We start from the raw sequence: 72089 nt of genomic DNA on the forward strand, positions 1-72089 counted from the left end.
TTTTTGGTTGAAACTAAGTCCTCCATAGATGACAAAAGACTTAAAATTGCCGTGGTTAACATGTTTTTGATAATTTTTGAAAGTAAAAGATCTGATGAAGTTTGCTATAAAAATAATACAATTGGCAGAAAAATTTAATTGTCATTATGGCACTTAAAGTTGCCACAGAAAGTTTCAGAGAAAATATGTGTAAACATAATAATTAATTTTATTTTCTAAAAAGGGTGGATATTACATCAAATTTATGAAAGTGGATGGGTATAATTTTTATAGAGAAAACATTTTCAGATATAACATGATCAACTGGGCGCAGTGGCTCATGCCTGTAATCCCAGCACTTTGGGAGGCCGAGGCAGGTGGATCTCAAGCACAAGGTCAGGAATTGGAGATTAGCCTGGACAACATGGTAAAACCCCGTCTCTACTAAAAATACAAAAATTAGCTGGGTGTGATGGCAGTTGCCTGTAGTCCCAGCGACTTGGGAGGCTGAGGCAGGAGAATCCCTTGAGCCTAGCAGGTGGAGGTTGCAGTGAGGTGAGATCGTGCCACTGCACTCCAGCCTGGGCAACAGAGTGAGACTCCATCTCAAAAAATAAAATAAAATAAAAATAAAAGAAATACATGATAATCATGAGACATAATATGTCATGAATATATCAAACATACAGTTAGAGTATATCAAGAATGCATTTAGATTATCAAGCACAGAGATTCAGTATATTTGTATAAGTTTAGGAAAAAAATACTCATGTAGAACAAAAATGTATTTTTATAATGTGGACAACTCAGAAGACATAGCTATCTTTATTTATTAAATCAATTATATCAAACTACTCTCAATGGCCAAAGGTTTATCTAAATTTGGTGAACTTGTATTTTTTTTAACATTTTGTTAAACTTTTATAAAAATACTTTTTTCACACTGACGATGTTAGAAATTTGATTATCCTAATTTCAAGGAAGTTCAAGAATACTTATGTAGGCTCTCATTCATCTCTAAGCCAACCCAAAACGAGCTTATTTAAGGTGTATTATAATTTAATGTGGTAATACCATCTGGAGGTAGGAAAATATTACACAAACAAAATGTATGTGCACATGCAGAAACACACATACATAAACATATAGGCAGACATAGCCAACTTACAGCTTTAATTTTTAAATTTTAGCCATGACTTAGGCATAATCACAGAAATGCAAAACTCACTGATTCATATAAAAAAACAGAGTATTGTCTGGGCACAGTGGCTCATGCCTGTAATCTCAGCACTTTGGGAGGCCAAGGCAGTCAGATGATGAAGTCAGAAGATCGAGACCATCCTGGCCAACATGGTGAAACACACTGTCTACTAAAAATACAAAAATTAGCTGGGTATGGTGGCATGCACTTGTGATCCCAGCTACTTTGGAGGCTGCGACAGGAGAATCACTTGAACCTGGGAGGTGGAGATTGCAGTGAGCCGAGATCGTGCCACTGTACACCAGCCTGGTGACACAGTGAGACTCCATCTCAAAAAACAAACAAAGAAACAAAGTATCATCATTGCCTCACCTTTATATTTTTATAAGGGTAATATTTTTGGTAGATGGGCAAGTTGAAGTAACGTGTTCAATATGAGAACTGAAGCATCTTCCCCAATATTTGTGTAGGAGACCCATAAGCTACCCTTGGCTCTGGTGTATAATTCTAGGGAAGTTGTGGACCCAATTTTAAGGGAGGCATAGAGGAGAGACCAAGCCGTCATCTGGTGTCTTCAGAGTCCACCTGAGTGGTTAAAACATTCAGCCTGTTTCCAGTGAGCCCTTTTAGCCCCAGGCTGTTGCTCTCAGTGCCCCGGGCTCCTCTAGAGCCTCCTATGAAGGGACAGGACTTAAAGCTCAAGTGATTATAAGGAATTGAGGGGCCAGAGTGGGAGAGGAAAGGTCTGGCAGGGGTGGACAGAAAGGTGGAGGAGATAGAGGGTTGAAAGAGGAAGATCCAAGAATTAAAGGGAGCTGAAGGGAACATGGAAGACGGTAGAAAAGAGAGATTGGGGGATAGGTGATGGAAGACACAGGTCACAGGAGGTGTTGCGGAAGGAAGACTGTCTTTGAAAGAAGCAATGGTCACTGAAAAGTTTTTGAGAGAGAGCATTTTTTTTTTCTGCCTCTTTGTACCAAATGCCCACCACCATCAACAAAGCATCTATCGCTTCGATGAGATCTTGGTGGTGCAGGATTCAATAACCCTTTGCAGAATGAGACAATTTAGAAAAATTCTACATTCTCCAAAGAGGATGTTGAAATTTAAGTTGTAAAATATTACCATTTTTTTCTGAAGAAAGTGGGTGGAATTATTACCATAGTAACACAAAGTATACCCCACAGTTGAGGGGTCTGGAGAACAACAGCCAAACTGACGATTTCTCATGATAATGGAAGGGACACCTGCCAGTGCTAGAGGCCTTGGGATTTCAACTCAGTTATGATTCTCAGGAGAGAATGAGGGGCTTTCACCACACTCAAAAAAGGCAGAAGGGAAAGATAGAAAAACAGAAGAAAATGACAAAAATGAGAGAAATATAAGTCAACTTCTCACTGTGCTACAACAGACAGATGTCTGGAACACTGGATTAGAAATCATGACTTACCACTGTGGATCCTGATTTCCCCAGTCACGGAGAGGCACAAGGAGTCCAATAAGGCAGCACTGGGTGAAGAAAGCAGGAGCCAGGGGCAATGGGCATTTTGCCCAAGTCGTGGCATCATTATTGTCAAAGAAAAGAAGCTTAATCTGGACATTAGTCTAGAAAAACTTTCTGAAGAAGGGGAGTATTGCAATAAGAGTGGGGCAACAGCATAACAGAAAGATGCTCAAATCCTAATTCAGAGAAGGGATGAGTGAGCAAAGTTTTTAAGATACCTGTGGGAAGTTGAGGGGAAATTAACAAAACCCTGCTTAAATCTGGGGGGAGGGGAGGGAATTCTTAAAACTTAACAAACATCCTCAAACATTATATGAATAGGAGAATTGAGACAGGAAATGTTGGTTTGTGGTCAGGCACATGGGGCTGGGTCTGCACCCAAAATGGAGCAAACAAGTTAAAGTGAGAAATTCACATAAAGCAGAGGGCCTGTTAGTCCTGTGCAAAACAGCCAAAAGTTGTTTCAGCTAACAATCAAGCACAGTCTTCCTAGCCTCCTCAGTGCCCAAAATTGCCCTTGAGATTTCCCAGAGGATCTTTGAAAGTTGCAAAGATGTGTTCTTTTACTGTGGGAAAAGATGAGAGTTGGAAATAGGATGATTTGATATGTTATCATTGATAAGATGTCTAGGAAGTATTGTCCAATCAGAAGAGATGCTTAGATTTGCACAGGTTAAATTTGTATGGGTAAAATGTTATTACCATAAACATGTTTAAAACTGTATTCTACATAAGAAGTTTCTGGAGAATTGTGAATGTGTTTTTTTTTTTTTTCTTTACACTTTTAAGATTACAGTGTTAAATGTTTATCAAGTTACATTTCTACAGCTAGCAGGATAACAAATGTGTTACTGGCACTCAGACCTCATCCAAGGGAACGTTTACTGGGAATTCCCAAGTACACCACAAGCCAAATAACTTCCAGCATTTCCCATCTTTGTACTTTCTTCATTCCCATCTTTGCCCAAGTCATCTGGTTTTTCATGGACCACCATTGTGTGGCCAATGATGGAGTGGCCTCCTGACAGTGAGATCACAGAATGTTCAATAGACACATTGCCGCACCATCTTTTCCAGCAGTCACATTGCCCAGGTGTTCAACATGCCTCTCTTGATCCTTTGGTCCACCATGTTTTGGAGATAGAGGATTAAAGTGAGGACCGGCACTAGTACAGCCTTGTATATTATTTGCAAACTGATGAACATGGAATCTGCTGTCCTTCAGGCAATCCTGTAATGTGTCCCAACACCACAACTTGTCCATTTTCCTTCTGCTTGAAATGGATAATTCTCTGTACCAGGCCTTCGCCCTTCAACATGCACTGATGGGGCCACCCTCCTGTCTGAGTTCTGAGGATTGCCAGGGAAACAGGAAATGCTGTAAGAGATGACAACACAAACCCCAGAATTGTTAATGTTTTCACTGTCCATGATATATTTCTATTTATCGGACTCCTGGTGTTGCTTTGCTTGATGTTAGATAAAAACAGTATAGTGTTATCAGTCATAATTCATTATATTTTCAAAATGTAACTTGGTTAAAACTTTACTTCTTTTACTTGGAACCAATATATGCTAGGCTGGTAGTTTTACACTGGGGATTCACTTCACTTATCTTTGCATTTTTATTAATACTCTAATGTTCAGAATCTACTTCAGATTTACTGACTCTACTTGATAACTGATATATTTTTAGTAAATTCTAATGAACTGCTAGGTATTTGCGGCATCTAATGTTTCAGTATTTTTATGTTATATATGAAAATGTTTTCTTTGTAAGGTTATATATAAGCATTTTTATAAATTAGATATAACCTCTTTGAAAATATTGCTAATACATTGTATTTATAGATATTTTGTCTAAAATGTTTTTTGGATTGAATTTATTTTATTTTGTACAACAGAAACAACCAGATGTGTTTGTCAATTGTGTTATTCTTATAATGAACTCTATTCAGATTATTCACTTTTGAAAATTATCAATAGGCCAGGCGCGGTGGCTCACGCCTGTAATCCCAGCACTTAGGGAAGCCGAGGTGGGCGGATCACGAGGTCAGGAGATCGAGACCATCCTGGCTAACACCGTGAAACCTCGTCTCTACTAAAAATACAAAAACTTAGCCGGGCCTGGTGGCAGGCGCCTGTAGTCCCAGCTACTCGGGAGGCTGAGGCAGGAGAATGGCGTGAACCCGGGAGGCGGAGCTTGCAGTGAGCTGAGATCGCGCCACTGCACTCCAGCCTGGGTGATAGAGCAAGATTCCGTCTCAAAAAAAAATAATAATAATAAAATAAATAAAGAAAATTATCAATAATATGTACATGATAGCCATTTTTAGACTTTTGTCATTTACTGATAGTTTTGTTTGTTCTGTTTTACACTGATGTTTCCATAAAATCCTTGCAATCAATTATAGGCTAAGGTTTTCTATCTTCAGCAAAAAAGAACAATCTTAGAGTCTGGTGGAAAAGGATCATGCCATACACTCTGGGGAACAGATTTCTGATGGCATTTTTCAAATGACTATGAAACCATACCATTGGACTGAGTCAGGAGTTGCAGACTTCTAATTGAGAAGCGGATGCATTCATGAAACAAGTAACACAAGATCAGGTGGAAGAAAAGTTAATTTTATAGAACTGAATGAGCAGATGGTTATGATTTTTATTTGAAATATTGTTGATGTTTTATTGTTCTATTTTCTGGAAATAACAATTTCTTTTCTTTTTCTCTTAAGCTATCACTCAAACAATTTTATAAACTATGCTAATTTCTTGTAAACAGAAATGAAACTTCTTTCTTTTCTTCCCTGACTCATCCATTCACAATTTGGAAACTCTCATTGAATCTTCCTGGCAATATGGTTATTTGCATAGATTCCATAAGAGTCTGTCCTCTTTGTTAACAGGGCACAAAAACATTGGTAATACAACCAAGGCTTTGCCTGGATGTCACATTTGAGAATGACGTTTATTTGATCAGATATGACCAGACACTTTTAGGAACTAAGGTTGACATTATGGGGCCGATGCTTACAAAGCTCCTCTTGTGAAAACTGGCTTGAAACCTGGTTTTGCAGGGTTCGCAGCTTTGTAGGTGAGCAAGGAATATCACTTCCCAGCAGGCTCTGGAATCTTAGGATATTTGTGGGATCTCATGAAGAAAGGAATGCCTGCCAAATCGATAGGTACTGCATGCGTAATCTGATGTGAGTTGTTGGCTTGGCTTCTTATCCTCAAGAGGCTTTGAAAAGTCCAATTTGACATTCTTTATGAAAACTTCCAGCAAAGCAACTATAATATGATCTATATGTAAATTGCCACTCTTGCTGCACCTATGCAAATAACCAGGCCGAATCTCATGAGACCAACTTTAATTTGTGATCAAGAATAATCTTTCTTTGAGATTGTCTTTGATCAAAACAGGAGGAGTAACTGTAGAAAGAAAATTTGTGTTTCCATGGGAAATCACAGCACATCCTTCTGGATTATCAGATTCTGATCCTGTTAGTTTGTGTTTGAGCTATTTAGTGCCACTTTGTAAACTGCTAGTAACTCATCAATATGCAAACTTTGTAGCCAAGCTTTCTCTATCATTGTGGAAACTTCTGCTTGGTATTTACCTTGCACAGATTGTTAACCTGGCACAGATTGTCAACCTTTACTAAATTTTCAATTATTCCAGTTTCCTTCAGCATCTGGCTACAAACTAACAGCCTTAAAAACGATTCTATTTTTATTTCTTCCTCTAAACTTGTAGTCACTGAGAACTAAAATCTGACTGCCTAGATACTTATTAGGACTCTAGGTTGCCCTGTTGCTGGTCTTTATCCCCTAGGATTTGAAGAATCACTGCAAGTTCAAGTCTGAGGATTTGTTATAAGCCTAGAAGAACTTATTACCATTCCAGCTAAACATTCATGGTCCAACTATCTCTTTGGATAAGCCACTTTTTGGACTGCTTAGAAAGTTTGGCAAAATGCTCAGGTCATGCACGCCCTTATTGGAGAAGTAACCAACACTGTGGACATCATTACCAATATGATCAACATCTTGTCTTCAAAAACTCAGTAAGTGGTGGGAAAGTGAATATACAATTGCCAAGCCATACGTAAAAATACAACTTTGACTATAACTTCTGTAACAACCAGTCTATGAAGCCCAACCACAACCTCTTCAACATCAGTAAGGACCTGGTCAATAATTGCCAGATTCCCTTTTGCTTGTATTTCTAACTTAGAACTAATCATAGGAAGCCAAATATGCACTCCTAACAAATCACATAGGATGATCCACTTCTAATTAGCCTGTTTCTAATTTCCCCATGCCAACAGCCTCCAATTAGGCATACCTAATACCTTCCCTTTTTCCACTGTACAGCTTTCCTATCATTTTACCTGCATTTTAGTCTCTGCCAAACATAAATGATTGGTGACTCTTTTGTTTATCAAACTCTGAATAAATAACATTTGTTCTCATTTGAGTGATTTTTATTTATTTCACAGTTTTCTTTGAAATTCCATCAAGATAAGATCTGCTCTGCCTATCACCACAGACCCTAGCCTTCAACTGGGGCAGAACCCCTTGTGCCTTATTGTTTGCCACTTATCAAGTCCACAGTGATGTTGTCGAGTCAGCACCAGGTCTGAACTCCACTCTCTTTGTGGTGAGTTCTTTGACTATTTATTCTGTGTTTGATTCCCTGGTTTTGTTATTCCTTACCATTTGTTTGCATTTTTGGCAAAACCAAGCCCTTCTTTTCATCCCTTTTTTGCCCTCATTTGTGTTACTCTTTTGTGTTATGCTCCCTAAAAGTGTAGTTTGTCATAAGGAGAATCACAGGGTAGAACACTGGCATGGGTCTTTTAAGACTATTGTTAGTGCTAGTTTCAGAGACCAGTGAGTTTTAGTTCCTAACTCAACTACCATCTTGTCATCCATTCTGCCTAACAACATTTGCTTCACTGTTGTGGATCTTTGTTTGGCCTTTCTTGAGTGTGCCTGTAGACTGTAGATCAGGATATACCCTTTTGCCTTCCTCTGGGTAGAACAACAATATACCTAGACATTCATACCTCAGTGGTTCACTGAAGCCCCCTCCTATTTTCCCCAGATCCTCAATCCAAATTTACATGATTCATAAATTTCTTTCGTGATTCTCTTCTGATACAATATGTAGATGATCTCTTACTTTGTTCACTAAACAAGGAGACCTATAAAAAGGATTCCACTTAATTGCTCTCAGCCCTAGCAGAAAAATAACATAATATTTCGAAGATATATTATAAATTTTCCAGAGCACAGCCCATTATTTGTGGCATGAGCCATTTAAGGAGGAAAAAGCATTATCTCCTTTTAGATTATCAAAACTCTTTCTAGACCCTTTTCAAGGTGGCAACAGAGAGCTCCTCTTGATATGACTAGATATTGCAGACAATGGGGACCAAATTTTTTCTGTGATTGCAATATCTCTTTACAAATTGGCTAAATCCCGGTCTCTGATGTGGGAGCTCAAACATGAGCAGGTGTTCTGTAATCTGAAGACAGCCCTTCAACAGCCTCCTTCCTTAGTCATCCCTAACTATTATATAAAAAGTCATTCCATTAATTTGTGCATGAGTGTTATGGACATGCCCTTAGGGTTTTAGCTTAGTTTCATGGGATTCATGAAAATCCTATTTATCACCATAGCCTCAATTTTGACTCAGCTGTGGTGGCTTATCCTTCTTGACTTAAGACAACAGGTAACAGCTACAAAACTTTTCAATGCTTGTGCTAAACTAGTTCTAGGCTCTCTGCTTGACCTCATGGTTCCTCATGCAGCACAGACATTACTATTGACTGAGTATATGTAACACTTTTTAGCCAATTTACTAGCATCTAATACTCTATCTTTCTCTCACATTACTATTTATCACTCCGACACACTGAGTCCTACTGCTCTCCTGCCCCACCTGAAATAAGTGCAACATCATGATTGTCTAATTTCGGTTAGGGAACTTTATTTGCCTCACTCCGATACATTAAAGATCCTCCTGGGAAACCTGATCTAATTGGTGAATCATATCTCAAAACTGAAACTAGAAGTTAGTAAACAGGATGTGCCATCAATAATTTAAGAAGATAGGTTTTAGAATATAGTCCTCTACTAGAATTAAAATCATCCCATATTGCAGAACTTCTTACACTTACTAGTGTTTGTCAACTAGCTAAATTCCAGAGAGAAAATAAATAGATAGATGGATAGGTGGGTAGATAGCAGATAATGCTTTTGGAGTAGTACATGACTTTGGTATGCTTTCATGACAAGGGGGTTTCTTATCTCTGCTTGGACCTTTCTAAAAATGGACAATAAGTGAAGTAACTTTTACATGCACTCCTACTACCTACAGAGATGACTATAAATGTTGGAACTTATGGAAAGAGAGACCACTTAAAGGAAATACTCAAGCAGATCATTATGCTCAACAAGCTAAACCCTCAAAGGATAAATCTCTGGTGAAACTGTGAAAACGAAGAGTGGAAAAATTCTAGTTGTACTCTTCATTGATATAATCTCTGAAATGCTCAAGGTGGTTGCTTATGGCACCAGATCATTTCAAGTGGATATTAACTAAATTTCTTCATGAAACTACTCATCATGGAATATAAAAATCGGTTAGTATTTTTAATCACCATTAGTGAGAAAACTTTAAAAAGAAGCTGAGGCTATTTTCAGGTTATGTGTCACCTGTCAGCAACATAATCCTGGAAAAAATTATAAAGATTAAACATGGCCAGGACCCAATGTCTCACTCTGAATATCTTCAAACGAATTTTATCCAGTTTACAACCTCTGTGAGATTTAAATTGTTTTAGTTTTTGTATATCTATTTTCAGGAGAGGCTATAGCATGTCCTTGCTAAAAAGCTATAATCCTTATAGACACCAAAAAAGCTGCTGGATTTTGTGTTTTCAAACTGGGACAGCCCAAATTTTGTATCAAGTGATTGAGCCCTCCCTTAACAAAAACCATTATAAAAGAACTCTGTAAAACAATATTTCTTACTCAAAAAACAATACTGTCTTTACCACCCACAATCTTCTAGAAAGGTTGAATAGACTAACTACATTTTAAAATTAAAATTACAAAACTTTTTAAAACCTTTAAGCTCTCTAGGCCAAAGATACTCCCCCTAGCTCTCACGGCCATACAGACCACTCACTCAGGAGCACATTGGTTATCTCCCTATGAATTGGTAACCGGAAGGCCTATGCATTTAGGGATTTTACGTCTGTTGCTAGACTTCCTACTGCATGGTGGCATGGCAAAATATTGTAAGCGGCTCACGTACTATACTCTGTCCTGTCTAAGGGATTAAGGATACCCTTGCAGAACGTTTTCCTAAAGTACATTTTTTTCTGATCTTCGAACAGTATACTTCATCTATTGGAAGAGGCATCAGAGGAAAACTTCTCTTGTTCTCATTGGAAGAGACCTTGTCAGGTATTGTCAACAACAAAAACAGTAGTGAGTCAATGTTTGGTGATTCAGATTTTTGTACAATTGGAAGACTACTCTAACAGGGACTTCAATATGAGGATGCTCGGTGATCCTGTAGATAAAGCTGATCTTTGAAAGCAATGACTGACCCAACACCTTTGGAACAAGCAGATGATTTCAGACAGTGGACAGATTCTGCTCAAGATGCTGGAACCAAGACCTCTTTCTAATTTCTGTTTTGTTTATCTACTTGCTCATAATCATTTTTGTTCTTATTTTCTATAGACCATTGCTTGTCATCTACTCATAATAGACCTTTCCTCTTTATTATAATTGTTAGGTCACAAGATACTGATCCTAATGTTGTTCCTAGTTTATCCCAAACAGTAGTCACTGCTCTTAGTCATACTGATGGCTAGATATTTTATTCATCTCCTGATCCTATTACAAAAGCCTCTGGGAAATTCTTGCCTTATCAAATAAGACCATAAGAAATTATAGTTGACAGTTTTTCTACTTGCACCTTCATGGAAAAACGATCTTAAACAAATCAGTCTGTGACTTTACTAATATCCACCTTTCCTAGAAAAAAAACTCCATTGTTATAATCTATTGATCAGATACTATGTAATTCTAATTTTAAATTCAACAACTTTCTGAGGGCAATGGGCTAAATACTTGCCATCTGAAAGAGACAAATAGAAATCCAAATATGTAACCTCTCTGGTTAGCTGGTAATTTCACACCAGTGCTGCTTGTATCAAAAGATTTTTTTTCACCAACCTCTTGCAACCCACTCAATCCACTCGACTTGTCGCCCTCAGGGTGTGACTCCTGGCTATTTGCTTTAATTCAATCTTTTACATTAACATTTCTCTTTTTCATTTCAGGAATGCTTGTTTAAGACACTTGCACTTCAGGATTCTAAAATAATTGACCTTTTCTAACACTTCTCATCAGATGGTTCAATTTATTTTGCAGGAGGAACACCAACAAAAGCCCTGGAGAGACTATTTATTAGATCCTGCTTTATCCCACTCAGGAGGTTTATATTTGTCTTTTATTTGCTCAGCAATCTATTATATTTGTGCATCTTGGACAAAAGAAGAGCCTGACACTGTGGAACTTTACCTGAGCTCTGTGTTCCTGGAAAACAGTGACACTGATGATTAAGAAATCCCTCCATCATTTGTGTTCCTGAGAAAGACTTACTTCAGTGAAAACATCCTGCTTCATACGACTTAGATAAGTCTTCCTGTCTACTTTTCCTCATGACTCCAGTAAGATTCATGTCTACAGGTGTTTGTGGACAACTGATTTTTGATGAAGGTGCCAAGATCATTCAAGGGGGAAAGTAGTCTTTTAAACAAATGGTTCTGGGGAAACTGAATAGCCAAAAGCAAAATAATTAAGTTGAATTCTTACTTTACAATATCTTTTTGAAAAATTCAAAATGGACTGAAGATCTAAATATAAGAACTCAAACTATAAAAACTTAGAAGAAAATATAGGAGTAAATTTTCATGACCTTAGATGTGATAATAGATTTTTAGATATGACACCAAAAGCACAAGCAGCAAAATAAAAATCTAGCAATCGAGCTTTATCAAAATTAAAAACTTTTGTGCTTCAAAGAATATTATCAAGAAAGTCAAAAGACAACCAACAGACTATAGAGATACTTGCAAGACATATATCTGATAAGGAATTTGTATGTAGAATATATAAGGAACTCCTCAAATCAATAATAAAAAAAGACAAATAACCTAATTTTATCAGTGATAAATAATTTAAAGACACATTCTTTCAAGAGAGATAAATAAATGGCCAACACATATATAAAAAGATGCATGGCATCACTACTCATCAAGTAAATACAAATCCAAACCACAATGAGATAAAGTAGTATACCCACAATACCCCCAAGGACAGTTAGAATCAAAACATCAGATAATAATATGAGTTTACAAGAAGGTGGAGAAATTTGAATCCTCATAGACTGTTGCTGGAAATGTAAAATAGTGCAAGAACTTTGGAAAACAATCTGGCAGTTTCCTCAAATGATAAGACATATATTTACCCTAAGACTCAGAAATTTCCCACCTATGTATATAGTCAAGAGAAATAAAAACACAAAATGTAAACAAATGTTTACAGCTCTAATATTCAATACTCATAAAAGCTAAAAGTTGAAATCAACCCGCATGCATATCAACTGATGAGTGAATAAACAAAATGTGATATATTTATATAGTAGAATATTATTTGCCCATAAAAGAAATCAAGTAGTTATACATGCTATAACATGAATGAACCTTGATTACATTATGTTAAGTGAAGATGCCAATCACAAAAGGCCATGTATTTTATGACCTATTTATATAAAATGTCCAGAATAAGCAACCTATAGATTTCATCATCTATAGGTATAGAAAGTAGGTTAATAATTGCGTAGAGATGGGAAGGATTAGTGGGTAGTGTGGGAAATGATAGCTAAACGGTAATTTTTTTGAGGTAAAAAAATTTTCTAAAACTGTGATGATAGATTCAAAATATATGAATATACTAAAAGCCACAGTATTATATACTTTAAATGCATGAATTGTATGGTATGTGAATTGTATCTCAATATACTTGTTAAAAAAAAAAGAAAACAAATGACCCATGTTTGCAGGTGTTAAGCTTTTTGATTGCCTGCTTTCTGAATACAGTAAATTTGAACCGTTTTCAAGCTATCTTTGTCCTTTTTAATTCAAACTGCCAGTATTTTTACTGATGAAAATTCTCTTAAAAGCTCTGTGAATTTTCCATGAATCTGATAGGCGACTTTCCCTATGCCTCAAAAAACATATCCATAATTTTTTTTTAAGTAAAGCCTCCATCTACTTCTGTTGTCTGTGCAAATGCAAAGATCATTAGAAGTCCTTTTTGTCTGAGAGGGTCTACCAGGCACAGTCTTCAATGTCTAAAGTCTTAATAAAGGGTTTTGTAGTTATCCATTGCTACGTAATGAATCATTTCAAAGCTTAGTGAATTAAAGCAATCATTATTTTAAAAAAATTCTAATCATTTTATGGGTCAATTAGGAGAGTCTTGTACAGATTTTTCCTGGATTCACTCATGTGATTCATTATAGCTGGAGATTTGACTAGACTGGCAGGTACAAGATGACCTTTCTGGCCACTGATTCTGTTCTTTGGCTGGGATAGCATGGTTTTTCTCCACATGGCCTGTCATCTTTCAGTAGGTGAATTAAGATTATTTTCATGACTGACTCAGGGAAGTGTTACAAGAGAACAAAATCAGAAAATGCAAAGCCTCCTAAACCTAACCTCAAAAGTTGCATTTTCAAGGGGGCCAGCCAAGATGGCCAACTAGAAGCAGCAGCGATCAGAAGCTCCATCAAAAAGAACCATAAGAGCACACGAATTCTGCATTAGCAATTGAGGTATCCATGTTCTGCCATCAGAACTGACTAGGTGGCTGGTGTGACCCACGGAGAGGAAGGAAGAGCAGTGTGGTGCAGCGGCCCACCTGAGAGCCACATGAGGCAGGGGAGCCCCCATCCCCAAGCCAAGGGAGGTGGTGAGTGAGCGTGCTACTCAGCCTGGGAAAACGTGCTTTTTCTGTGGAACTGTGGAACCCATGGATCGGAAGATCCCACTCGTGAGCCCACACCACCCGGGCCTAGGGTCCCAACCATGAAGCCCTGCAGATTCCCAATAGCCACGGATATAGAATCTGCTTAAGCCTTCCAAGCTCCCATGGGGAGGGGTGACCAGCACCACAGCTGCAGCTGCCTGCTGCCTAAGCTGTTTGAGCTCCTTGCGGGAGGGGTGACAGCCAACACTGGGACTGATAGTCTCCTAATACACTAAGCTCCCAGGGTGGGGAAAGGCAGCAGTCATCTCTATAGCTCCAGTCTGCACTTTTCCCCTGCTGGAGCTGGGAAGGCTGGATGACTTGGTCGCAAGAGGTATCCCCCACAGCCCAACACATTGGCTGTGACATACTGCAGACAGAGTGCCTCTTCAGGCCTGACCTTGACCCATTTCTCCTCACCAGGTGGGGCCTCCCAAGAGGAACTCAAACAACTCCAGCCAGGGGCTCACGACCTCCCTGGGCCTGAGCCCCTAGTGGGAGGGGTGGCTGTGGTCTCTGCAGACTAGCAGACTTAGTCTTTTCTCCTGCTAGTTATGAGGAATCCAAGCAACCCAGACGAATGGGTTTCTCCCCTGTAAAGCACATCCCCTCTCCCAAGGGATAGTCAAAGTGCTTCATTAAACAGGTCCTGCTCCCTGTGCCACCCAACTAGGTGAGACCCTCCAACAGGGGTTGTCAGACAACCTATACAGAAGCATTCCTACTGGCATCAGATTGGCGCCCTTCGAGGTCAGAGATCCCAGAGGATGGAGCACGCATCCATCTATACTGTTCTCCAGCCTCCTCAAGTTACATTTCCAGGAGCAGCAATGAATGAGATGAATAGGGCCTGAAGTGAATCCCCAGCAAACTTCTGTAGCCCTACAGAAAAGGGACATGACAGTTGCAAGAGAAACAAACAGAAAGCAGTAACAATAGCATCAACAGCAAAAAAAGTCCCCACAAAAACCCCATCCAAAGGTCAGCAGCCTCAAAGATTGATACAGACAAATTCATGAAGATGAAAAAGAATCATTGAAAAAACACTGAAAACCCAAAAGGCCAGAATCCCTTTTCTCCTCCAAATGATCACAAAGTCTCTCCAGCAAGGGTGCAGAACTGGACGGAGGATGAGATGGACGAATTGACAGAAGTAGGCTTCAGAAAGTGGGTAACAACAAACTCCACTGAGCTAAAGGAACATGTTCTAACCCAATGCAAAGCAACTAAGAACCTTGATAAAAGGTTACAGGAACTGCTAGCTAGAATAACCAGTTTATAGAGGAACAGAAATGACCTGATGGAGCTGAAAAAAAAAACAACACAAGAGCTTCATGAAGCATACGCAAGTATCAATACCCAAATTGACCAATGAGAAGAAGGGATATCAGAGTTTGAAGACCGTCTTGCTGAAATAAGGTATGCAGTCAAGATTAGAGAAAAAAGAATGAAAAAGAATGAACAAAACCTCTAAGAAATATGGGACTATTTAAAAAGATTGAACCTATGATTGATTGGAGTACCTGAAAGAGATGGGGAGAATGGAACCAAGTTGGAAAACACACTTCAGGATATCATCCAGAACTTCCCCAACCTAGCAAGACAGGCCAACATTCAAATTCAGGAAACACGGAGAATACCACTGAGGTACTCCACGAGAGGATCAACCCCAAGACACATAATCATCAGATTCTCCAAGGTCAAAATGAAGGAAAAAATATTAAGGGCAGCCAGAGAGAAAGGCCAGGTCACCTACAAAAGGAAGCCCATCAGACTAACAGTGGACCTCTCAGCAGAAACCTACAAGCCAGCCAAAAGAGTGGTGGAGTCAATATTCAACATTCTTAAAGAAAAGAATTTTCAACCCGAATTTCATATCCAGACAAACTAAGCTTCATAAGTGAAGCAGAAATAAAATCCTTTCCAGTCAAGCAAATACTGAGGGATTTCATCACCACCAAGCCTGCCTTGCAAAAGCTCCTGAAGGAAGCACAAAATGTGGAAAGGAAAAACCGGTACCAGCCACTGCAAAAACACACCAAAATATAAAGACCAATGACACGATGAAGGAACTGCATCAACTAGTGTGCAAAATAACCAGATAGCATCATTATGAGAGGATCAAATTAACACATAACAATATTAACCTTAAATGTAAATGGACTAAATACCCCAATTAAAGAACACAGACTGGCAAAAAAGAGTCAAGACCCATTGGTGTGCTGTATTTAGGAGACCCATCTCATGTACAAAGACACACATAGGCTCAAAATAAAGGAATGGTGGAAAATGTACCAAGCAAATGGAAAAAAAATAAAAAGCAGGGGTAGCAATCCTAGTCTCTGACAAAACAGACTTTATACCAACAAAGATAAAAAAAGTCAAAGAAGGGCATTACATATTGACAAAAGGATCAATTCAACAAGAAGAGCTAACTATCCTACATATATATGCACTCAATACAGGAGCACCCAGATTCATATAACACGTTCTTAGAGACCTATGAAGAGACTTAGATTCCCACATAATAATAGTGGGATACTTTAACACCCCACTGTCAATATTAGACAGATCAATGAGACAGAAAATTCACAAGGATATTCAAGATTTGAACTCAGCTCTGGATCAAGTAGACCTAATAGACATTGCAGAACTCTCCACCCCAAACCAACAGAATAAATATTCTTCTCAGTGCCACATAGCACTTATTCTAAAATCAACCACATAATTGGAAGTAAAACACTCCTCAAAAAATGCAAAAAACTGAAATCATAACAAAGAGTCTCTTAGACCACAGTACAATCAAATTAGAATTCAGGATTAAGAAACTCATTGAAAACCACACAACTACATGGAAATTGAACAATCTGCTCCTGAATGACTCCTGGGCAAATAACAAAATTAAGACAGAAATCAAGAAGTTCTTTGAAACCAATGAGAACAAAGAGACACTGTACTAGGATATCTGGGACACAGCTAAAGCAGTGTTAAGAGGGAAATTTATAGCACTAAATGCTCACATCAGAAAGCTAGAAAGACCTCAAATTGACACCCTAAAATCACAATTAAAAAAGCTAGAGAAGCAAGAGCAAACAAATCCAAAAGCTCTCGGGAGACAAGAAATAACTAAGATCAGAGCAGAACTGAAGGAGATAGAGACAAAAAAAAAAAAAAAAAAAAAAAACCTGCAAAAAATCAATGAATTCAGGAGCTGTTTTTTTTTTCTTTTTTTTACTTAACAAAATAGACAGCTAGCTAGACCAGTAAAGAAGAAAAGAGAGAAGAATCAAATAGACACAATAAAAACATCATAAAAGGCTAATTACCACTGACTCTACAAAAATACCATTGGAGAATAGCATAAACACGTCTATGCAAATAAACTAGAAACTCTAGAAGAAATGGATAAATTACTAGACACATATACCTGCCCAATACTAAACCAGGAAAAAGTTAAATCCCTGAATAAACCAATAACAAATTCTGAAATTGAGACAATTAAGAGCCTACCAACCAAAAACAGCCCAGGACCAGATGGATTCACACCCCAAATCTACCAGAGATACAAAGAAGAGCTGGTACCATTCCTTCTGAAACGATTCCAAACAACAATAAAGGAAGGACTGCTCCCTAACTCATTTTATATGGCCAGCATCATCCTGATACCAAAACCAGGCAGACACAACAACAACAACAACAAAAACTTCAGGCCAATATCCCTGATGAATATAAATACAAAAATCGTCAATAAAATACTGGCAAACTGAACCCAGCAGCACATCAAAAATCTTATCCACCATGATCAAGTTGGCTTCATCCCTGGGATGCAAGGCTGGTTCAACATATGCAAACCCAATAAACCTAATCCATCACATAAATAGCACCAATGATGAAAACCACATGATCATCTCAATAGATGCAGAAAAGGCCTTAGATAAAATTCAACATCCCTTCATGTTAAAAATTCTCAATAAACCAGGTATTGATGGAACATATCTCAAAATAATAAGAACTGTTTATGAAAAATCCACAGCCAATATCATACTGAATGGGCAAAAGCTGGAAGCATTCCCTTTGAAAAACAACACAGGACGAGATGCCCTCTCTCACCACTCCTATTCAACATAGTATTGGAGGTTCTGGCCAGGGAAATCAGGCAAGCAAAAGAAGTAAAGGGTATTCAAATAGGAAAACAAATTGTCTCTGTTTGCAGATGACATGATTCTATATTTAAAACACCCCATTGTCTGAGCCCCAAAACTCCTTAAGCTAATAAGCAACTTAGGCAGTCTCAGGATAGAAAATCTGTGTGAAAAATCACAATCATTCTTATACACCAACAACAGACGAGCAAAGTCACATCATGAATGAACTCCCATTCACAATTGCTACAAAGAGAATAAAATACCTAGGAAAACAGCTAACAAGTGATGTGAAGGACCTCCTCAAAAAGAACTACAAACCACTGCTCAAGGAAATAAGAGAAGACACAATCAAATGGAAAAACATTCCATCTTTATGGATAGGAAGAATCAATATTATAAAAATGGCCATACTGCCTAAAGTGATTTATAGATTCAATGCTATTCCCATCAAACTACCATTGACATTCTTCGAAGAATGAGAAAAAACTGCTTTAGATTTCATATGGAACCAAAAAAGAGCCAGTATAGCTAAGACAATAATAAGCAAAAAGAACAAAGGTGGAGGAATCATGCTACCCGACTTCAACCTATACAAGGCTAGTTACCAAAACAGCATGGTACTGGTACAAAAACAGACATGTAGATCGATGGAACAGAACCGAAACCTCAGAAATAACACCACACATCTACAACCATCTGATCTTCGACAAACCAGACCAAAATGAGCAATGGGGAAAGGATTCCCTATTTAATAAATGGTGCTAGGAAAAGTGGCTAGCCATATGCAGAAAACAAACTGGACCCTTCTCTTACACTTTATACAAAAATTAACTCAAGATAGATTAAAGACTTAAATGTAAAACCCAAATCATAAAAACTCTAAAAGAAAACCTAGACAATACCATTCAGGACATATGCATGGGCTGACTTCATGACAAAAATGCCAAAAGCAATGGCAACAGAATCCAAAATTGACAAATGGAATCTATTTAAACTAAAGAGCTTCTGCACAGCAAAATAAACTATCATCAGAGTGAACAGGCAACCTACAGAATGGGAGAAAATTTTTGCAATCTGCCCATCTGAGAAAGGTCTAATATCCATTGTAGTCTAATATCTACAAGTAACTTAAAGAAATCTACAAGAAAAAAAAAAAACACATCAAAAAGTGAGCGAAGGATATGAACAGACACTTCTCAAAAAAAAAAAAAAAAGACATGTATGCAGCCAACAAACATATAAAAAATAGCTCAACATCACTGATCTTTAGAGAAATGCAAATTGAAATCCCAATGAGATACCATTTCATGCCAGTCAGAAGGGTGATTATTAAAAAATCAAGAAACGATAGATGCTGGCGAGACTGTGGAGAAATAGGAACACTTTTACACTGTTGGTGGGAATGTAAATTAGTTCAATCATTGTAGAAGACAGTGGTGATTCCTCAAGGATCTAGAACCAAAAATACTATTTGACCCAGTAATCCCATTGCTGGGCATATACCCAAAGGAATACAAATCATTCTGCCATAAAGATACGTGCACACATATGTTTATTACAGCACTATTTTGCCATAGCAAAGACATGGAACCAATCCAAATGCCCATCAATGATAGGCTGGATAAAGAAAATGTGGTATATATATACCATGGAATACTGTACAGCCATAAAAAGGAATGAGATCATGTCTTTTGCAGGGACATGGATGGAACTAGAAGCCATCATCCTCAGCAAACTAGCACAGGAACAGAAAACCAAACACCACATGTTCTCACTGGTAAGTGGGAGTTGAACAATGAGAATACATGGACACAGGGAGGGGAAAAACACACACCAGGGCCAGTTGGGGGTTAGGGGGTGAGGGGAGGGAGAACATTAGGACATACAGCTAATGCATGCAGGGCTTAAAACATAGATGACGGTTGATAGATGCAGCAAACCACCACGGCACACATATACTTATGTAACAAACTTACATATTCTACATTTTTATCCCAGAACTTAAAATAAAAAAAAAAATTGAATTGTCATTTTTGCCACATTCTATTAATCAAAGCAAGTTATAAAGCTAGCCCAGATTAAAGAGAATGGAGAAAGAGTCCCAGGACTGATGACAGGAATGGCAAAGTCACATTGCAGTATACCAGTGTCTACTGGAATAGGAAAACTATGGAAATTTTAAAAAGTCTAATACAATCTTGTAAGGAGTTTGAACTTTATCTTTTAATGATTGAGGCATCTCTAAAAGGTATTAAACAGTGGAATTATATAGTCAAGTTTATGTTTTAGACAGGTAACTATGAAGGTAGTATGGATGATGAACTGAAGAGAGAAAAGATTGAAGTTAGGCAAAATGCATTTAAAAGACTAATAAAATAGTCTAGAGATAGATTTAGAGATGACAGAGGCTTGAACAAAGATTGAGGAGGTATCTTATAGATTTTTCAATCTGACTCAATGTATAGTAGGTTTCAAAATTATATATAATATAACTCACTATAGTATGACTGTGTGTGTAATAAATTATATATCACATTTTGCTAAAGCATATGTGATATAAATATTTATCAAGTGAAAGTAAGGAAATCTTAATCATAAGCATAGGATTTGGCTGGAATAATGATTACCTTAGGCCAAAGTTGTAAGCTACTTTAAAGTTCTGCATTTTCTATATTGTTTTGGGCTCATACTTGCTAACTACATTGACAAAAGAAACAGAGAGAGAGAGAGGAAAGATAGTTGTAGACCAAAGATGAGCACACAGCATAAGACAAAGCTTGCTCTGAATCTCTGATCCATGAATGTAAAAGATAATAGTAGTCTGTTGTGTGAATATCTGGTGAGATGGATTTGTATGCAGCATTTCCCAAATTTGCTTGCTCTTGAATCATTTGTCCACAGATACGCTTTAGGTAGTACTGAAGAACTTAACATTTCATTGACAGATAAGGACATTTGAGTTGTGAGATGTAAAACAAACTTGTCCTTCTTTCTGATTCCATACTTAATATTTTTCTTTCTTTTGTTTCAGTGGTTTTAAAAATAATTTTATCAATTAGTAAGAATTCAATAACATTTAAAAAAGACTGGATACTTTACAAGGTCCTTAATACTACTAATAAAAAATCATAAAAGCCATATTCTAGCATCTGAAGGTGAGTTGTCTAATATGGTGTCTATGAGCCACCCAGCACTATTAAGCACTTGCAATGTGGATAGTGTGACCAAGAAACTAAATTTTAATTTTAATTATTTTCCATTAAATATAACTTTATTGCTTTGGTAGAAGTATAATTTTACTTAAACTATTATAAACCTAGCATCCAAATTGTGATGTGCAATAAGCATAGAATGCTCACTGGATTTTGAAGACAGTATGAAAAAATAGTAAAATATCTCATTAACAATTTTTATATTTATTAGATGTAGAAGTAATAATTTTTGATATATTAGGACAAATAAAATATTAAAACTAATCTCATCTGTTCTTACTATTTTTAATGTGGCTGCTAGAAATTTCAAGATCCATATTTGGCTCATATTTATTTCTATTTGACAGCACTACTCTAGAATACTTTTGTTTCTTGGTTAAAATACAAAGCCCAAACTTTGAAGCACTCTACCTGCTGTGTGATCATCAGAAAGAAGAAAATCATCTATGGCTTTCCGACTTTAAAATTGTTATTGGTCATTGACTCTTCCCAACATGTGAGGTCACAGCCCTGGAATGTGAGGTCTGTTCACACCACTGCAAGTGAGGCTAAGGTATGGGAGGCCAAAGAGGTACCCTTTCTTTGTGACAGTATAATCCAGACAGATCGGACTCATGACCGATCAGAGGCCTCTGCTTGTTTCAATCTTGAAACTATTTATTTCTTGTTTGGCTAAAAGGTGATGGAGATTATACAGTAATGAAACTTTATCAGTTTTTTCCAGAGCAGAACATTCTCCTCTAGGGCCACAAAAATGCTTGTTTAGATAGGCCAATTATGAGAAAAGCATGAAGCATAGAAGGGAAGAATATAACTGAAAAATGTGAGAGCTCAAAAAGCAGTCCAATAATTTGTCTGCAGCTCAACCTACTCAAAGAGGAGCTCCGAGCCCTCAAACACATGAAGGAATGACAGGAGAAACAGTCCAAAAAGGAAGTGTGTGTATGTGTGTGCGTACACATGCGTAATTTTAAAAGATTGTACCTTCCAAACAAGAACCCACACTGAGATGCACACAGTAAATGCATGCATTTCTCCATCTAACAAATATTTACCCAACACCTGACTCAAGCTGACGGATTGGACATAGATGGACAAGGAAAAGAGGAATAAAGAATAAATGCTAGTTTCTGGCCTGGGCAACCTGGTGGTGCTATTTACTGAGATGCAAAAGATTTGGATCCCAGTAGGGTTCACTTGGGTTTCTTTGAGTTATGGAGACAGAATGAAGGGAGCTATTGTGTCCATGTTAGTTTTCAGAACCCTATAATATGTACAAACTGAGGCAATGTAGAGTCCTGGCCCCACCCTGGACCAAAATATATAAAAATTTCTTGAGTGGTATTCTGGCTTTGGTATTTTTTTAATTCCTCAAATGACCTTGTGGTGCAGTCAGACACAACTGGAACAGTTTGAGTCAGATGTTGGGTAAATGTTTGTTAGATGGAGAAATGCATGCATTTACTGTGTGCGTCTCAGTGTGGGTTCTTGTTTGGAAGGTATGATCTTTTAAAATTATGCATGTTATGTGTACACACACAAATACACACACTCCTTTCTGGAGTTAGAATATGGCTGAACAAATAACCAGGTTTTGAAGGGAAAGAAGATCCATTTCATTTGGACCAGTGAGAATGGGTAACAGATTTAGGAATCCTACATGCTAGCCTCAGCTCTGTAACCTTGGAGAAGTGCCTTTCCCATTGCAGCCTTAGTTTCCTTACCCTTGAGATGAAGAGATTGGACTAAATGAGTTATCTATTGGTCAACTGCTTCCTAAATGACTAGGGGTCCTCAGTCTTTGGCAATATACTCTGAGTGGCTACTGGTTAAAATACAGGAGTTAGACCCCAACGCCTCCATTTCCTAACATTGACTCTGGACACGTCACGTAACTTCTCTTATGACCGATTTCCTTAGTTAGAAGAAGTGCCTCACAATACCTACCAACTTGAATCATTATAAAGATTAAACAAATTAGCATCTATAAAGTACTTAGCACAATGATTTCATCTGAAAGTTGCTCATTAAAAGTAAACATTATTATGTTCTTTTACGTTTTCTTGTTTATTTATTTACTTTTATTTTTCCTTAAGTTATTGGGGTACGGGTGGTATTTGGTTACATGAGTAAGTTCTTTAGTGGTGATTTGTGAGATTTTGGTGCATCCATCACACAAGCAGTATACACTGCACCCTATTTGTAGTCTTTTATCCCTCACCCCCTCCCATCCTTCCCTGCAAGTCCCCAAAGTCCACTGTATCGTTCTTATGCTTTTGCGTCCTCATAGCTTAGCTCCCACGTATCAGTGAGAACATACAATGTTTGGTTTTCCATCCCTGAGTTACTTCACTTAGAATAATAGTCTCCAGTCTCATCCAGGTCGCTGCAAATGCTGTTAATTCATTCCTTTTTATGCTGAACAGTATTCTATCGTGTATACATACCACAATTTCTTTATCCACTCATTGACTGATGGGCATATGGGCTGGTTCCACAATTTTGCAAATGCGAATTGTGTTCCTATAAACTATGCGTGTGCAAGTATCTTTTTCAAAAAATGACGTTTTTTCCATTGGATAGATATCCAGTAATGGGATTGCTTGATCAAATGGTAGTTCTACTTTTAGTTCTTTAAGGAATCTCCACACTGTTTTCCACAGTGGCTGTACTAGTTTACATTCCTACCAGCAGTGTAGTAGTGTTCCCTGATCACCACATTCATGCAAGCATCTACTGTTTTTTATTTTTTTGATTCTGATCATTCTTGCAGGAGTAAGATGGTATCTCATTGTGGTTTTAATTTGCATTTCCCTGATCATTAGTAATGTTGAGTATTTTTTCATGTGTTTGTTGACCATTTGTATATCTTCTTTTGAGAATTGTGTATTCATGTCCTTAGCCCACTTTTTGATGGGATTGTTTGTTTTTTCTTACTGATTTGTTTGAGTTCATTGCAGATTCTGGATATTAGTCCTTTGTCAGAATGGGAGAATTGTGAAGATTTTCTCCCACTCTGTGGGTTGTCTGTTTACTTTGCTGACTGTTCCTTTTGCAAAAGCTCTTTAGTTTAGTTAGGTCGCAATTATTTATCTTTGTTTTTATTGCATTTGCTTTTGGGTTCTTGGTCATGTAATCCTTGCCTAAGCCAATGTCTAGAAGGCATTTTCCAGTGCTATCTTCTAGAATTTTTATAGTTTCAGGTCTTAGACTTAAGTCCTTAATTTATCTTGAGTTGGTTTTTGTGTAAGTGAGAGATGAAGATCCACTTTCATTCTCCTACATGTGGCTAGCCAATTATCCCAGCACCATTTGTTGAACAGGGTGTTTTTTTCCCAGTTTATGTTTTTGTTTGCTTTGGCAAAGATCAGTTGGCTGTATTTGGGTTTATTTCTGTGTTCTCTATTCTGTTCCATTGGTCTATGTGCGTATTTTAATACCAGGGCCATGTTATTTTGGTGACTGTGGCCTTACAGTGTAGTTAGAAATCAGGTAGTGTGATACCTCCAGATTTGTTCTTTTTGCTTAGTATTGCTTTGGCTATGCAGGCTCTTTCTTGGTTCCATATTAATTTCAGAATTGTGTGTGTGTGTGTATTTTTCAATTCTGTGAAGAATGATGGTGGTGTTTTGATGTGGATTGCATTGAATTTGTAGATTGCTTTTGGCAGTATGGTCATCTTCACAATATTGATTCTACCCATCCATGAGCATGGGATGTGTTTCCATTTATTTGTGTCATCTACTATTTCTCTCAGCAGTGTTTTGTAGTTTTCTTTGTAGAGGTCTTTTGCCTCCTTGGTTAGGTATATTCCCAAGTATTGTATTATTTTTGCAGCTATTGTAAAAAGGGTTGAGTTCTTGATTTGATTCTCTGCTTGGTTGCTACTGGTATATAGAAGACCTACTGATTTGTATACATTAATCTTGTATCCAGAAACTTCGCTGAATTCTTTTATCAGTTCTAGGCACTTTCTGGAGGAGTCTTTAGGGTTTTCAAGGTAAACGACCATATTGTCAGCAGTGACAGTTTGACTTCCTCTTTACCGATTTGGATGTCCTTTATTTCTTTCTTGTGTCTGATTGCTGTGGCTAGGACTTTCAGTACTATGTTGAAGAGGAGTGGTGAGAGTGGGCATCCTTGTCTTGTTCCAGTACCCAGAGGGAATGCTTTCAACTTTTCCCCATTCAGTATTATGTTGGCTGTGGTTTTGTGATAGATGGCTTTTATTACATTGAGGTATGTCCTTTGTATGCTGATTTTGCTGAGAAAAGATAAAATTGATAGACGAATAGTAAGATGAACCAATAAAAGAAGGGAGAAAATCCAGATAACCTTTTACACTTTCTGTTTTATCTTAGCAAGCCAGAGTTCCAGGGGAATCAATAAAGAGCACGTGGAAGTTATATTTAGTTGATTTTACATGTTTGTGTAATTTCTCTGTAGGCTTTCACGGCCATATTTTTCCCTCCTGCTTACAAAAACATTCACAATCATCAGAGTTAAATAGCATTCATTTTTTCACCCGCAGAATCTGTAATATTTCACATGAATAGTGGAATTCTCCCTAGGAGTTTTCCAAAGCATTTTTAGCACAAATCTTTATTTATTAAAGGGTAAAATACACCTCCTGTAAGAATACATTATTTCATTTGGAGAATACAACAGCAGTAATTGTTTTTATTCACTTGTAACAATTTCACCATCCCAAAATTTACCCACAAAGGCATATTTCAGTCTGGAAGTCCCACTGCCAGACAACTTGCTTGCACATTTTGAGAGGAGAGGTCACAAGGAGGGAGTGGACATTTATTGTGATAAGCCCTGTGCTATGCTTTTAAAATTACTTTTAATAGCCACACACCATTTTAAATACATAAATGTTTTTTCATCCTTTGAAAACCAATTGTAGGAATATCTGGGTGCATGAAGGTTCTTCAGCTTCTTGTTAGATGCACAGATATATATTTTGTACCTTTTTGTATGTCTAAAATATTTCAGAATGCCTTTTCTTTTGGCAACAGTTTCTGCTGTATGACTTCAGCCTTGCAAAGAACTATTTTGCTGGTTGGTGCTATGTGTAACCCATCTCGTGTCTTATTTTAGTTTTTCACACATATTTATATCTAGTGATAAACACTAAGTTGGTTGCATTTTTAAACAAGTTTTTCAGTGTTCTTGCCCCAAAGATACAATTCCCAAGTCAAGAAAAGTTAAGAAGGAAAGAGAGTTTTGTTAATGTGAGTATAAAAATAAAAAAAAGTTATCAATAAATCTTTAGATCAGTAGTCTATGTGAGGCTTCTTGCTTTTATGAGAAAAGAAAGAACTAAGAAAAAACACCCTTGGCTTTTTTCCCCTTTAAGTGTTATTTTTCCTCTTGCCTCATTTGTTCCTTCCTGCAAATGGATATGTTGTTTCCCTTTTCACTTTTAATTTCTTTACTTAATTTCTTACTTCCCTTTCCAATCATTTAAAATTGCCTTCAGATGGGATATTCCAGTTTTCAATGACTGAACAATCCATAGGTGGTGAGAGCTGAAAGACATCTTAGAGATCATCTGTAGAGTGGTTCTCAAACTCGATGGTGCATCAGTATTATTCTGAGAGGTTGTTAAGCTGCTGGGTCCCATGCTCAGAGTTTCTGATTCAGTAGCCTGGACATGAGACCTGATAATTTGAATTTCTAGTACTTTCCTAGGTGAGACTGATGCTGCTAGACATGCTTGGAGAACCTCTGATCAGTGATTTAGGAGAATTTTATTTTATTGAAGAATGCTTACACAGCACTTTCAATGGATCAGATAATAAAGTCATTTAATTATCATAGCAATGCTATACTTTGACACCATCCTTATTCCCATTTTATTGTTGAGGAAACTGAGAGAGATAAAATAATTTGCTCAAGGTAACAAGGCCAGTGAGCAGCAGAGCTTTGGTTTAAACCCAGCAGGCAACCTCCAAATTTGAGTTGTCACCCCTATCCTCTGCTGCCTTCCTGCTGAGTTTCAATAGCACAAACAGGATGTGAGTGTGGGAGGTTGTGGAGGTGACAGAGAAGGGAGTAATTATATTTAAACGTGAGGGTCTTAAGAAAGTGGTAGAAAAGAATTTGAGGGTGTTGAAAGCATTTTCACTAGGTTGTAAAGAAAACATACTAAAAAGCTTCTGCACAGCAAAAGAAACTACCATCAGAGTGAACAGGCAACCTACAGAATGGGAGAAAATTTTTGCAATCTACTCATCTGACAAAGGGCTAATATCCAGAACCTACAAACAACTCAAACAAATTTACAAGAAAAAAACAAACAACCCCATCAAAAATTGGGCAAAGGATATGAACAGACATTTCTCAAAAGAAGACATTCATACAGCCAACAGACACATGAAAAAATGCTCATCATCACTGGCCATCAGAGAAATGCAAATCAAAACCACAATGAGATACCATCTCACACCAGTTAGAATGGCAATCATTAAAAAGTCAGGAAACAACAGGTGCTGGAGAGGATGTGGAGAAATAGGAACACTTTTACACTGTTGGTGGGATTGTAAACTAGTTCAACCATTATGGAAAACAGTATGGCGATTCCTCAAGGATCTAGAACTAGATGTACCATATGACCCAGCCATCCCATTACTGGGTATATACCCAAAGGATTATAAATCATGCTGCTATAAAGACACATGCACATGTATGTTCATTGCAGCACTATTCACCATAGCAAAGACTTGGAATCAACCCAAATGTCCATCAGTGACAGACTGGATTAAGAAAATGTGGCACATATACACCATGGAATACTATTCAGCCATAAAAAAGGATGAGTTTGTGTCCTTTGTAGGGACATGGATGCAGCTGGAAACCATCATTCTTAGCAAACTATCACAAGAACAGAAAACCAAACACCGCATGTTCTCACTCATAGGTGGGAACTGAACAATGAGATCACTTGGACTCGGGAAGGGGGACATCACACACCGGGGCCTATTATGGGGAGGGGGGAGGGGGGAGGGATTGCATTGGGAGTTATACCTGATGTAAATGATGAGTTGTTGGGTGCTGACGAGTTGATGGGTGCAGCACAGCAACATGGCACAAGTATACATATGTAACAAACCTGCATGTTATGCACATGTACCCTAGAACTTAAAGTATAATAATAATAATAAAAAAAATAAAATAAAAATAAAAAAAAAGAAAACATAAATTTTGACATGCTGAGACAGCAGGAAGAATATTCTAGGCTCAGGAAGAATATTCTAGGCTCCGGAAGAAAACCATACAATATAACAAAATGAAGAAAAGTGCATGAAATATTATGAGAATGAGGAGTCTGGCTTGATTGAGCCAGAGTTTGCCTAGATATGTTGAGCAAGAAATGAAGCTAGAACATATTGGGACATGAAAGGAAAATATCTTAAGCCCCAAAATCACTAAGCTAAAAGAAAAATTCAGGTTGGGAACTGCTTAGGGTAACCTGCCTCCCATTCTATTCAAAGTCACCCCTCTGCTAACTGAGATAAATGCGTATGTGATGCCTCCTTTGGAAAGGCTAATCAGAAACTCAAAATAATGTAGCCACTTGTCTGTCACTTACCTGTGACCTGGAAGCCCCTTCCCCGCTTCAAGTTGTTCTGCTTTTGCTTCCAGTTGTCCTGCCTTTTTGGACCAAACCAGTGTTCATTTTACATATGTTGATTGATGTCTCATGTCTCCCTAGAATGTGTAAAACCAAGCTGTGTGCTCTGACCACCTTGGACACATGTTGTCAGGACCTCCTGAGGCTGTCATGAGTGTGCATCCTCAACCTTAGCAAAATAAACTTTCCAGATTAACTGAGACCTGTCTCAAATTTTCTGGGCTCACAGAAAGAATAGATCAAAAGGGCCTTGACTACGTACCAAGATTAGTTTGAATTTTTCCTGTGATAAGAGATGGACGACGAGGAGTCACTGAGGTGCTTTAAGTATGAATGGAGCAAAGCTCACTGTCATTTTGGCATCAATGTGGAGAATGGATGGAGGAGGAGGTATTAGAAGACTGCACAAGATTCCAGTTGAGGGATGATGTAGCCTTGGACTCAGGTAACAAGTGAAAGAATGGAGTTGAGAGGGGTTGGGTTTGAGAATTATTAAGGAGGTTGAATCTAAAATTTTTAAACATTGATCAAATAGAAGCAGATGATACAGAAAGAAGGAAAAAGAGGCAAAACTAAGGCAGACAAACATTTATTGGTTTGGATATTCGTTCTAGGCACTATAACAAGCATTACTAACAAAAGGATAAATAAAATTGCAGGTTTAGAGTTTGCCCAGAAGACAGGGAAGACTCCGAGGCAGCATCAGCAATAACTCATTCAGTTAAATCCACACTGGCAAGGTGCTGATTCAGAGTGTAATTCTCTGTGCTGAAGTTTGGTTGAATGAAACAGCTTTGGATTCAGGATCATTTCCCACCAGGAAAAAAATAGAGTGAACTATCCACAGTCAGCATGTCCCACAAGAGACAAATGCCACCACAGCAACCACACTTTGATCTGGTAAACAGGTCTGACATTTAGGCATCTATTTCTCCTTGTGCACTACTAAGTCTAACTTGAGGTTCAGAAATCATTAGCAGGGTGAGTGCTTTTAATGAGCTCTAGGAGAAAAATATGGTTTAAAAAATATATTACCTGCAGTTAAGCATTACCACGGATGCTAATGTTAAAATTTATGGGGAAAGTGCTCGAGGAAAGCCTGAGCCATTATAAAAGCTAGACAGAATTTCTATTCTAGAAAAAAAGTTAGATCATTTTTTAAAGTGTCCATGCTAGAGTTTATTAAGACCTCATAATAGACTTTGTCTCATACTTAGGTTTCCCCCTGCCCCCCCTGCTCCCCCGCCACCCTTACTTCCCCATGGTGGTTAAAGACTAGGCTAAGAACAGGCAATGAGGCCATGCTGTGACCTGGTAAGTGCATCCACTGTCTCTTTTTCTGCAAATGGTGCTGCTGGCCAATGTGGAGAAGTGCCTCCCCAATCATTAAACAAACTAAGGGCAGTCGACCCTAATGTATCCATTAAACCCATTCATTTAATTATTCACTTAAACATTTTAATTCAACATTTATACTTATTCAACACTTACTTAGCTAGGTAAGTCATGTAATATATTGTCCACAGCAGACTTCTTTTGAGAGACAAAGGGAACATTATTAATAATTGCTTTTGTTACCTATTGCTGTGGAAAAAGACTCCAAAACTTAGTGGCTTAAAACAGGCATTATTATTATCACCTATGATTCTGTGTTGATCAGGCTTGGCTCAAGGGGTGGTTCTCACTCGTCTTCTTTTGTGTGGTTGTTGGCTGGGAGTGGTATTGAGAGGTGACAACATGCTAGCAGCCCTCACTCTCCGTGCCTCCTCGGCCTTGGCATCCCCTCTGGCAGCGTTTGAGGAGCCCTTCAGCCCGCCATGGCACTGTGGGAGACCCTCTCTGGGCTGGCCGAGGCCGCAGCAGTCTCCCTCTGCTTGGGTGAGGTGTGGAGGGAGAGGCGCAGGTGGGAACCAAGGCTGCACCAGCCCGAGTTCCATGTGGTCGTGGGCTCGGCAGGCCCCGCACTGGGAGCAGCCGGCCGTGGCCGCTGGCTGTGGGCAGTGAGGGACTTAGCACCTGGGCCAGCAACTGCAGAGGGTGTGCCAGGTCCCTCAGCAGTGCAGGCCTGCCAGAGCTGCGCTCCAATTTTCGCCAGGCCTCAGCTGCCTCCCCGTGCGGCAGGGCCCGCCATGCCTGAGTCTCACACTCCACCCCCTCCCCACCGTGGCCTCCTGCGCTGCCTGAGCCTCCCTGACCAGTGCCCCCCGTGCGCTGCAGCGTCCAGTCCCATCGACTGCCCAAGGGCTGAGGAGTGCGGGCTCGCAAGGCATGGGACTGGCGGGCAGCTCCGCCAGCCCTGGTGCGGGATCCCCTAGGTGAAGCCACCTGGGCTCCTGAGTCTAGTGGGGACTTGGAGAACCTTTATGTCTAGCTAAGGTATTGTAAATACACCAATCACCACTCTGTGTCTAGCTCAGGGATTGTACACACCAATCAGTACTTTTTGTCTAGCTCAAGGTTTGTAAATACACCAATCAGTACTCTGTATCTAGCTAACCTAGTGGGGACTTGGAGAACTTTTCTGTCTACCACTGTGTCTAGCTACAGGATTGTAAATGCACCAATCAGCACTCTGTCAAAATGGACCAATCAGCTCTCTGTAAAATAGACCAATCAGCTCTCTGTAAAATGGACCAAGCAGCAGGATGTGGGTGGGGTCAGATAAGGAAATAAAAGCAGGGTGCTGGAGCCAGTAGTGGCAATCCGCTGGGGTCCACTTCCGGATTGTGGAAGCCTTGTTTTTTTGTTCTTTACAATAAATCTTGCTGCTGCTCACTATTTAGGTCCACGCTGCCTGTATGAGCTGTCACACTCACAACGAAAGTCTGCAGCTTTACTTCTGAAGCCAGCAAGACCACGAACTCGCTGGGAAGAATGAACAACTCCAGACGCACCATCTGTAGGAACTATAACACTCACCAGGAAGGTCTGCAGCTTCACTCCTGAAGTTAGTGAGACCATGAACCCACCAGAAGAAAGAAACTGCGTACATATCTGAACATCTGAAGGAACAGACTCCAGACACACCCTCTTTAAGAACTGTAACACTGACTGGGAGGGTACGTGGCTTCATTCTTGAAGTCAGCGAGACCAAGAACCCACCAATTCCGGACACAGTATCATCTGAAGACTCACCTGGATTATATCTCTATAATGACCCTCTCATACGGCAGGAATTTGGTGTTGGCTGTCAACCGGGACTAAGCACCTATGTGTGACCTTTTTATGTGGCTTGGATTAACCACAGCGTGGCACTGGGTTCTGAGGAAGGATATCCGTACCAACAAGCATTCTCTATAAGAGGCACAGGTGAAAATCACAAGTCCTCCAAAAGTGATGCTTGGAACTGGCACAGTATCACTTCCACAAAATTATATTGACCAAAGGACAGCCTGGAGTCCACAGGATGAATAGACAATGCTTCCTGATGGGAGAGTGGTACTTTCACACAACAGGAAAAGAGGTGGTGGTGGTGCTCACAGAGAGGAGCTACCTCAATAACTACATTAGGAAAAAAATACATAACCCAGGATTACCCCAGGGACTGCCATCCAACCCCACTCTCAGTCTCCTTTTCTGTAAAATATGGGTAATAATAAGGTAACTTTCATTGACCTGCAGTAAGGATTGAATGAATTAATCCTGGTGAAACCTGAGGTCCTATGTCTGGCATAGAGTGGCGGGTGCTGGATGAGCTCTGACTGTTTTGCGGTCCTGTGTTGATTGTACTATTCATCCTCTTCATTGCTGTTTTCCAGATTGGGCCCTTGTTATCTCTCAGCTGATAGTTATAAAAGTTGTTGGACCAGACTTTGTTTCTATTTTCTATTCTTGTCCATCTGCCTGTCAGATGATCAGCAGTATGTCTTACTCGGCCCTGTTCCTACCATACCCCTCCCCTCCTCTCATGACTCCAGCATATCCTAACAAGGGTGCAAAGTACAAATTAGCTTTCCTGGCATTATAAGCCTGTGCTTCAAACAAACTGGCCAAGCTATTCTTGCTACAAATGGGCCCTCCTCTGCTGCCTGCTTAGTTCCAGGCTGCCTTTTCTTCCAAGAATGCCCTTTCCCAAGTCCTGTGTGCCTAGCTCCCCATCCTTCAAGGCTTATCTACAAGCTGACCATACTCTCTCATTTGCCTCTTCATCTTGTCCATACATGTTGTAAAACACTGGGGAAATTCTACGTTGCATATAATGACTGGAATACACGGATGCTTCAGGACTGGAGGGAGAGGAGGAGAAAAAGGAGAGAGAATGAAGTAGAATATTTTCAAAATGTTAACTTTTTTTTTTTCCCAATTCTGTCATCATTTGGTTCTCTTTAAACTGTTCATTAAGTGCCTCCAATAAAGGATATGGCAGCATTAAGACGGTTTTGAGATTCAAGATCTTAAAACTTAGTTGCCAATAAATAAAAATCCAAGGCATAAAGAATAAAACTGGAATATGTGAAGACAAGAGAAAGGCTTCTATAATGAGACCAGATAATTTCCCCAGGCTTTGTTGAGGGGAAGGAGGGAGTAGAATGTGCGAAGGTTGAGGGGAATGTGTGGCCCCAACTGAGGGACCAGAACTGAGCAGACTGTCTTGGAGAAGTAGAGTAAGCAGCCAAAGAGAGCTCGGCTTCTCATGAGTGAGTGCTGTTCTTGTTGCATCTTGAGGGCTGCACTGATGATGCCATCACTAGTGTCCATAGCACAGCCAGACATCGCTTGTGAACTGTTGGGCAGGAGCGGTTCCCATGTCTGCCTTAGGCCTTTGCTTTGTCCTTGCCTTGTTTACCCTGTGGAACAACCACCCTCACTGCCTTCGTCCTTCACCAACAAAAGAGAAGGTGGGTCCTGGTTATTAAGAGGTGGAGAATGTATGGAAGGAAAAGTCCCTGAAACTGTGATATGGTCAGAGCAGAGCAGATACAATCTGAGAAATCTCAAGCTCAAACAGGGGCCAGTCTCAGTCCTGCACCATTGTTATTGTCATAAATAATAATCCACAGATACTTATGGAATATAAGGCCATCTCTGAAGGCACATGCAGTGTTAACTGAAATTCTGCACAAGAGGTGTGTTTCTTCAGTTTATTTATATGGGCAATCCTTTATTAATATCTCTGTAGGGTGGGCATGGTGACTCGTGCCTCTAATCCAGTCTCTTTGGGAGGCTGAGGCAAGAGGATTGCTTGCGACCAGGAGTTTGAGACCAACCCGGGCAACACAGAACACCTGTCTCTACAAAAAAGTTTTTTTAAAAAAATTAGTCAGGTGTTTGGTGCAGGCTTATAGTCTTAGCTACTCAGGAGGCTGAGGCAGGAGGATCACTTGAGCCGAGGAGTTTGAGGTTACAGTGAGTTATAATCGTGCCACTTCATTCTAGCGTGGGCAACACAGAAAGATCCTGTCTCTAATATAAGTATATATGCCATGTGTGTGCGCGCACACACAGGTGTGTGTGTGTGTGTGTGTGTGTGTGTGTGTGTATTCATGAAAAATTATTTTATGCTTTGGATTATTACCCAATACTACTTTATTTATTTTGTTGTTGATGTGGTTTCAGTTTTGGCTGTTGGGAACTTTTTCAGTTGACTCCTGGGTCCCTTTGATATACACCCATTGTTTTTGTTTTGAGCCCTTCCTTTCTTTCTGGCAATGTGCTCCCTCCTCACCTTGTATGTTCTCTAGAATGAGCCATTTCTTTAAGGTTCCCTGGTCCCTTTCTTTGGAGAATGACATTAAAAGAACAAATATTGGTACCAAGTGGACTTTGTCTTTTTATTTAGGAAGGGGAACTCTTTCCAGAAGACTTTATTTCTCTCTCATAAGCTGACCCAGAAAATCAAGTATTTGGCTCCTTCTACCCTTGTGATTGAGGAGAGCATTGTTGTGAATAGATGGTAAGTGAACCAACCTATGAGATTTGCCCCTATTAAGGAGGCAACTACTTCATGTGTAATTTTTCAAACCAAATCATGATAAACACTTCTCCTGCTTACTTGGAAATTTGGGAACCTCCATTATTGTAAAATTTTATGTTGCTTTTTCATCTCTATAAGTTCAGACTACTGATGAACTACATATATATATGTGTGTGGGGGGGTGTGTGTGTGTGTAGATTTTAGCCATTTATAATAATAATAATGGTGATATCTAATGTCTGTGAAGCGCTTATGATATGCAAGGGACTATATTAAGTATTTTGCAGGCATTATCAGATTTGATCCTCAAAAATCCTTATGAGATATGCACTGTTATTATCCCCAGATGCGGTCACTGAGGCCTAGTCACATTAGTGACTTGCCTAAGGCTAATACCCAGCAAGTAGTGAAGCTGATATTTGTATCCAAGCAAACTTTCACAAGACTTTCAGCCTCAATTTCTCTGTTATTGCCTTGGTCATTTATAAGGGAAGATATTGCATATGAGGGCATTGCATCTGCAGAATCTTTTGAAAGACACATTGTTAGATGCTCATGTAAACACGTAAGAGCTGGTATGTGCCCTACAAATTATGCAATGTTGATGTTTTTAGACTGAGTGCTGTGGGATGAGTTGTGTCCTGGCCTCCAAATTCATACGTTGAAGCCTTAACTTCCAGTAATTTAGAACGTGACTTTATTTGGAGATAAGGCCTTTAAAGAGATAATTCAGTCAAAATGAGGCCTTTAAGATGGACCCTAATGAAATTTCGCTGATGTCCCTATAAAAAGAGAAAATGTGGACACATAAAGAGACACGAGGGGTGCACAAGCACAGAGAAAAGACAAGGTGAGGGCACAGCCATCTGCAAGCCAAAGAGAGAAGCCTTGGCAGGAACTAAATTCACCAACATTTTGATCTTGGACTTCTAGTTTCTAGAACAGTGTGAAAATAAATTTACGTTGTTTAAGCCATCTGACTATGGCATTTCGTTATGGCAGCCTTAGTAGGCTAATATACCAATAATGCCACAAATGATATCCCCTAGTCAGATTCAGCCAGATGCTGTTCACGTGTGAGTCATATACTCAGAGTGGTTTGTTTATAAGAGCTATGAAAACTCAGGCTTGACTCCAGGAAACGATGAGATCGCAATTCATAAGCAGCATAAACTTATTGGAAAAGCCAAGTACCCATTGGTTAGTAGCAGAAAAAATAAGGTTATGTCCATGACACAAATGCCTGTAAGGAGCAAATCATATGACAAGGGAATAATATTTGAATTAGGCTACATTAAAAAAATGAAAAAAAAATTGATGCCAGAGGAATACAACTTATTTCAAGTGAGGCTTTTCCTTAGGTCCTGGTAGAGCTGCCCCTGATTTTGTATTGTGGGTTTCAGGACTAACTGAGAGGAAAACCCATGGGGCACCCACATTCTGTATATTTTTGGTGGTCCATCATCACACTGTAATGTGCTGATATGAGAGAACATGCTCCTGATTTAACAGCCTGAGTTTGAATCCTGGCTTGACTGGACCTGCCACTTTGGGTAAGATATCCTCTCCCTACCTCAGTTTTCCCATCTGTGAAACAGGGTGATAATTGTTCTCACCTTGGAGGATTTTGTATTATGAGGGAGAATATGTTGTTAAGTGCTTGGAACAGTAGTTAATACAAATTCGTTTTATTATAAATTTTATTTATAAAATATCTGAATCATTCCTGTATATTTATAATAAAAATTTTATGATAAATTAGCTTCCTAGGTAAGTGACACTGCAGTCTTTACATGAATCTCTTCTATTAGAGTATGCTGAACATGAATTTATTTCGCCTTTGCTTGAAGATGCCATCATCATCATGAATATCACAATCTCTAGTTTTAAACATGCAGTTCGGTCCCTTTTGACCCACCAGGGCATAACCTCCAATTGCCTTTCTAACTTCACTGATTTTCTCCACCTATCAACACCCCATGATACTGACAGTCTAAATTGCTTGTGTGTGCGTGTGTGTGGCGGGGGGGGGGGGGGGCTCCTATCTCTACGCAATCCTCTGTCATCTTCACAGAATTTTATGTAAACCTTCTTCTCTGCTTTAAATATTTTACCTTCTGCCAACCTTCTTCTGATTGTACTTCTTTGTACTCATCACGGAAGGCTCATCTCGGCTGGGCACGGTGGCTCATGCCTGTAATCCCAGCACTTTGGGAGGTCAAAGCGGATGGATCACGAGGTCAGGAGATCAAAACCATCCTGGCCAACATGGTGAAACCCCATCTCTACTAAAAATACAAAAAATATTAGCTGGGTGTGGTGGCGCATGCCTTTAATCCCAGCTACTTAGGAGGCTGAGGCAGGAGAATCGCTTGAACCAGGGAGTTGGAAGTTGCAGTGAGCAGAGATTGTGCCACAACACTCTAGCCTGGTGACAGAGTGAGACTTCATCTCAAAAACAAACAAACAAACAAACAAGACTCATTTCAGTATCACCTTTCCTAATCTTCTAGCTCCTGATATTCAGTGTTAGCTGTATCTTCCCTGGGCTTTTCTGGACGTCTGTGCAATGACATTTATCATGAGCATCATACTTCTTTGCTTATTTTTCTATACATATCCTCATTGGATTCTGAGCTTCATGAACTATTTCATTATTTCTGATCTTAAGTGCCTACCAGAAAAACTGCCATTAAATAGTCACTTTATATAGGCTTGAAATAAATGAATAGATTTAAAAGCAAATGTACGTTGAGGTTTCCCTGCGGTCTGAAAAAAAGCAAGTCAGAACTGGATCTAATAAATTGATGGCTGTAGTGTATTTAATATGTATTATTTAAACTGAATGTCTTATTTCAATAGACATTTATTGACTGCTTAGCTGTATGCAAAGTACTGGGATCAATTTGGAGAGGAGAGGGAAGAAAATACTGTTGTACTCTTTGCCCTAACAGGAAGATTCTACCTCTTCTTGCTTAATCCAAACCCCCCCTCCAAGATAAGAGAATCTGCTAATTCAATCAGAGTCTTGAGTTTGGATTGGCTAATAGTTATTAGTGAGTCTGGTGACTGGAGTCTGGTGACATTAAAAGGATAGAATGCACAGGTGCGGATGGCACTCTCTTGCACTTTCTGCTTCTCCTTTTCATATAGGAAGCAGGCATTAGCAAGGTCAATAGCCCTGAGCTAGATGCAGAGCTATGTCTCTCCTCTTTTCATCTCAGGACTTAAATTCAGAGGGATCTAGGGGATCCCATTTACGCCTCAGGCTTGATCTATATTCTCCAATCTAATTTTTACCACTGCTCTGATTTAAAGGTTAAATGGTGCTATTCCATTAAATAAAGTAATACTTTGTTTTTCATGTAACCTCTGTTCTTATATGTAGCTCTCTAGGAAACTGGCTTTGGTTGGGGTGGGTTACAGGATGGGGATTGGAGGTGGAAGAAAGAATGGAAAAAGTAGGAATAAATCATGAAGCAGGATTCAGACTTTTCTGGGTTTCTAGCCATACCATGAAAAGAATAATGGAAAAGATATATAAATAGAGATCATTTTACCCTTGCCTTATAAAAATTATAATTTATTGTATCTTTATGAAATTTATGTGAATGAGGAGAGCTGTTGTATTAGTTTCCTAGGGTATAATTACTCAGCTGTAACAAAGTACCAAAAGTACCAAAGTACTGAAGGCTGGGTGGCTTAAAACAACAGAAATGTATTCTCTTACAGTTTAAGAGGCAAGAAGTCTGAAATAAAGATACTGATATGGTTGGTTCCTTCTGCAGGCTGTAAGGAAGTCTTTTCACACTTCTTTTCTAGTTTTGAAGTGGAGATATCAGTAGAGCTTGTTTTCTGAGCACTGATAATGACCTTGCTGATCAAAAACAGGATGCTGTAAAGAAACCTGCCAAAACCAGCAGATGGTGACAAAAGTGACTTCTGGTGCCCACACTGTTCATAATTAAAGACACTCCTACCAGTGTCATGACAGTTTACAAATGCCATGGCAACATGCCGTGGCAACAACTAGGAAGTGACCTTATATAGCTCCAGGAACTCCCCACTTATTTTCTAGAAAATTATGAATAACCCACCCCTTAATTAGCATATAATTAAGAGTGGGTATAAATATAGCTGGCTAGCAATCCATGCCGGGGCTGCCTCTGCAGCTGTGGCTTCAGCTGCGGCCACTGCTCCTGCCCCAACGGCTGTTCCAGACAGCTACTGTTGATGTATACTGCTTCTGCTGCTGCTTGGCACTGCTGCTGCTGCTGCTGCTGCTGCTGCTACTACTACTACTCCAGGCTGCTCTGCCTATGGAGCAGCCACATTGCTGTACACTGCTACGGTAGGCGCACTGCCAAGGGGTTATCCCAGTTATGCAAGGAGCAGCCATTCTGTTATGTGCTGCTGTTTCAGTAAACCTGCTTTCTTCTACCACTATCTTGCTCTTGAATTCTTTCCTGAATAAAGCCAAGGACCCTCCTGGACTAAGCTAATTTTGGGGTTTGCCTACCATACATCAGTTTCCGGTGGTTGTTAGCAATTCTTGTCATTATTTGGCTAGTATATACATCACTTCAATGTGCTGCCTTCACTTCACACAGCAGCCTCCACGTTGTGTATCTAAGTCTTTCTGGGTGCTCTCCTCTTACAAGGATGCCAGTCATTGGATTTAATGCCCACCCTAACCCCAGGGCGATTTCATCTTGAGGTCCTTAATTCCATCGGTAAAGAACTCTGTTTCCAAATAAAGTGATATCATGAGGTCTGGGTGAACGTGAGCTTTTAGAGGACACTATTGCCTTGGTTTATTTTGTGCTGCTATAACAAATTACTGCAGACTGGGTAATTTATGAAGAACAGAAATCTATATCTTATAGTTCTGGAGGCTGGGAAGTTGAAAATGAAGAAGCCAGCATCTGGCAAGGGCCCTCTTGCTTTGTCATTCCATGGTAAAGGGTGGAAGGCCAAGAGAGCAAGAGAGAGCAAACTCCCTCCCTCAAGCCCTTTAAAATGGCATTAATCCATTAATGGGCCAGAGCCCTCATGATCAAAACACCTCCCACTAGACCCCACTTCCCAACATTGTTGCATTGGGGATTAAATTTCAACATGGGTTTTGGAGGAAAAAAAAACCCATTCAATCCATATTCAACCCACCACAGCTGAGAGCATATGTTCAATTCATTTGTTGAGGATGGTAGACTGAAATAGGCTCTAGCATCCCACTCTTGCTCCAAATACAAAATGATAAAAATGGCATGTAAATAAATAAATAAATTCGTGTACATGATGCACACAAAAGAGTCATTCTATGGACCAGGAACTGTGTGAAATCCATGAAAGACATAGAGTTGAAGACTGCAACCACCGCCTAAAACTACCCTAAAAGGTGTGATAACAAAATTGAAGTTGGCAGAAAAATGCTTGCACCCTGGGAATGGCCTATATTCAGAGCAGAAAACAACTCTTGACAACCAGCAAAGTGATTCGTTGGTTTTGCCACTAGGAATAGCTCAGCACTTGACTGTATATTCATGTATCCTCACTTCAATGTGCATTTCTAGGTGGATGCAGAGGTTGTGGGAGCTTGGATTGGATATAAAAGACTGTATCCTAGATGGTTGGTCCCTTTGGGAGAAAATGGTGGGCCGCCATCCTCAGATGCCTCGCCTTCCCAGTGAGGACAGCCTCAGCAGCACATTCTGTGGTTACCTTCAAGCTGACACTGCGGAGATGTATCAGGTAGTCTGACAGGAAACACCAATCCAAAAACTGAACACACAACATGGAATAGCTAAACATCCAAGGAAAACCAACACCAGAGGAAGGCAGAAGACGAACTTGAGCTCAGAAGATTTAGCAGCCTTGGGTGTTAGTCAGATGTTGTCCCCTAGAGAGAGAATTATGAAAATATGTCCCCAAGTAGAAAGACTACTAGAAGAGAAAGGCAGTCTCCTTAAAATATCTTAGGTCACAGTGCTATCCTATGATTTGCCATTTGCATCTTTGCTTGGCAAGAGAATGACATTCTTACCCTACCCTAAAACCCAAGGAGGCAAAGAACACAAATCAAAACAAAACAAACTCTGTAACAATTTGGTCACTGTCCAGCCTGGCCAACGTAATAAGTGATAACATTCTGACAAGAGATTCAAATCCCTAAAACCTTCATTGGTTTTGGTCGAAAAATACGGCAATTGTTACCAAGATCATTGAGGCCATATTTTTTTCCACTGTATGTAGCGGTCCCCAAATGGGTCAAAATTGATTACATGCCTGAGAGTTTTTGAGGTGAAAAATGTATGCAAAGAGTGTTTCATTTCCTTTGCATTGGAAGGAAAGAAAATTTCTGAAGAGGGTTACCAACCTCAAAATGTCATATATAAATAATGCTTCTGAATCTCCCAAGGATAAAAGAACTCTAGGCCAGAAAATAGTTGTAAAGATGCAAGAATTGCATTGCTCAATTCTGTCATTCTATGGTTTCTGGCTAAGGTAGGAAATTCCTTTACTGGGATACAGAAGGTAGGAAAAAGCATCTTTAAATGTTTGATTCATTGTCACTTAAAAGAAAATTATTTCTGAAAGTCTTTGTTAAAACTCATGAGAGCAGATACAGATAAGAAGCATTCTTAAAGTAAGTTAAAGGCCAAAGGACCACACAAACAAAAATGGCAGAATTTAAAATTATATAATTCAAATTCTACTTGGCTTTTTAATGCTGTTTTATTTTGGAAAATTCACTTAATTTTTCAGAGTCTTGATGCTCTCATTAATAAAACAGAGATGTTATAGACCTGATATGGCTTTTAAAAATAGTTATATCAGTGATACATACTTATTTTAGAAAATAAGCTGAGCATAATGGAAATTTAAATCTATAAAATTACATTTCATCTCTCTTTTTCTGTCAACATCTTCAAATTTAATTGCCTAACACCTGCTATAGTACCTTGCTCATACTAGGTAGCCTATAAATATTTGTTGAATGAATGAAAAAATAAATAACCTTGTTATCTCTGAGCTGGAGAAGTAGACAGGGACCAGATTGTAGATGGATTTGAATTTCATGCTGAAGAGCTTTTATTTTGAGCTGAGAAACATTTTTATCAAGTTTGATATGGTAATGTGGAATATAAAGTTAAGTGTGGGAAGTAGCAGTGGACGATCTTGATGGAAACTGAATGAAGAGAGGCAGTAGCAAGAGTTAGGAAGGTTCCACAGTAGTCGACAGGATATTATCGTCTTAACTATGCTTCCGTTAACTCTATTACCTTTAATAATGACCTGTTATGAAGGGGGGGAGAATCAAAGGAAGCAGAAAGAGAGCAAGAAATATAATTACTATTTTTTAAAATTGAAATCCAAAGATTTGCATGATTTCGTGTGCGGTGATTCCAAGTGCCTGCATATTTTCTCATCAGCAAAACAAGTTGGAAGTGGGACACCTCTGCCTGCTGCTGTTTTTAATGAGAGAACTGAGACTAAGGAGGGTTAAATTTCTTTTGAGATCCCCCAGCTTGTGTTAGAGTGATTTTCGAGCCAAGGTTTAAATAACTACAAAGTCCTTTTTCCTTGTATTAAACCTACTTTCTCCACAGATGGAGATGGGGGAGGGAATCAAACTTCCTAGGCTTACAAAACTCAAGGCTCTGCAACCCTCTGTGGTGCTGGTATTATGATGAAAAACCAGTGGCTACCCTTAAAGAACTTGGCTCCTTCACAAAGCGTCTCACCTGCTCATCTCTTCCTCTTACTCATGTTGGAACTAATGTGTTCTTTCCTTTGTTTCTTCTAAACTTAAAGGTGTCCTTTCAGAGCTTAGAAAAGTACCTCATGATCTGCAGTAGAATTATGTTGAATTTTTTCCTGGTCGCCCATAGAGTCTTTTTCACTCCTTAGTATTCACAACTGTTTTTTTCCCTGGATAATGTCCAGAGCTCAGAGAGCCTGAAATTTTCAGAGATGTGTAGGTATCCAACCTCAGTCAACACCAGAGCAGGAAAGAACAGTTTGTTCTTGAGAGAACAATATCATTGATTCTTAATCTCGGGCCCCAAACTCAGCCATGGAGTCAGTCTAATTCCCTTTCTCTGCCAGCCTTGTCTTTCTTCAAAGAGGCCAAAGACCTCTTTATAGAACACAGAGCTAATTGGTTCTCTTCATGGATGAAAATTACGCAGACAATCTCATGAGGCAATGCATGAATGAGAGTGAAAGGTAATCGCCAAGAGCATGGGGTTATAATAAAAGAAGGAAGACATCGAGAGAAAAGAGCACCTAACACGTAGAAACGTGAAATAACCTTCTAAATGAGGTTTACAGCACCCTTTCTTTTCTGCAGTCAAAACAGAAGGGAACAATTCACTGAAGAGGTCTGTAAAAGGCAGTCCTTGAGTGTCATGAAGATGAATATGAATGTATGACCTCCCTGGTCCCCCTTGCTCTTTAATTTCTGTGGTTCCAAGAACTAATATTCTCTGTCACCTCACTGCAAAAGGGAGAGGTGTCTCTAATGACATTCCCAAAGTGAAAAACGCTGACCTGTCCAAGAAAAAGAAGGCTAGACATTTATTCACGTAGAAAAAGCAAGTGTGTGTATGTGTAAGTGCAGTGTATAATAACTTAAGTTTGAGCCTAAAGATCAAACATTGAATTTCAGTGCTGTGATAGAAAGTCCCTTTAGATGCACAAATTCAATGTATGTTTAATAAAAGAAGAACTTCCTTTCTATATCAGGGCTCGGGTTTTCAAGTTTTGCTAGCAGGAATATTCATAACAATCCCAATTCCGTAATTTGTGTTGCTGTCATCTTCACTGTCACCTAGTATACTGATAACACTAATGAGGCATTACATTTTCAATTTAAAAACTAAGTGTATGTCAAATATCTGCTTGTGTGTTAAACTTTTAAAATGTTCTATATACTGTAAATGGAGTAGTATATTTTTGTATTGCAGGAGGGCTGTAGTATCTAATGTGTATTGAGTCTTCTATGGGAATATTATTCTGGTTTAAAAGATAGGAATATTTGATTCTAATCTATATTCAACCAAGATTAGAGCTAACTGTGTGATTTTAGGTGGATCATTTTACTTTTATTGATCTCAGATTACTGATTTGTAAAATTATGGCTCTCTCCTCTAAAAGCTTGCTGTAAGTAGAATAATGGTCACCCAAAGATGTCCACATCTCAATCCCTGAAATTTGTGAGTGTCAGGTTACATGGAAAGGCAAATTAAGGTTGCAGGTGGAATTACAGTTGCTAAGCAGCTGACCGTGAGATGTGGAGACTAGCCTAGATGATCCAGGTAGACACAGTGTAACCACAGGGGTTCTTATAAGCAGAAAAGGAAGGCAGAAGAGAGAAAGAACCAGAGAGATGGCCTTGTGAGAATGACCCGCCCACCTTTGCTGACTTTGAAGATAGAGGAAGAAACCACAAGTCATGGAATCTGGGCAGTGAAAGGCAAAGAAAGGGATTCGCTCTCAGAGCCTCCAGAAGGAATATGGCCTTGCCTACACCTTGATTTTAGCCCAGGCTTCTCTTTATAGGATTCTGTCCACCAGAACTGTAAGATGATAAATGTACGTTGTTTTAGGCCATTGAGTTTGTGGCAGTTTGTTACAGCAGCTATATAATTAGCTCTGAGAGCTAATTGTGATGTACTTGGTACTAAGTTTTCTGGGTGAAGATCCAGAAATCCTACCACTCACCATTCCTTCCTTTACATTGACTGGAAAATTTATACTTGTAAGGGTTCATTGCCAGATTATACAATCAGGGAAATGCCTGATCTCCTATAATTTAGGAGAACAAATTTAAGTTCTGGCAGGCAGTTAGGGCTTCACAGCCAAGTTGGGGCTCTTGCTCCTTTTATCTTGTCACTGCTAAGCCAAATCCAGAGAGTCTGCTTTAAAGCCGAAAGTGGAGCTTGGGTGTGCTGGTGGCACTGGACAGCAGCAGCAGAGACTGGAAAGGAGACAAGGAGAATTCCTAATTTATAGCTATGTCATTAGTAAATAGTGATTGATTTACATATTACTTTCCAAAACTTATTCTCCCAATTGCTTCCTTTTGTCACATTTATTTGGCTAACGATGCCTTCACTGTCATGTTAAGTAATGGGGGAGAGCGTAAGTATCCTTATCTTTTCCCTAATTTCAGAGGAAAAATTATGCACCCTATAATGTTTCCTATTAAGATGCTGGTTTGGGGACTAAGGTAAATATTATTGTGTTAAAGATTTATTCATCAGTTTATATTGAATTTAATGTTTTGTTATAAATAGGTGTTGAATTTTATAAAATATATTTTCCATATATTAGGTTGGTGCTAAATATATATATTAGGTTTTGCCATTACTTTTAATGGCAAAAGCTGCAATTACTTTTGCACCAACATAGTAACATCAATGGATATGTTACATAATTTTTCTGCATAGCTCTACAAATATGATGGGTTACATTTACCGATTTCTCTCTTTCTTTCTCTCTTTCTCTCTCTCTTTCTGATCGTTTCACTCTTTTGCCCAGGATGGAGTTCAGTGGCATAATCTCGGCTCAGTACAACCTCTGCCTTCCAATTTCAAGCAATTCTCCTGCCTCAGCCTCCCAAGTAGCTGGGACTACAGGCACCCGCCACTACGCCTGGCTAATTTTTGTATTTTTAGTAGAATGAGATTTCACCATGTTGGCCAGGCTGGTCTTGAACTCCTGACCTCGTGATCTGCTCGCTTCGGCTTCCCAAAGTGCTGGGATTACAGGTGTGAGCGACCATGCCCAGCTATATTTACTGATTTCTAAATGTTGAAACTCCCTTGCATTCACATGATCAAAAAGTTCTAAAAAATTTGATTGAATTCTCATTGTTAGTATTTTATTTGAAATTTCTATACTCATTCATGTGTAGGAGTGGTCTTTTGTTTTCTTTGTTTAACATTATCATTTTTAGATTTTGGGATGAAAGTTATACCTGTCTCATCAACAAATCCTTTTTCTATACTTTGAAATAGTTCACAGAGCTTCAGAATGATCTGTCTCTAAAAATTATGGGCCTGGTGCTTATTCATTTATTTTTGTGGAGGCGTTATTAGCTACTGTACTTTCTGATTCCCCCCCCCCCCCACGAGGTGCAGTAATTAGCTTAGTTAGTCTTGTCTCTACTGGGGTCAATTTTAGTAAGTAACATTTTTCAAAAAAATTATCCTTTTGACTTACGCTTTTAAATTTATTTGCTAAGACAGTTAAAACCACAAAGAGCTGGTACCTTACCCCAGCCAGAATGGCCATTACTAAAAAGTCAAAAAACAGTAAATATTGGCATGGATGTGGTGAAAAGGGAGTGCTTAGACACTGCTGGTGGGAATGTAAACTAGTACAGCCTCTATGGAAAACAGCATGGGGATTTCTCAAAGAACTAAAAGTAGATCTACCATTCGATCTAGCAATTCTACTGCTGAGTATCTAGCTAAGAGAAGAGAAGTCACTCTAGAAAAAGGGCACCTGCATGTGTACATTTATTACAGCACAATTCACAATTGCAAAGATATGGAATCAACCTAAGTGCCTATCAACCAATGAGTTGATAAAGAAAACGTGGTATACATACACCATGGAATACTACTTAGCCATAAAAAGTAATGATATAATGTCTTTTGCAGCAACTTGGATAGAACTGGAGACCACTATTCTAAAAGAAGTAATTTAGGAATGGAAAACCAAATACCACATGTTCTCACTTGTAAATGAGAGCTAAGCTTTGGGTACACAAAAACATACAGAGTGGTGTAATGGACACTGGAGACTCAGAAGTGGGGAAGGGGTAGCGGGGATGAGGATGAAAAAGTACACTACTCAGGTCATGGGTGCACTAAAATCTCAGACTTTACCACTGTACAATTCATCCATATAACCAAACAGCATTTGTACTTCTAAAGCTACTGAAACAAAAAAAAAAAATTATATAAAACTAGGTAAAGTAGTTTTTTGATGTATTCAGTTTCTGTTTTTTATGGCTATTTTTACCTGTCATTTCCAAAATGTGTATTTGACTTTCTCCTTTTCTGTTGAAACAGGTTAGGTAGTATTTTTTTTTTTAATTTTGTAGATTTTAAAAAAAATTCTTTTTGAATATATTTGTTTATTCTAGTTTTTTTTTGTTTTCTAGTTTATTAAATTAGCTATTATCTTTACAGAAAAAATATTTAGATCTATTAATATTTGTTATTTTGCATACTTAGCTTTCTCTGTGGTAAGTTTGATTAATTTACTTTTATTTCTATTTTTTAATAAAGGTATTTAATAGACATTTTCACTTTAGAGATTTTTTAGTCATATTCCACACATCTGGATATACTGTTTCCATTATCATTAATTTTGAGAAAGTGCCCATTTTTTTAAAAAAAATAAACTTTGTCCTGAGTTATTTAATAGACAACCCCTCTTTTTTTTTGACAGGGTCTCACTCTGTTACCCAAGCTGGAGTGCAGTGGCACAATCACAGCTCACTGTAGCCTCGACCTTGTGGGCCCAGGTGATCTTCCCACCTCAGCCTCCTGAGTAGCAGGGACTACAGGTGACTGCCACTATGCCTGGCTAAGTTTTGTATTTTGTGTAGATGGGGTTTTGCCATGTTGCCAATGCTGGTCCTGAACTCCTGGACTCAAGTGATCTGCCTGCCTTGGCCCCCCAAAGTGCTAGGATTACAGGTGTGAGCCACTGTGCCTGGCCTAGACATCCCTTTTAAAAGTTTTTAATTTATTTTTTAAATTTGAGTTCTAAATTTTTTTCATATAAAAGACCTTTTTATTTTAACTAACTTTTGATTTTATTGCATAATGTCAGAAAATAGTATTTGTATTGTTTCTAGTGCCTGGAATTTATTGAGGTTTTTTTTGTAGATCAAGGCATGCCAATTTTCATGACTGATTCATATGCATTTAAAAATAGATATTCTTGATTAGCAGGGTTGATTTTATATATAGATATAGATATAGGCATAACTCATTTTTATTGCACTTGATTTTACTGTGCTTCAGATACAATTGTACAATTGTAAATATTGTGCTACAGATTTTTTTTTCTTTACAAATTGAAGGTTTGTGGCAACCCTGCATCGACCACATTTGGTGCCATTTTTCCAACAGCATGTGCTCAATTTGTAGTTTTGTGTCACATTTTGAAACTCTCACAGTATTTCAGACTTTTTCGTTATTATGTTAATTTGTGATCGGTGGTCTTCGATGTTACTATTATAATTGCTTTTGGTAGCCATAAACCACATCCAAATAAAACAGGGAATTTAACCAATAAATGTGTGTGTTCTTCCTGTTCCACTGACCTGCCATTCCCTCATCTCTGTCTCCCTCCTCCAGCCTCTGTATTCCCTGAGACAGTAGTAATGAAATTAGGCTAATTAATAACCTCACAATGACCTCTAACTGTTCAAGCAAATGGAAGAGTTGCATGTCTCTCAGTTTAAATTGAAAGATAGAAATGATTAAGCTTAGTGAGAAAGGCATAACAAAAGATAAACTTGAAAACGAGGCCTCCTGTACCAAAAAATTAACCAAATTGAGAATGCAGACAAAAGTCTTGAAGAAAATCAAAATTGTTCCTCCAATAGGCAAGGAAAACACATGATGATAAGAAGTGAAACAGCCTTATTGCTGATATGGAGAAAGTTTTAGGGGCCAGGACAGAAGATCAAACCAGACACAACATTTTTTTTTTTTTAAGTCAAAGTCTAATCCAGAGCACTGTCCTAACTCTTTTAAATTCTGTGAAGGCTAAGACAGGTGAGGAAGCTACAAAAGTTTTAAGCGAGCAGAGGTCAGTTCATGAGGTTTAAGAAAAGAAGCCATCTCTATAACATGAAAGTGCAAAGTGAAGCAGTAAGTGCTTAGGTAGAAGCTGCAGCAAGTTTTCCAGAACATCTAGTTAAGATAATTGATGAAAATGGCTACTCCAACAACAAATTTTCAGTGTAGATGAAACCACTTGACATTGGGAGAAGATGATTCCTAGGAGTTCCATAACTAGAGAAAAGTTCAGGCTTGGCTTCAAAGTTTCAAAGGACATGCTGCCTTTCTCAAAGAATAGGCTGACCCTCTCTGAAGCCCAGCTTCAAAGGATAGGGCTACTTTAGTTGGTGACTTTAAATTGAAGCCAATGATCGTTTGCCATTTCAAAATTTCTAGGATTACACTGAATTTACTCTGCATATGCCCTAAATGGAACAACAAAGTCTGGGTGAGATCACATCTGTTAACAGCATGGTTTACTAACCATATTTTAAACCCACTGTTGAGAACTGCTGCTCGAAAGATTCCTTTCAAACTATTTCTGCTCATTGACAATGAACTTGGTTAACCAAGAGTTCTAATGGGGATGTACAAGGAAATCAATGTTCTCAATTCTGCTAATGCAACATCCATTCTGTAGTCCATGGATCCAAGAATAATTTCAACTTTCAAAATCTTATTATTTTAGAAATACATTTCATAAAGCTATAGCTGCCATAGACATTGATTTCTCTGATGGATCTGGGCAAAGTATATCAAAAGCCTTCTGGAAAGAATTCACCATTCTAGATGCCAATAAAAACATTTGTAATTCATGAGAGGAGGTCAAAAAGCAACGTTATCAGGAGGCTGGAAGAAGTTGATTCCAACCTTCATATATGCCTTTGAGGGGTTGAGGGTATCAGTGGAGGAAGTCACTGCAGATGTAGTGAAAATAGCAAGAGAACTAGAATTAGGAGTGGAGGCTGAAGATGTGATTCAATTCCTGCAATCTCATGATAAAACTTGGGTGGATGAGGAGTTGTTTCTTATGAATGAGCAAAGAAAGCAGTTTCTTGAGATGGAATCTACTCTTGGTGAAGATGCTGGAAACATTGTTGAAATGACAAAGGATTTAGAATATTACATCTACTTAGTTGATCAAGCAACTGCAGAGTTTGAGAAGACTGACTACAATTTTCAAAGTTCTACTCTAGATGAAATGCTGTCAAAAGCACTGCATACTACAGAAAAATCTTTCATTAAAGGAAGATTTAATCAATGTGGCAAACTTCATCATTGTTTTATGTAAAGTAATTGCCACAGCCACTCCGACCCTCAGTAACCACTACCCTGATCCGTCAGCAGCCATGAACATTGAGACAAGACACTCCACCAGCAAAATGATCATGACTCACTAATGGCTGAGAATGAAAGGCTTGGCAGGTTTCTCTGTCTTTCTCTCTTTTTTTAGAAATAAAGTATTTTTAATTAAGGTATGTACTTTTTAAGCCATGATGCTATTGCACACTTAATAAACTATAATATAGTATGCACATAACTTTTATGCACATTGGAAAACCAAAAAGTTACATACTTTATTGTGATACTTGCTTTATTTGGTGGTCTGAAACCAAACTTGCAATTTCTTTAAGGTATAACTGTATCTCTTCATGTATAACTAGGCAATTCTACTTTATTGATTTTGTTGTTTAGTCCTCATACAACTCTAATAATTTTTCATTCTACTTGATTTTGTTGTGATACTGAACTATGCTCAGTATAGGTTTTATTTATCCAATTAGGCATTGTGAACATGTTTTTTGTTTTTATAAAAGAGTTCAGCCTATTCTTACGTTTAATTTTACTTTACTTTTTTATTTTTAATTATGTATATGATGTGTGCATCAATAGATAGATGTCAATAGATAGATAGAAAGATAGATTGATTGATTGATTGATAGATGATAGACAGTGATATAGTATGGATATTTGTCCCCACCTAAAACTCAGGTTGAATTTTAATCCTCAAATTAAAAACCATGCTTGTCTCCTGCAATTTATTCCCAGAATTTATAAATCGGTAATTTTTTTCTTTTATTTGCTTTAGGAGAGAATAGGCTGATTGGAAACTATAAAGAGAAGACATTGCAAAGTGGAGGTAGAAGGGGTAAAGAAGGGCACAGGAAATACAAATGAGATGAGGTTAAAAATCTATCATGGAGAAAATGAAAGCCAATATATCAGATCAGAAATGTGAAGGATAAAATTATTTGCTTTCCAGAAATGTGTGTGAAAAAGACAAATAGATGAAAACAAAGTACATTAGACTTTGGAGATTGAGCTTGATAGATATTCTGAATCATTAATAACTGGAGGAAATAATATATATGGTGGTCCTTTTCCAAGACAAAGTGCCTTGAATTGGTTTAAGTCAGCAAGCTACAGAAAAAAATAGGATATACTAGGTCCCTGCTTGGATAGCCGACACCTGCTTGTCAACTCCCCTCCCCTCCTGCTTAGTTGCCCTTACCTGAACCAAAGAAATTTAGTCTAAGATAAAAGTTTACTAGCCTGCAAAATATCTCACTTTGTCTGTGCTTATCAGCCTACCCAATTACTTAGGTCATAAGTCAAATACTTGAAGAGCCCCTGAGCTGAGTAGGATTGCAATGCATTGTGGGCTGCAACAAAATGCAACAAGACAACCCTAAAGAAAACACATAAAGCCCCTAGCCAACAACTGATACGTGATGTCTGGGAAGACTGTGATCCCACAGTACTCAGCCTATGAGGAATCTGGGGAGGGACCTGTGCACTAGAGGATAAATTGCTTGTTGTAACCGTGTTGCATGTGCCTGCCCATCAGACCCCCGATCTTGCAAGACCATCATTAAAAGTCTCACTTTTGCTGTTCTCTGAGTCCTGTTTGTTTGTTTGTTTGTTTTTAGACAAAGACTCACCCTGTCACCCAGGCTGGAGTTCAGTGGTGCAATCTTGGCCTGAGTTCAAGCAATTCTTCTGCCTCAGCCTCCTGAGTAGCTGGGATTACAGCCACGTGCCACTACGCCCAGTTAATTTTTGTATTTTTAGTAGAGAGGGGTTTCACCATGTTGGTCAGGCTGGTCTCAAGCCTCTGACCTCGCGATCTGCCTGCCTTGGCCTCCCAAAGTGCTGGGATTACAGGCGTCAGCCACCACGCCTGCCTCTGAGTCTATTCTTTGGGTTTGGATGGGTGAGTTTGTTTCTCACAACTTGGTGGCCGGTATGGGGAGCTCTGTGCCTGCATGCAGTGGGACTCTGGCTGAAAGGGGAGACTCGTCCCACTTGATTTAGGTGGCCCACTCTGTCCTGGTGTCCCAGCTCCCCACAGAAGCCATAGATAAACCTGAGACTGTTACTCAGGAGACAACGAAAGTGACACAGGGAGAAAAGCAGGCACTGCAGCAACCAGGCAACCTTGTGCATGAGCCAAGGTAGGAAAATTGGACTGTAAGCACTGCCTTCGTGGTTGGGCATTTTCGGGGGTCGAGTGTGTGTGACTGAGACGTATCTAAGATACAAAACAAGTGCGGAGTCCCAATCCATGGTTCCCTACTCCCGTAAGGGAAACGGCTGGAGATGGATGAAGTGATTCTTGAGTGTGCAAGAAACCTCCAGTGGCATGGCAGTGAGTATACAGGGACACACTCAGACACAGAGACTAACTAAAAATGGGAAATAAGAATCCTAGGCCTAGGGAACAAAGGAAAGAGGGAACTAAAGAAACTCTCTCTGAAATTCCCCCAAATAGTCCACTGGGGAGAATGCTACAGGTTTGGAGGGATAACCCTCGAACCAGCAACAAGGAAAAACAAAAGATGATAAAGTATTGCTGTTTTATCTGGCCCAAAGAGCCCATTCATCAGTCCTCGGTCTTTTGGCCTAAGTTTGGCTCAGATGAGGACTGAGTGTGCCAAGCTTTAATTCTCTCTGTGAATGATAAAACCCCATCCTCACAAGGGGAGATGGGTTATGGCCTTCATTGGATTGGTGAATTAATTCCCATGTTCCCCCTTAAAGAAGAGGAAGGAAAAAAAAAAAAGAGCATGGTAAAGAGCTCTCACTCAATGAAAAGCCCTGGGATCCCCTAACACGCTTGACCCCACCCCCATACATCTCACCAAGTAGACATGGAGATTGGGGGGTAACAGGAAGACCAGAGGAAGAGGAATCTGGGGGTCATGAAGGAGGTAAACGCAATGCTCTCTTAAATTCTTATCCAAACTTGAGGAAAGAATTAGAACAAAGTAAGAAGGACATTGAGAATTTCCCTATCTCCTCTAAACAGCAGATGTCTAACATGTACCCTCTTAGAGAAGTCCCTATGGGACAGGGAGGAGTTGGATTTGTGAGTGCACCTCTAACAAGTACTGAGGTTAGAAATTTTAAAAAGGAAATGATGCCACTCTTGGAAGATCCCCTAGGTTTACCAGAGCAGCTAGATCAATTTTTTAGGACTCAGTTTTTACACTTGGGCTGAGATGCTGTCAATCACAAATATTCTGTTTACTGAGGAAGACAGGGGAATGATTAGAAGGGAAGCCACGAACATTTGGGAGAGACAGCATCCTCCCAGGCAAGGAGTCCTGTCAGCTGAGCAGAAATTCCCAAATGCAAATCCCAGATGGGATAACAATAACTCCAGAGATCAGACCCAAATGCAGGACCTAAAGGAACTAATAATTAAACAGATTAAAAAGTCCACTCCTGGGACACAAAATGTCTCCAAAGCATTTGAGATACAACAACAACGATGACGACAACAGCAACAACAAAAGGAGTCTCCTTCTCTGTTTCTGCAGAGACTCAGGGATCAAATGAGAAAATATTCAAGGTTAGATCCAGAGAACCCAGCAGGGCAAAGTCTTTTAAAGGTTAATTTTGTGACTAAAAGCTGTCCTGATATTACTAAGAAACTGTAAAAGATTAATGGATGAAGTAAAAATGGATTAAAGGACTACTGAGGGAAGCTCAAAGGTTTTTGTCAAAAAAAAAAAAAAAGAGAAACTGGGAAAGGGAGGAAAAGAAAAAAGTAAGAAAGGAAATCGGAAAGAGAAAGGAGAGGAAACAGGAAAAGTAGAGGGTCAGAGAGAGAGAGAAAGAGGAAGAAATGAGGATGAGGGAGAAGGACAATGGGATGACAGAGAGAGAGAGAGAAGAAGAAAATGAGCGAGAGAGAGACTGGGAAAGACAGAGATCAAAGCGAGGCACAGAAGGTGAGACTGAAAAGAAAGATAATGTAAGAGGAAGTAAAAGTACAAGAGGAAGCGAGAGAGAGAGAGAGAGTCCATGAAAGACGGGAGACAGAGACAAAAGCTCAAGTAAGCAGTAGCTGCCACGGCCCTGCTGGTAGAGGAGAGTCAGAAGCTGACCTTTGGCAGGGCCCTGGTGGTAAGCACCCCGCATTGGGTCAGGAATATATTAAATCAAAGAGCTGGGAGATGGTTGACTGATTCCCGGATTTTAAAAGATGAAACCGTATTACTTGAAAAAGATAATTTGGTCTTAACAACAGATACTTGCTTGAATCCAGTCAGTTTCTTATGGACAGAAGAGGAGAATGAAGAGGCATCAGACCATAACTATTTAGATATCATAGAATATCAAACCAAAGTTAGACCAGACCTTAGAGGAACTCCACTATGTGATGGGATAAGGCTGTTTGTGGAGGGGTCATTCCAAGTGATAAACAGTAAAAGACATAACGGCTTTGCTGTCACTGGTGGAAATAAACAATCCTTATACGAAAAAGGTGGATTGCCCAATAACTGGCCAGCCCAAACCTGTGAATTATATGCTCTTAACTAGGCCCTAAAGCTCCTAGAAGGCCAATAAGGCATTATATATGCTGATTCCAAATATGCCTATGGAGTAGTACACACCTTCAGAAAAATATGGGCAGAGCAGGTCCTAATAAATAGCAGGCGGAAAGAATTGGTACATGGGGAACTAGTCACACAAGTTTTGGAAAACCTCCTGCTTCCCGCAGAGGTAGCCATAGTTCATGTAAATGGCCATCAGAAAGGAAACAGTATAGAAGCTGTAGAAAATAGGCTTGCAAATAACGCTGCTAAGCAAGTCTCCCTGGAGGAAAAAATTAAACTGTTTGGACCAATCCTAGGTATCCCTGAGGTGACATTAAAACCCCAGTTTTCTAAAGAGGAGGAGGAAGAGCTGGGCAAGATAGGTGACACTCAAACTAAGGATGGGAGGTGGGTGCTCCCTGATGGGAGAGAAATGATAAATGAACCCATAATGAGAAAACTAATGTCCATACTGCATAGGGAAAGTCATCGGGGTCCCTAGCTGATGTGTAATACAATGCTTAAGAATTATGGGTGTACAGAGATTTATACCCTTGCTAAACAAGTGTGTGGGGGTTATGCGAGGTGCCAGGAAATAAACAAAAAGGTAGTTAAAAAAACAGACTACCAGAGGAAAACCTCCTAGGTTAAAGCCATTTCAAAGCATTCAGGTAGATTTTACAGAAATGCCCCAAATAGGGAGACTACTGGCAATGGTAAACCACCTCTCCAGCTGGGTGGAGACCTTCTCCCTCCCAACTGCCACCCCCGGGAATGTGATCAAAATAATCTTAGAACAAATTATACCCAGATTTGGCCTGGTAGAAAATATTGATTCAGACAACGGGAGCCACTTTACCTCAAGGGTGCTAAGGGGAATTAAGGAAGGTTAACACGTTAGATGGGATTACCACACCCCTTGGTATCCCTCCTCCTCTGGAAAAGTAGAAAGAATGAATCAGACTCTCAAAAAGCATATTACTAAATGAATCTTAGAAACTGAAATGCCTTGGACCAAATGTCTCCCAATAGCACTGCTTAGGAATAGGACAGCCCCAAGGAAAGACGTGGGACTGTCTCATGAGTTATTATATGGACTCCCGGATTTAGGTAGGACTACTGACTTTCCTACTGTGGAAACCAAAGACCACTTTGTTAGAAATTGTATACTGGCCGTATCCTCCACCCTGTCATCCCTTAGGTTGAAAGGACTTCTCACTCAAACCCTGCCTCTTGAGTTCATGGTTTACCTCTTCCAGCATGGCGACTAGGTGCTAATTAAGACTTGGAAAGAAGACAAGCTTCGCCCAAGCTGGGAAGGTCCCTATCAAGTGCTCCTGATCTCTGAGACAGCTGTAGGAACAGCTGAATGGGGGTGGACACATTACACTCAGGTCAGGTGACTGGTAAAAGAACCCCTAGAAGGAAGAGAAATGTGTGAATGGGAAGTGTATAGATCACTTAAGAAACTCTTAAAGCGAACTCTAAGGAAAACCTAGAAGGAAGCTATGAGCAGGCTCTGTCACTGGGGGTGGATGTAGTTAGGATTAATCCTACTACCAGGGGTGAGAGGGTTCACAATGATTGGATGGAGCCCGGTAGAAGAATAACATCCAGTCAAAGTAATAGTCAACATAACTAGAACCCCCACCCCCCAGACCATAAAGTTCAATGCCTGCCAAGTCTTACATTTCAGGAATTTAGGGAACCAAAGACAGCTGTCACAAGCAAACAAATATCTATCCTGAAACAGGTTGTCATTGGGGCAAGCCCCATTCTAGCTGGAATGAGGTCTTGTGGACCACTCAATTTGGAGGCTGGGTGAGCCATTCTTCCAAAAACAAACCCTTAAAGACTAAAATACATTTGTATAAGGGCCCCATGCCACCTAACTGTAGAAATTTAGAATGCAATCCTATATCAATTACCATAAACAACCCAGCTACTCTAGACCAGGAACCTTGGAGGCATGGATTAGGAATAAATGTCTCAGGAAGGGATCCTGTGGGAGAGTTGGCTTTTAGGCTAGTCACCAACTCCACCCTGAGCCCAACCCAGGTTACTATAACTCCCGGTCCCATTTCGTCCTTTAACCCACCAGACAATGACCCTAAGAGAGTAAAAATAATTAAGGTAATTGACTTGAGGCAGATTTTAGAAATTGAGACTGGATTGGGGGATGTAAATGCCTGGGTTGAACGGGTCAAATTTTCAGTACTAGCTCTTAATAAGAGCAACTGTTACGCATGCTCTGCTGCGCAGCCTCAGGCACAGGTGGTTCCATTTCCCCTAGGATGGGATACCAATCCCAATGGAATGAGTTGCAGGTTGGCTCTATACCAGGACAGGGATGCATGGGGAAATGAGGCTTGCAAAGTCTATCATTGCTCTTTCCCACCTTGCAGAGATCAGACCCTAGAGCAATCCCTTCATTCTCTATAGGGAATATGAACCACTCCTCTTTTCTCTCTTGTCAGGGGGCAGAGTTCAATAAGCCCATGGGAGAACTCTCAACTTGTACCCGTATCTGAAACATTACTGGTGAGTCAAACAAAGGCAAGTACTCGGCTCTCCATATACCCTGAGCTGATGTCTGGTGGTATCGTGGAAAGAGGAACCTCCGTGACTTGTTACTGTTCAATTCGACCGGGACTTGTACCTTACTTCAATCGGCCATTTGATTCACCCTGGCATTCCATAAAATCCCCAAGAATCCACATGGCCACCGATGTCAGAGAGATCTAACAAATTATTTTAATCCCAACATTTATATTGACTCAATAGAAGTCCCTAAAGGAATACCTAATAAATTTAAGGCCTGAAACTGAATAGCTACTGGAATTAAACCAGCACTCTTCTGGTGGTCGACTATTAATAAAAATGTGAAGGCCGGGCGCGGTGGCTCAAGCCTGTAATCCCAGCACTTTGGGAGGCCGAGACGGGTGGATCACGAGGTCAGGAGATTGAGACCATCCTGGTTAACACGGTGAACCCCGTCTCTACTAAAAAATACAAAAAAACTAGCCGGGCGAGGTGGCGGGCGCCTGTAGTCCCAGCTACTCGGGAGGCTGAGGCAGGAGAATGGCGTAAACCCAGGAGGCGGAGCTTGCAGTGAGCTGAGATCCGGCCACTGCACTCCAGCCTGGGCGACAGAGCGAGACTTCGTCTCAAAAAAAAAAAAAAAAAAAAAAAGTGAATTAAATTAATTACATCTTTTGTAATCAACAAAGATTCATCAAGTATACTCAAAAAGCTCTCAAAGGAGTGGTTAGTCAGTTAGATGCCACCAGCCAAATGGCCTGGGAGAACAAACTTGGCACTAAACATAATCTTAGCAGAAAAATGGAGCATATGCATCATGCTGGGTGGAAAGTGTTGCACCTTCATTCCTAACAATATTGCCCCAGATGGAAACATCACAAAGGCATCCCAAGGGTGAACAACTTTAGCCAATGAATTGGTGGAAAATGTCAGAATTGATGCCCCATTTACTGATTGGCTAGAGAGTTGGTTTGGGAAATGGAAAGGAATGGTAGCCTCCATTTTAATCTCCCTTATAGTGGCTGAAATCCTAACAGCTGTAGGGTGTTGCGTTATCACCTGTGTTAGAGGGTTAACCCCAAAATTAATCGAAACAGCCATCAACAAATGCCCATAACATATCAACTATTATTAGAAATCAAATCAGATCTACTTTCTTATAATCAAGAAAGTCAACAGTTCTTGAAATGATTTGAGGACCAAAGGACACAAAAATAAATGTGGAAATGGGAGCAAAAGGAGTAAAAAGAAAAAGAGGATGGAATTGAAGGAAATAATGTATACAGTGGTCCATTTCCAAGACAAAGTGCCTTGAATTGGTTTAGGTCAGCAAGCTACATAAAAAATAGGATATAGTAGGTCCCTGCTTGGATGTTCAATGCCTGCTTTTTAGGCCCCCCCCCCAACCCCTTAGTTGCCCTCACCTGAACCAAAGAAATTCCGTCCAAGATGAAAGCCTCCAAAATATCTCGCTTTGTCTGTTCTTATCAGCCTGCCTAGCTACTTAGGCCATAAGTCAAATACTTGAAAAACCCCTGAGCTGACTAGGATTGCAATGCATTGTGGGCTGCAACAAAATGCAGCCAGACAACCCTAAAGAAAGCACCTACAGCCCCTACCCAACTACTGATAGGTGACATCCAGGAAGACTGTTACCCCATAGTACTCAGCCTAAGAGGAACCAGGGGAAGGACCTGCTCACTAGGGAATAAACTGCTTGTTGTAACTGTGCTGCGTGTGCCTGCCCATCAGATCCCCAATCTTGCAAGACCATCATTAAAAGTCTCACTTTTTTGCCGTCCTCTGGGCTCTGAGTTCATTCTTTGGTTTGGATGGGTGAGTTTGTTTCTCATAATAATCAAAAATTTAATTGAAGGAAATTCTTCTGATACAAACTTTTCCACTTGGTATTCAGATTTAAAGTGTCTGGTAAAAATCCTGGCCAAAGAATACCTCTAATTTATTGATTTACAAAGTTATATAATAACTTATATAGTAAGTCTTATGATAAGCCTCATTATCAAATATCAAAATGTATTATGACATGTAGTAATAATCAAGTGAAATATTGTTACAAGAATTTAGCCATATGCCTATAGCAATGAAATATAGTAAAGAACCCAGAAAAAGCCATACAAAGGCATGAAAATGTGATGCATGACAGAGGAAGCATTAAAGCCAATGGGAAAAGAGTAGACTATTTAATAATTTTGCTTGAATAATTTGTTATCCACATATAAAGGTAATAATAATAATTTCACCTCATATAATACACAAAAATATATTATAACTGGATTAAAGTCTTAATGTGTAAAGTAAAACTTCAAAAACCTTTGAAGATAATATTATGACCTTGGGAAGGAACAAATATTTTAAATAAGATGTCCCCAAGCCCAAATCATGAAAGAAAAATTGGATGCACTATTTTAAAATTTTCTGCCTCTTTGCAGAAAATGACATTATAAAAATGACAAGCAGTAGACTGGGAGAAGATTTTAGTAACACATAAAACTGATAAGACACTTTCTGTCCATAATAAAGAGGAGAATAACTTCTACTAATCCATAAGAAAAAGGCAATCAAAAAGAAAAAAAAAATAGGTACAGGTAAAAGAAAACCTTAATGGCCAGTAAACAAATGAAAAGATGCTCCACCTCCCTAGTAACGAAGGAAGTAAAAATAGGACCCATAATGAGATACACTTTACATGCAACAGACTGGTATAGATAAAAAATTCTGACAAAATCACATTAGCAAGGATGTGAATGGAGTTGGAAACTCTAATTGCCTGTGGGAGTGTAAATTGCTGCAGTTGATTTGGGAAGGACTTGGCAATATCTAGTAAAGCCAAAGTCTATGTAAAGTCAGATCTACGGCTTACTAATTCCACTCTGAGGTTTTGATCCTGGAGAACCTTTCACAAAAATACATGCATAAGAATCTTCACAGCCATTTTGCCTGCAGTAGGAAGTTGGAAAGAACTTAAAGTGTCCACTTACAGGAGAATAATCAGTTTGGTTACAATCTATTTAATACCACATTTAAATTATTTAATGAAGCTGTACATATCAATATAGTAATCACAAAAATATACTATTGAATGAAATAAGCCAGTTGCGGAATAGCTCATGGAATGTGTACTATTCATAAAGCCTAAGCAGGCAAAACAATGTAATATATAGTTCTAAACTGTATACATGGTTACAAATCATATATTATATAAATATACATATATAGTAAGGTATATATGTAGTAACATTTTTAAAATATAGAGATATTTAAATATGTAGTAACTTTTTTTAAATGCACAGAAAGATAAATACTAAATTCAGGATAGAAGTTAATGTTGGTGGTCATAGAAAAACTTTAATTTGTCTTCATTAAGCTTTATTTCATAAACTTGGGGGATGGGCACATTGGAGATCTTATTGTTTATATTATTTGTAAGCACAAGGTACTTAATATAATAATACATAAGACTATGACATTAATAATGCCAATTTACAATTTCAGATTACTTTTACAAACATTCTGAAGTATGAATAATAAGGGATGGCATAATGGTGAAAGGGAAAAAAATGTACTGACTCTTTAATAGTTTATATTTTACAAACAAATTGTAGCCTTTCTTTGCCACTGATAATTAGAAAAAGAGCTTAAAAGGTGCTTTTGAAAAACTTGGCAATTTCTCTATGTATAGTTACAAAAACAAGACATATGAACTTTCCACAACTCTGGGAAGATATTAGCAAATTAAACTTCGTACTTATAGAAAATGACATAAAAGAACAGTAAGGCAGAAAAACAAGAAAGCATGAAAGAGTAATAGTAGAAATATCGTTCACAGCAGTTGATATAGAAACTAATTTAACTGAAATATATAGTACCTGACCTGTTTTGGATAAAATATTTTTTCTAGAGTTTGGATATCTTAACCTCAAAATGTGTTCTAGTGGATATGGCATAGAATAAATTTAGAATCTAAAAAGAAAAATAAAGTTAAGGTTTCACGTTACCAAGTATAATCTTGCAGTTAATTTGAGAATGTGTTAGGTATCTGTTATTGCTTTTCTTTTAGATTGAATATAGGGCAAAAAAAAAATCCAAAACAATTTTAGTTATAAAAGAACATAAATGCAGTTTCTTATCAATTTTTACAACAAAACAGAACTTCAAATGTGCACTAATTCTCCTAAAAAAGGTAATTTAGCATCTGGCAATAATCTTAAAATGTTGTGTTAAATAAAAAGTGGTGGAAAAACCATTTATCAGAGCAATAATTTGACAGGCAGTAAAACATGGTGTTTAAGCTCATAAACTCCAGAGCTGGTCTCTTTTTGAATCTCAGCTCTGATATTTACTCAGAGCTGATATTTATAACGTTGGACAAGCTGCTTAACTATTCTGTGTCTAGTTTCTTCATCTGAAAAATAGGGAATGAAAATAGGTCTCAGATGCAATATTCAACATACTCAGCCACTGGTATAGTAATATAAATTATTACTTAAATAAATACATATATTAAAATATATTTTCTTTTCGTTTCTAAATATATACACAGGGTACATAACAAAGTGGTTACAAAGTAATGTGGTTACAGAGAAAACTCCTTATCACATCATTTTATTCACAAATCACCTGTTAAGTTTGAAAAGTGTTTATTGCGATTTTACCCCTGATGAGTCATGGCTTGACATAGGAACCACATCAAAATGTTCCAACATTCCCATTTAACTCATTATCATTAGGTACTGGGTGTCTAGTGCTTTATTGCAACCAGAAGGTGGCTTGATGTCTGGTGTTTTGTTGCAGCCAGAAGGTGCTGGACACATTGCTTATAAGGCATAGCCAAGTATTCATTTAGATGCGAATACATACTCTATTGCTTTAACCTTGGTTCATGCTGACAATGCTGCTGTGAATACCACCTGTCCTGCCGCCTGGACAGATGCCCCTGCCAGTGCTGGGCTTTCCAGGAGCAGCCAGTAGGCACTGCATATGCTCTTGCCACCACGGCCTCTCTGTAGCCTTAGTTTCCTCAACAGTCACCAAGGTCTTTCTTCCTATGAGCCAGCGCCACTCTTAGACCCCATCATCTGTCTCTGACCACTGCTAGGTGACATTATTTGGTGACTTGTGGTCTCAATAATTAAAGAGTTGCTCTTTACTATTAGATAATATTCACCAGTATTGCCATTTTAATACATATATCAGAGTATATTTTCTTTTATTTTCAAAATATACACACAGGGTACATAGCAAAGTGGTTACTAATATGTTACAGAAAAACCCAAAAGGGTTTTGCTATTTCTCTGAGGGTTATGGCAATACTGGGTGCATATTATCTAATGGTAAGGAGACTTATAGGACCTTTTAGTATCTTTGTGAGGATTACAAAAGTTAATAAACGTAAAACTCTTAGCACAGTGACTCCCACAAAACAGCCACTCAATGTTAACTCTTATTATTCTTAGCTAAACCTATTATAACATCATTTCAGAAGCCCAGAAAGGTCACAACATATTCTCAATAGAAAAAAAAAAAGATCCCAAGTATTAAACTCTTGCTGTTGCTATAATTTTTTGGTCAAATTTTCCTTGCAGTTTATTCTTCTTGAGTGTCTCTGGTTCCGTCTGATATGATGTTTATTTTTTTGATTGATGATATTTTCAATATGTGAAAGAACCAATGGTAGAGTGATTTTGTTTTTCAACTGAGCTCTGTAGTAGTGAGTCTTTGCTTTGTAATTTAGCCATTACTACATTGTTAAAAATCGTTTGTACCCTAAGTTATAATAACCACTCTTCTATCACTTAAAGTGTCAGTTAAAAGGTAGACTTCTATATGATAAACTGAGTAAATGGGTTATTTTAGTAAATGACAAAGGCTTGGATAAGGTTTAAAACACAAAATCACATCACAAGTGGTTTACAAAATACTTAAAATTATAAATAAAAAATAACTTGAAAATGACAGGAAAATATTTGACAGACAAACAGAAACAAAAAGGGCAGCTAACACTATTTTATTAGAAAAGAAAAAACACAAGAAAAGCCATTACATTTGGTAAGAGATAACTATTCTCTATTTCTTCCACATTCTCCCCTCTGCAAATACTCCTGCCTTCATACAGGAATTGCAAAAATACACTCTGTCTTCTTGTTCACCATTTTACTTGCTCTTCTCCTAAAAAGAATGAATGGTAATTTTGACTTATCCATGTTATAAGTGGGGTCTCAGAAACAGATTTCTCTGACTCGATTTTTCTCTGTCTGTCTCTGTTTCTGTCTGTCTCTATGCCTTTGTGTTTCTTTATTTCTTTTTTCCCTCCTCCTCTCTCTCAAGGACTATGTTCTTCAGGTCTTGATTCCATGTAGTTAACTGCCTCTGCTTTGTGCACTTAAGCCTGTAACTAAACCAGGAAGGCCCTATTGTTTTAGCTTATATTTTTCCAATTTAGAAGGAAAGGAGGAGTTACTCAGGCATGTGCCTAGGGTGTCTACTATTTTCTATAATTCATCTTATTGGGAAACACTGTACTTGTATAACATCTGTTTCATTTGCCATAGTTCATTCATTCACTTAATAAATATTTATATTAGATGTCTACTGTAATTTAGGCACTATTCTAGGTCTTTAACATACATTAGTATACATTACTGCTCTTATCTTATATCTTTGTGTTTATAGTCTTGGCCAAAACCCTTGGAAAGGAGAAAAAAGGTAAATTGTAAAATTTAGTTAGAGAGAGAGAAAAAATACATATATATGCATTATTTCATGATAAAAACAAAACAAATTCAACAGTCTATAAATAAAAGGAAACTTTTTCAGACTGATTAAGAGTTTATATGGTTTTATAGATATTATCATATTTAATGGTGGAAGACTAAATGTCTTCCCTCTAAGATTTGAAGCAAAGTGGTATGGATTGAATTGTGTTCCTCCATCCTCCCCAACATAAATTCATATGCTGAAAGCCCTCAATGTGATGAGATGCTCAGATGACATCTTACAAGACGATTAAGTTTAGATAAGGTCAAGCTGGTAGAGCACTCATGGTGGGACTCTTATGTCACAAGAGGAGGAGACATCAGAGCTCTCTCTCTGACATGTGAAGACATAGTGAGAAAGTGGCCATCATAAGCCAGGAATAGAGCTCTCACTGGGGAGCTGAATTTGCTGGCACCTGGATTGGGACTTCCCAGTCTCCAGAACTATAAGAAATAAATTTCTGTTTAAATTCCCCAGTTTATGGTATTGGTTGCGGCAGCCTGAGAAGACTAATACACAAGGCAATGATGTCCACTCTCACAGTTTCAATTCAGTATTAACTTGGAGGTTCTAACGAGTAGAATGAGACTAGGAAAAGAAACAAAATGCATAAATATTGGAAAAATATGTATATTTGTTTTCAATCAAAGATGATGTGAGTGTATACATACAGTATGCAAAGGAATTTACAAACCATGTCAAAATAATTGGTTACAAAATCTGTATACAAAATCTATCACACTTCTATATACTAGCAACAGACATTTTGAAAACATAATAAAGTATGTAAAATAGCATCATATCAAATATCATATCAAATATTTAGTAAATATTTGTAAATATTATTTAAAAATTAATAAAAAATATTAATAATAAAATCATTAATATTTAATAATTAATAAATTAAATGAAAGATGTTTGTACTAAAAAGTAACCCCTCAAATACTGAAATAATATTTAATTAATTAGAAATACATTGTTTATGGATTGAAAGACAAAATATGTTTAAGATGATGTATTAGTCAATTTTGCATTGCTATAAAGAAGTACATGAGGTTGGGTAATTTATAAAGAAAAGTGGTTTATTTGGCTCATGGTTCTGCAGGCTGAATCATCGTGCCAGCTTCTGCTTTTCATGAGGGCTTCAAGAAGCTTACAATCATGGCAGAAGGCAAAAGGAGCCAGTGTGTAACATAGTGAGAGAGGGAGCTAGAGAGAGAGGGAGAAGGTGCCAGGCTCTTTTAAACAACCAGATCTTGCATGGACTCATAGAGTAGAATTGACTTATTACTGTGAGGACAGCACCAAGCCATTCATGAGGGTTCTGCCCTCATGACCAAAGCACCTCCCACCAGGCTCCATTTCTATCATTGAGAATCACATTTCAACATGAGATTTGGAAGGGACAAACATCCAAATTATATCAGATGACTATTCTTTATTGACCCATAGATTGAATACAATCCTACAAGAATTGTGATATTAAAGTCAAATGACAGGAAACTTAAAAAGTTATGGACAAGCTGCTTTTAAAGTAGATATGATCATGCCTATAACCTAAACAATCTTGAAAAGGAAGAACATAGTTGGAAAACTTAGGCTACCTGACAATATCAAAGTCTAAAAAAGAGGTTGAGGTACCTAAACTATCAGATTTTAGGACTCACTATTATGCTACCCTAATTAAGACTGCCTGGTATTGGCATAAAAATAAATACACATGAAAAAAAGAAGAGCCCCAAAGTAGACAATCACATATATGTTTAATTGATTTTCAACAACGTGCCAAAGGAATTCAATGGGAGAAGGGGAGGTCTTTCTAATATGTGGTGTTGAAGCAATTGGCTAGCCATATTGAAAAGTAAAATTTAACCTCTTTCTTGCACTATATGTAAACATTAAATTAGGATACATATCTAAATATGAATGTTAAGTTTCTTGAAAAAAATTTAAAAATTTATTTATTGCTTTGATAAATTGGACTTAATGAAATTAAAATCTTCTCATCAAAATGCACTATTAAGTATGTAAAAATACAAGACACAACCTTGGGAAAGATACTTGAAATACATATATTTTACAAATAACTCATCTGCAGTATAAAGAACCTCCATCAATCAAAAGGAATTAGACAAACACCCAGTTTTAAAAAATAAATAGTGAATAATTTAAACAGAAACCTCATAAAAGAAAACATCACAATGGCCAATAAGCACATAGAAAGATACGCAACATGGTTAGTTTTTAGAGAAATATGCAACCTCCCCAACACTACGAGATGACTAAATTTTTAAAGTCCGACAGCGTTGTGCTAGGTGTCCCCAATACCACTCAGGTTTAATGATTTTCTAGAAGGACTCACAGAACTCAAAAAACCTGCTATACGCATGGTTATGGTTTGTTACAGTGAAGAGATACAGGTTAAAATCAGCAAGACCAGAGGCAAATTTCCAGTTGTGCGCTCCTAGTGAAGCTGTGTAAACAATGTCAATTCTTTCAGAAAAATGTGGAATATTATCAACCAGGGAAGCTCACCCAAGCTGTTTGTTGTCTAGAGATTCTATTAGACTTCAGTTACATAGGCATGAACTGCCATGTGGCCAACCTTAGTTTATTTAGCACTCAGCCCCTCCGAATGTCAAACTGACAACATGGCTCAAGTTCCCCACCATAAATCACATGGTTAGCATAAACTATTTGGCCTAGTCGAAGGCCCCGCATTTACAAATTCACTGTTATCATGCAGGATATTTCAAGGATTCAAAGGTTATCTCTCAGGAGCAGATCACGAACTGGTTGACTTTTTGGAATGTACAGAGCTTGAATTCCTTAAACCTGCAGACTTAAACCTTCGGTGGAGAAACATCAGTTTCAAAGATGAAATAGAGCAACTGGAATTCTTATACATTGCTTGTGGGAATTTATAATAGCAAAACCACTTTGGAAAACTTTTTAGACACTGCTAACGAAATTCAAGATGTACCTACCCTGTGATCAAGAAATTACACTCCTAGGTATACATCAAAGAGAAATGAATATATATATATATATATATATATATCTCCATAAAAATAAGTATATAAGATGACTTATAGCAGCTTTATTACTTATCTAAGAAAATGGAAACAGATTAAATGTGTCTGAAGAGAAGAATAAGCAAATTTTTGTGGTACATTCATGCAATACAATAGAATATTATTCAGAAATTAAAAAGAATAAACTACTGGTATACATAACAGTATTGAATGAGTGTTTAAAATATGTGCTTGGTCAAAAGAAGACAGACACAAAAAATAGAGTACATAATTTCATGAAGATGAAGTTCAAGAACAGGTCAACACAACTACGATTATAGAAGTCACAACAAGGTCAAGTAGTTGTGGGAAGATAAGAGTATGCCTATAACCCAGTCTTGAAAGTCTGCTGTTTCTGATATCTCTCCAGAAAACTTTCTGAGTTGTTGGAAATACTGTATGCTGATATGGAAGGTACACAGGAACAAACTTTAAATATTCATTGAGTTAAATGATTAATGTTTGTTCATTATACTGTATGTAATTTTTTCTTAAAATTATAAAAGCCTTACCATGGTATTTAAATTTCTCGGAAGTTTTTACCACATGGTATGCTCTAAATCAGTACGTTTGAATGAATGCACACATAAATGGATGCATACCTTGATATCCTCGCTCTGTTATCATGCTCGTCAAGCTACATCCTTAAAAAAAATGACTATCTTTGTTAAATTATCTATAGTAAGAGAATGCAGTGAGCAGAAGTTTCGGGCAAGTGTTTCACTAGATTATTTATTTTTGCTACAGTTGAATACATTATTATTGTAGTATTTATATGTCAGTCTCACATGAATGCAGTGACAGAAGCCAATGTCTAAGAGCCAGATTACCCTTAGGTATATTAACAGTTTTATTTAAAATGAACATGAAAAATTAGATCTTGAAATACATAAACCTTCAAAAGACTTCATCTACTATGTATACTAGCCTGGATGATCTGTCAGCCTTTGTCAGGCAAAAAAAAAAAAAAAGCCCTTCAGTTTTATTAAAGTCTCAATCAAGCTGCATGATATATTAATTTCTTAAAAACTCAAGGCCATTATTGTGAGCACCTCTGATTGTATTGTGTGATATTATTGTTTGCAGAATAACAGAATGTTGTGGCTAGAAGAGATCTTAGTAGCCATCTAGTAAAATCCCTTTATTTTAAAGATGGGGAAATTGAAACTTTCCTTTAAAACTAGCAATTAGAGAACTTTGGGTTCCTGATGGTTTTGTTGAGCTAATTCCGAGTTGTCTGCCTCGTGACTTCTTTTCACATGGGACAAATAAATTCCTGTGTATTTATTAACCACTTTAATAAAGCTTTTTTTTTTTTTTTGCCTGTCATAGCCAGGTTCATTTTTAACTAATGCAAAAACACACTCTACTAAAGACTTTTCCTTTGACAAATACAGAATTTGAAAGCCCAGATAAATTAATTTCTTGAATGATACCTGATTTTTCAACATCAAAGCTTTAGCAATCATCAGTGGATTAGTATCTTCAAAGTGTTGAAAAAAATAATTTTGGATTTAGAATTTTATATTCAACTAACTAATCATCTAAAAATGAGGATACAATGATAATATTCCTGTGCATGCAAAGTGTCTCAGACATTTTACTCAACTAAAGCCTCTTTTAAAAATCTCTTGCTGGGTATACCCTGGTAGGATAAATCTGAGAGTTAATGATAAAGTACATGAAATATAATAAGCAAACTTTTTTTGTAAGCTATATTATATCCTAAATAAGGAGTAATATATAAACATATATTTTAATAATGTAGAAATTTGAGAGCAATGGTGGGAGATAAGAATGCTAAGATTCTTGTCTTGCTTTGGGGGAAATATATATATTACTAAACTTTTAGGTATCGAGAGCGTAAAGTAAATTTAAGTGTGGATATTACTAAATCAAGATTCAATCTCTGTAATGGAAGGTAGAAAGAAGAAGGAAAACCAAAAATTAAAAAGAGCTTAGTAATCATAAAACAAAATTAATTGATAAAAATAAAGGATAATATTTACTCACACACATATATATTATGTACTGTGCATTTAATATAAAATCATTTTTAATAAATAAAAACAATTTCATAAGAATGCTTTTATACTGTTGATGGGAGTGTAAATTAGTTTAACCATTGTGAAAGACAGTGTGGTGATTCCTCAAAGACCCAGAACCAGAAATACCATTTGACTCAGCAATCACATTACTGGGTACATACCCAAAGGAATACAAATCCTTCTAATATAAAGATACAAGTATGCGTATGTTCATTGCAGCACTATTGACAGTAGTAAAGACATGGAATCAACCCAAATGCCCATCAGTGATAGACTGGATAAAGAAAATGTGGTACATATATACCATGGAATACCATGCAGCCATATAAAGGAACGAGATCACATCATTTGCAAGGACATGGATGGAGCTGGAAGTCATTATCCTCAACAAACAACACAGGAACAGAAAACCAAATACTGCACATTCTCACATACAAGTGAGAGCTGAATAATGAGAACACATGGACACAGGGAGGAGGACAGGAACAGCACACACTGGGGCCTGCATCGGAGGCAGAAGGAGGGAGAGTGTTAGGAAAAATAGCTAATGCATGCAGGGCTTAATACCTAGGTGACGGGTTGATTGGTGTTGCAAACCACCATGGCACTCAGTTACCTTTGTAACAAACCTGCATGTCCTGCACATGTATCCTGGAACTTAGAATAAAATTAAATTAAATTAAAATAAAAACTATTTCAACTCATTGGTCAAAATACAGCAATACTTTTGTATTTTGTCAGATTGTATTACATCACAATGACAAAACCAGCAGATGTAAGAATTATTCTAAATGGATACACAAGAGTTAAAAACAAAGTTAATATAAAAATGTAAGGCAAATGTACACCAGAAGAAATACAGAGTAGCAATTTAGTAGAGCACAAGATAGATTTTACGGCAAAAGCATAATCAGTGACAGAGAGAAATGCTACTTACTATGAAAAGCAGTAATAGATCTGGAAGATAGAACAACCAGCCAAATATATGCATGTAAATATATATAAGTTCAAAATATATTAAAGCAGAAAGTGACAGATTAATGTAGCAATTAATCTTATAATTGGAGATTTTAACACATCACTCTCAGAAATTGATAGAACAAGCAGACAAAAATAAGCAAGATATAGATTTGTATGTAGTGATAAATGACTGTCATTCAGAGATACATAGAGAACTTTCTGTAACAAGTAAAATAGTCACAAAAATGTACCATGTACTAGGCTACAAACGTATCTTTAAACAGATATCAATATAGTACCGTTAAAAAAAAGAATTAACGTTGTACCATACAGTCTCTCTTGGACACACAAAAATATAAAGTTAGAAATGAAACTCCAAAAGAATAGGTTGTTAAATTACTTATGAATTTAAGCTAAAAAATGTACTTATGGAAAAACGCCTGTGTTAAAAAAAATGTACAGTAAATGACAAAATACTTTGAGCTAAATGACAATGAAAGCAAGGAATAACAAAATATGTGTGAATAAAACAATTCTTAGAGAAGTATATATAGCTTTTAATCCACTGATTAGAAAAAAATAGACTGAAACATGAGCTAAGCATTCAACACAAACAAGAAAAAAGCAAAACATTTTATACTTCCAGGAGTATGGCCTTCCAGGTGTTCTAAAAATAGCTCAGTTGCCTTAAACATCCACATTCTGAATAATTTACAACACATTTATTTTAAATACATTGCTGAACTCATTAACAAATGTATGGGAAATCCTCTGTGGAGAGAGAGAGGTCTGAAACTATAGAGATAATACCCTAGGACCTAAGCCACTATCAGGAACTCAGAATTTGAGGTATTAGTCCAATGTGAAAGAATACAAATAAAGTTTTAAGACGATGCCAAGTCAATAGGTTCTTTAGAAGCAGATCCAAAAATAAAAATTCTTGTGCAGGCATTTAAGGAAGTACTACCACAGGAAACCCATAAAACCAATAAAAAGAGGAGGAAGTAGGAAAGAAAGGAAAGATGCTGTATTAGTCTGTTTTCATGCTGCTGATAAAGACATATCCAAGACTGGGAAGAAAAATGGACTTTAAGTGGACTTACAGTTCCACATGGCTGGGGAGGCCTCAGAATCACGGCGGGAAGTGAAAGGCACTTCTTACCTGGCGGCAGCAAGAGAAAAATGAAGAAGAAGCAAAAGAGGTAACCCTGATAAACCCACGGGGTCTTGTGAGGCTTATTCACTATCACGAGAATAGCACGGGAAAGACCAGCCCCCATGATTCAATTACCTCCCCCTGGGTCCCTCCCACAACCTGGGGGAATTCTGGGAGATACAATTCAAGTTGAGAATTGAGTAGGGACACAGCCAAACCGTGTAAGAAGCCAACCAAAGCTATACCTTCAGGGGAAATCTTGTTAAAGTAATTATCACCTGATCTCACAGGCAGAATGTAATATTGTTATTTAGTTATTATAGTTTATTATAATTATGAGGTAATATTATATATGTTATCATAAATTATATATTCTATTACTAAAATATTGGCAGGTAATTATTATAATGATAGATTACTATAATATTATATAGTAATGTTATTTATTCAGTTCTAAAAAAATCCTGGGTTTTCACACACCTGCACCTAATAGTAATTGGCTAACGGTATATATGGGGAGGTTGAAGGGAGAAACTCCTAGGAACTTCTAGTTTCTGTGCAGATCCAGTACAATGGCTCTAGTAGCTTAAGGGAAGCTCTCTGAAGATATTTAGCTTGAAATGGATTGGAGGGCATCTGTGTCATCACTAGCATTGTCTGCTACAGTTGGGGAGCAGAAGTGGAGTATCTTAATAAAACATTGGCATTCAAAGAAATACAACTTCTGTATAAGTGTAGACAGAAGAACATCTAGCTGCCTATAAATGGAAGCAACAGAGAGTTCATTTATTCACTATACCATGGAAATACTTTCAACAATAACAAGAAAATAGTATTTCCATAGAATTTATGGCTATAGGAATATTCGTTCAGTGAACTCAGGTATACGCTCCTCAAGATCAGCTGTGGTGGGGCCAGTGTGAAATGAAACTGTGAGCCTTTGTTTGAAAATTGTTATTAAGAATTTGTGAATGGCCACAGCAGAGCATCACACCAAGTGTGATGTCTTTCTGAGTTCAAGGCTCTGTGTGCCCACACAGGTCCGGCCACCCATAACGTCTGCACTGACTGTCCTCTCATTAGGTTATCACTAGGTTAAAACAAAATAAAAAAAAAGAAAGCTGTTCCATGTTTGTGGCATGTTTGAAAGACCAAACATATGGCAGAAGCAAATAAAA

The 72089-nt window shown here is 38.2% G+C and overlaps 1 pseudogene; it reads right to left on the bottom strand.

Annotated features, from left to right (window-relative positions):
* Positions 1 to 3283: 3283 nt before the first annotated feature.
* LOC693966 (superoxide dismutase [Cu-Zn] pseudogene) lies at positions 3284 to 6746 on the bottom strand (annotated as a pseudogene).
* Between the last annotated feature and the right edge of the window lie 65343 nt (positions 6747 to 72089).

Source organism: Macaca mulatta, chromosome 8, assembly GCF_049350105.2.
Source record: "Macaca mulatta isolate MMU2019108-1 chromosome 8, T2T-MMU8v2.0, whole genome shotgun sequence".
Classification (NCBI taxonomy): Eukaryota; Metazoa; Chordata; class Mammalia; order Primates; family Cercopithecidae; genus Macaca; species Macaca mulatta.